A 67,750-nucleotide genomic window follows, 5' to 3' on the forward strand; every position below is an offset into this window, starting at 1 on the left:
TGCGCAGCCGTGCGATAACGGGGGGAGGACCGCAAGATGCCGGGGTTTGTACGTGAAAGTGACACACAAAAGGAATAAACTATCTGTTTCCAACTCTATATCCCCCAGTTGACTCGAAACGATTCCATTTGGTGAATAAGTTGTCAGTTGCGTCGTGGTCCAGCAAACAAGCTGCATCGACTTTTTTTTTTATTTTTTTTTTTTTTATTTTAGTCGTTTTTACAAAGAGTTTAAGCTGCAAAGTATGGACCCGAAGTAGAGGCCCCTCCCAAAAAAAAAACTATCTGTCTAACGGCCAACAAGTTTTGGCCTTGCGTAATCTTTTAGTGGCCAGTTTTGGTTTGTGCTGACCAACTCCCGTTCCTTTTTTTTTATACTAAATGTACAACACTGTCTGTCACATATCCCGTATGCGTCCGTTTCTCTGTAAACTGTCCAGCGGGACTCGAAGGGAAAGGCAGTGCACTCAGCTGATTTGACGGGACGGAACCGTTCCGTTCATAAAAGAGTGCACTCTCTTGCCCTGTTTTGTTGTGATCTCGAGACGCGTGAGACGACGGGAGGGAAAAAAAAAATCCTAGAGTGACGGATATACTCTCTGGCGGCTATCCCACGATGCACAGAATAGTGCAAGAGGGAGTACTGGCTAATTCAGTCTTTTCATGCATAATGGAAAGGCAGCACGCTCCTTGGTTGAACGAAATCACGCATCCTACCATTTTCCTACCACTCATTTTTTTAAGTATAGATTGAATGGATCGAAATCTATATAGGGAATAGTCCTAAAAAGAAATTTGCATGTTCATGCAAACAAATGCGAGTATATGCGTAAACGATATCTAGCATCCGCGGGAAAAAAATGCGGCTTCATGTTACAGTACGTTAAAGCCTAGATTATAGCAAAATGTTTTCTCAGAACCGCACATTAGAATCGAACGTAAATCTGGTGATGCGAATGGCACGTGTGTAGGCTTATTGTAAGTTCACCTATGAACGATGAAACGCCCACGTAACTCTACCTTTTTCGTTGCATTTTTACGCGCAGCGTCAAATTAAAAATCAAACAGCAGATGGAAGGGTAATGTATGTGTATTTTTTTTTCTGTTGTCACTAGATTATAGAAATTGATGAAAACGATTAGCGATTACATTGACCGATAAGAGGATTATATAAAAGGAGAGAGATATTTTTAATAGCATAAAATGCGTCGGAGAAAATGTTTGGGGGGGAAACGGGTGGATTTTCTCGGACGTGAATGATATTGTGCTGTACGCGTGCGCAGACACACACAAACACAAAAATGGAGAAAGAATATTTTTTTGTATTTATTTTTATTTTTTAAACAAACAAAGCGTTGGCTGCGATGAAAAAGAGGCTGTGTGTGCGCTGCCACCCATTTGAGAGGCTGATGGCAAACTAACGAACAATGGGGGGAGAGATGATCCTGCGAGCAAAACAGAATGACAGGAAATGCATGGCCGGCGCTGATAGTAAAACAGTGTCGTCAACTAATGGCGTAACGGAAACGTAAGTGTGTAGAAATCATCGTGGTCTGTGTGGGAGTTTTCTCTTGGAACATAAAAAAAAAAATGATCACTTTCACTGATGGCTGCTGGTTGACATAATTATTTCCTTTTTTCGCTGGATATGAAAGATCTGCGTACTGATCTCTCCATGTTTTTGCTCTAACTACTTAGTTCTCCTCTTTTTCGTTTGAAATCCCAGGCTAGCAAGTTTGTTGAGTAGGCGACCTTTTGTAATTTTATTCTTCCTTTTTTTTTTTAGTTTTTCAATTTTCTTATCGTTTTTCTAGTTCCTGTTACGGCGACCGGCTCCGCCTGCACCGCCTGTTCATTTCGTGAAATGAAATAAGAGCTTATTAATGGTTATTTTTTGTTAGAAAACATTTTGTCGTTAGTATACGCGGTTATTGCAGAAAGGCTTGAACAGATAAACAAATGAAAATGCGCAACTCGAAGCGCTCGGTGGTATGGAGGTTATCATCTTCCCGCACGAGATTGATTTCAAAATTTTTTTTTCACGCACGCATGGGAGGGGCGTTATTGATGAAACGTCGACTGACAACAACAAAAACTTTGATTTAAAACCGCCAAACGCGTCGCTGCCAAATATAATGACCGCCCGCATTGAAAAAAGGCTTTTGCTCGCCGTTCATCCTGGTGGGAATCCTTCAAGTTGTGAGTGAATTAATCGTTACCACCGAGCTTTTATTATTCGCACAAAAAAAAAAAAATGTGTAACTCCCGGCAATATTTTCTTGCTGCGCAGCGTGAAATGAAGGAAACTCGTCGCACGACTCTCCCGACTGCTGTTGATGTAGTGGATTGGGCGGTATCCATAGCAACGCTATTAGCCGAAACGATGGCGCATTATTATCTTGGGTTTTACTAGTACGAATTATTTGAAATATTGTGCTCAACAACCTCGTTGCCTGACGACGGCGATATTAAACCCAATTTCCTTTTCGCGCAATTTCGTACGCGATATAAGAGAAAAAAAAAGTTGTGGAGATTAAAGTCGTAAATGCATCTGCTGAACAGCGGGGGAAGCAAAATGCCGTGGTGTAGCCGAGTTCAAATTTAACTGAATTGGAGCCAAGCTGTGCTGGAAAAAGAATGAAATAAAAGAAGAAAACCGTACGAACCGACGATGGCAACTAAAGGCGATGGATGGAGCGAAACGAGGTTAGCAGTGTGATTAAAATGATGAAGACGGGTAATCTATATATCGTCAGCTATCATCAGCATAGCTGTAATATCGATCGCCTATTGTATGCGTGCGTGAGCGCTAGTACGTGCGCCTTCAAGTGCTGAGCTTTGAACTCTTGGACGGCCAAGGATTGGATGCATTCGCTAATTGAATGAGACTCTATTGAAGAAGCCATCATCCCACCCCCATATAGGCATAACGAGGTTCGACCTGAATTCGCTGTCAACTACTCCCCACCAGCAATCCGGGATTTTAACAAGGTGATTCGACTCTTTTCTGTTTGTGTTTTCGACGAGTTCTATTCGTCTTTTTCTTTGCCTCTGTCAAACACACATTAGATAATCACGCATATTTTTCTTTCTCAACAGATTCCTCTTTCTATTTATACGTCTCTCCCCTATTCTCTTTTTACGTTTCTTTCAGCTCGGTCGTTGTGGAATCCATTTTGGTTGGGGCGCAAGATTGCTCGCAGACAGACGTATTTACACGAAGAGCGGGATTCAATCTTGGCACCATTCAAAAGAAAGAAAAAAAGCCGACGAAGAACTAGGATTAAATATACAAAGAATGCCAACAAGCCGCTGAATGTGCACACGCCTCGGAATTCTTTCCTTTTTTTAAACACGTCGGAATGGAAAGAAAGTAAGCCCCAATTAATAAATATCTAAGCACGTAAGTCACGTTCATTAACGAATGAAGCGTGAAAAAGAGACTGACCTTTTTTGCATTTCTTGGTGATAGTCTTGGACGGTTCGCAGCTGCTGTCGCCTTTCTTCAGCGTCAGACTGCGGGTGCGTTGATTGGTGGCCGTGTCACATTCGGTCCAGGCTCCCTTGGTGTAGCGGCAAGCTATTCAATAAGAAAGAAATGAACAAAAAGAACGATCGATTTAATCAGGTAATCGATCTGCAATAAGACGTCGGTTCTGTGCACAATGTGCTGTGTACACACAAGTCCCCCCTCGAAAAAAAAAGAAGGAATTATCGAGCCTGAAAAAAGAAAAAGGTGGGACGAGTGCTGATATTACCTTTACCCTCTCCCCGGCGGCGTCTTTCTCCTTGCTCTGCGTTCCCTCTGGCAGCTCCCCTGTTGCGGCCTCTTCCTGCTCCTTCCGGCTGGGTAGCCGATCGAACGACGCGGAGATTGACTTGGTCATCTTCGTCCTCTTCGGTGCTGCTGTTGTCCTCGGTCGTCGAAGCTTCGTCCTGATCATCGGCAAAGAGCTCGTTATCTTCTTCCAGATCCTGGGAAGCGGCCAGGACGACAGCACCGACGACCAACAGTAAGAACAGCGTCCACTTCATGATTTCTTTTTTTATTTCGTATTATGGGCTCTGCCTTCCTTCCTCTTTATTGCGACCCGAATTAGAGACTCTTTTTTTTTTTTTTTGCTAGTTAGACGATACCCAAGAGGTAATTCGAACGAGGCTGTAGGGCTCGTGACAGTTGAGGGACTTTTTTTCTTCTTCTGTTGGCAGCAAGCGGTTTCCAATCTACGTCGTCAAGAACATCAAGAATTGGCTGTTATTTTAAAAGTTTTGTGGCGTGTGTGTGTTCTAGTAATCAGAAGGAAAGTCGTTGTCTCGTCACCAAATGCTTTCCTATCCCTTTACAGCAGCGATGTAGGCTCGGTTATATGCACTACGGTAGCTCGGAAACTCTTGTTCGTTAAACATAGTGAAAAGCAGATGGCCCAACCAGTTTGATGATGAGACCGTCTATGTGTGTGACAAGACAGGCCACTTAATTAACCGCTACAGAAGAATGGCAAGCGCCACGTATAAATGAACTTCCTACACAGTTGGGTTAAAGAAGGAAATGTCACCATGGCAACCCTACGTGAAAGGCTGTTTCGATCTGTGTGTGTGTGTGTGTGCGCGGAGTGGTACAATGGAATGGAAAGGCTTCCCCTTCACTTGCACTCCGGACGACGACATCAACGAGCGTCGGCTCTCTATACGACGCTGTAGTGTCTCATTTCACGGGGCCGTGCACTTTGCAATAAGAGCAGTTCACTTGCACACAACTCCCGCCCCTCAGTCCATATCCGTCGTAAAATAATAACAAGTTCTCTCTTCTTATGTAGGAGCGCGTCCTCTCTTTATTCTCAGGGTTGGCTGGATTGTATCCATTCCTTATCTATCCATCTCTCCTTTTGGATGTTGTAGCCTTGGGCTTGCTGGACCTCGATTTGTCCCCGTTTTTTAGCCGGAACGCGCTTCTCTTTCATTTTGTTGTTCAACTTGTCGCATTATTCGTTTCGGTTCCCCTACCACTCGAAATGGCCACTGCGACATACTAGACTGTCAACTTTTGAAAAGTGCGTGACTATACTGGTAAAACTCCTCCCTAGAGATCAACCATCGTGATCTACGTAAAACAAAACAATTCCATGACCGCCGGCCTTGATAAAAAGTGATTTTCGATTGTACCGCAATCTTTTCTTGTCCCCGACGCTAATAATAACCTATGGGATTTAACCTTCGCTATCCATCATCTTCATTCCCCCTTATTGATCTTATTTTCCATCAGTTATTTATATCTCGGCAATGATTTTTCAGAGATTTTACCAGTTCCTTTTTGTTTTCTCGTCTTTTATCCATAATTGAATTGGCAGTGATGCGAGCATGTCTTTACCCACCGTTCATCAAGCGTGTCCCCTCAATGCAGGATAGACTTGTGTAGATCGACGGGCATTGTGTTACTAAATGTATGTAGAAAATTACTAGCAGTGGAACGTTGCGTTCTATTTCTCGTTCGACTGATAAGGCACGACAACGCTGATCTCCTATATATTTTTTTTTCACGTCGCCTCCCACTCCTCTTTTACAAAGTCAGTTAGAACTGGATAGAAATTCATGTGCCCGGATGGTAGAAGACTGCATCCACTGGGAGGGGGCCCTATCGCGACCGAACTCTGCACCAGTCACGAATTCATTTCTTTTTTCTCATCTATTTCGAAATGATTTACATTTTCACTACAAGCCTCGCGTTTTTTTTTTTAAGAAAAAAAACCCCACGTCTCGCGTGTCTTGCCACGCTTTTGAATAACTACAAACTGTTTATACGCAGGCGATGTTTCCACAATCTAAAAAAAGAAATATTTTCTAAAGCTTCCGTTTTCGACTGAGATCACCGAATCTACACATCAAAGCGATGAAATAAAAATAGGACTTCCGATCGATTCGTCAGTCCTTTCAGGTAATGCTGTGTGCCGACAATGTACGGCACATCATTTTCGATGAAAAATAGGCTTTCAATTGCCTAACCAAGTAAAAAATAATGTGACAGTGCACGTGCATAGCAATTGATGGCGAGTAAAGGGAAACATCTATTTTTCGAATACCACCGTTCGAACGTGCAAAATGGCAAACTATTTCGGTTCAGTGAATTAATTAGAGCTTCAAATAAGAACAAGCGTCGTTTTGCACAGTCCTTATTTTGAAACTCGAACAGCATTTTGTTCAAATTGCACTCTGTGAAAACAAATGTCTATAACCAGTAGATGTTCACGCTTCTTTTGTTGTTCCTTATTCGATTGTTCCAAACTTTTCAACGGATTTCAATTCATAGTGACATAGACAAAACATCATTGCCAACATATTCACAGTTGATGGCGGATGAGTTTAGATGTGTCGCGAGGCAAAAGCAACCGGGCAACAGCCAAGAAAGCGGATCGATTTTTTTTTTTTGACGGAACTCTCTAGGTATATGGTTAACTTCGTTTCGGCTGCAGATGAAACGAGAATAATAAGGAAAAGAAAATAGGAGGGCGGGCGGCAGTAGCAAAGGTTGTTGGCTTCTCTATAGTTATTACAACTTTCCCCCTTTTAATCTTCAACATAGTGGAGATACGTTTAATGTTCCAATCAAAAACATTCCGTCGCTCTCTATGTAGTCCACTACAAAAGGTTTAATTCAAGAAGGACGTTAACGGCTAGTATATACACAAGTTGAAGAAATAAGAAAAGGAATTAAATCTTTTTTTTTTTTTTCTGATGATGGTCGGCAACAAGTTTTTTTGTTTGGGCCTTTAAATTTGTTTTCTCCCCCCTCAGTTTTCATTTCTTCCATCCGTTATATTTTTCAGAAAAAGAAAGAAAATGTGGTCAGTGGGAAGAACCAATCAGCATAATAAATGGGCATGCGGAGAGGCCCAGCTTATATCCAGCGAGAGAAAGAGGGTTTTATGTTTAAATATAATTACCCGAAAGCAAAATAGCCAAAACGGCGCCTCTATGACGACGACGACCAACGAGGAGGGGGGAGAAATTATACTTAAGAAAATACAAAAGAAACTCCCAGACTGACCATAGATCAGATTTATGCCTCTTGAGTTATTGTCTTACCTTCCCCTTCAGATTATTTTGATCCTATACCTTTTGTGTTCATGTTAACCCGAGCGATATGAATTTTCTTGTTGTTTTGTCTATCCGAAACTTAAATCTCTTTCCTCTTTTTTTTTTTTCAGGACTCGCCAATGTTTTTCAATCCACCTGTCTAATATGGTCTGCGTAGACGTTTATATAGGTAAGGGCTACTTGACATTTTATTGCTTTCCGACTCATATTTTTTTGTCTAGTATGTGTACACTTATTCGTATTGCTACGCTTGTGTCTATGTGCGTTGGTCTTGCCATCCCTTTGGTGCTCTTCTGCACCGGATAGCACATAAAAAAGCGAGAGAATGAAAAGAAAAAAGATGAAAGACGCCTAGAATGTGTCTATGGAAAACAAGAATCCCATATCAAAGAATCCCTTAGAGTAGTACTCGTATGGAAAATACCCTTATTTCGCGTAGATTGAGACTGTCAACACACGTCATTTCTCGTCTCGGGCCAACGCGTTTCCCTATTTTCTCGCTTTGTTTTTCTTTCTCTCTCGTTTACATAAGCAGCAGCCTACCGTATGCTCTATCTGCTCGCATAACATTCCGCATGCCTGACGCTGATGTGTCTATCTCGGCGGAATGGGCTCAGCTTAGCTCATCGCCTTATCCTTCACCAAAAACTTTTTGCTTGGCTAACGCTAGCGCTCTTCCGGCTCTATATATGCCAGACTATCAGCCAAGACAGTGTCAACTGGGAAACGGAGGAAATAGCGAAGACTTGTCATCGTCTTCTCGATCGTTCTAATATTATATGGCGTAGCCGTATGGCCACGCCAGTATATACACACAACAACTTGCGAATGGCTATACACACACGCTGCTGCTTTTTTATAGCCCGACCGTCTCATCACATCACTGAGTTTCTCGTCTAGTTGGACTTGAGGGCGCTTTTCGGCTCAATTCACACGAAGGGAATCGGATTTGGCACGCGTTGAAAAGTCACTGCTGATGTTCACGTCTTTTTTTTTTTTTTTTTTTTGCTTGCCTCCCACTCGCACACAACACTAATCCCTCTTTAAGTTCTACATTTTTACTTGAGCTTTCGTCGGCCCAAGTTGACATTAGAATTAGCGAATAACCAAAGCGATTAGTTTTGCAGATACGTTTTATCGCCGTTTGGGTTTTAATTTTTTACTTTTTCCCTTTTGCAATGGCGGGAAGGGAAAAATAATTCATTTTTCCGCGCTCGTGCACGATATCAGCCATCGTTCACGCCGGCACAAGCCTCAGTGACTGCAAAAGAGGGACGCAAGAGACCGAAAGCTGATGTCTCGGAGGAGATGGGATCCGAGTCACTGAATTCCCTTCTCTTGCCCAGAAACAGGAAAAAGCAATCATTGCACTATAAAAACTATTTTCAGCCTTTCTTTAACCATTCCAAAATAAAAGCCTACACCCGTTTCACCCCTCACACTTTGACCAGTTGCTTTTTTTGCTTCGTGGAAACCCCTAACGCATAACCTTTTCTTTTACAGAACAAAGACCTTTACGTAATGAATAAAAAGGATCGCCAATAGCTGGAACAACTACAGATACCAACACGCAACGGAAATAGAATGACGGTAAATAATTTGTCAGTACCTGAATGAAGAGTGCGGCTGAAGAGGTTTCGTATGCGACCTGAATCGAGTGCGTCTCAGAGCTGACTGCTTCCCAGCTCGCCTTTCCAAAAGACTTTTTAGTATGGGAGGCAAGCGGGTGGGAAAAGGGGAGGATATATGTTGCTGTTTGGCCCTCACTGACTGGTAAAGCTTCCTCTCCGTCTGCGCCGTTAGAAGTGAGGACAGTGCGCTCTTCTTGTGCGCCACCAATCACCGAACAGCTGGGCCATTTCCGCCCTGCGCTTGGCCAGGTTTTCTTTTCTTTTTTTTCTCTTTTCTTTTTTTTTTTTTAATTTTAACCGCTATTTCAATTTCGAACGTAAACTGTCAAATGATCACTTGCGATCCGTGTTTACTTGAAAAGTACGGTAATTAACGATGCTCTGGGAACGTTTAAAAAGATACGTAAATAAGCAGACAGATACACGACAGAAAGTAAATGCAGGGAACTAATCAAATGCCCGCTGGGTGGTTGTATTAGAAACGTACCCAGGTCCGCCCGCTGCGCTAATTAACGGTCTCCGCTGCTGGGCGTCGAGCCTGTGGATAGCATGGTTTAGAGCCATCGGTATAGGCTATTGACCGGCCTGTGTCGTGCACTGCACGCGAACAAAAAAAAATAAGGGGAGGTTGATTGGAGACTAGGTTGGATGGGATTCAAGGCAGTACAACAGCCGAATACAATACAAACACAAGAACTAGGGTTTCAATAGAAGATCTCTCTCCCTCTTTGTATTTGCGACGAACTTCGACAGAAAACCGTATTGTGAGCTGAACAAGAATAGGTACGTGCGTTAAAATATAGAGCGGATGGAGCAGGAATTCCGGTTTTGACAGCGATCGATAAACGAAGGGAGGCTGCTGTGTTACAATTTTACAATTCAAACCAAACACGAGACATCTAGCGGACAGCGTTCCTTACACACGATTCGTAAGTTTCAATCACTTTGTTAAATGATCCTCTACTCTGGGCGGCATCTACGAGTTGTTGGAGCCGGTCAGGTACTGTTCGATGAGCTGCGTGTAGAATGAAGGCTAGGGCTTTGGTGTTGAGGGACTCGAGCAAACCAAGGAAATAGTCGATGGCAAACAAGTCGAGTTGTTTACGGAAACAATCGCCGACTACGTCGCTGTAATCAGATGCATATTTGCTGAGTTCGTTTTCTCCGTCCACATATGGCTCTAGTCTACTGCCAATGTGGCCCACCAGCTCCAATATCTTAGAATCTTGTGGTGCTGAACTGATGGTGATGAAGAAGATCGTGGCCGCTTGCACGGCACTTGCAGTTAAACTGGCCAATTCCTCCTCTGTCGAATCGCAGACGCTTTTCAATAGAAAGGAAAAGTAGAACGTTAAGAACGTATCGACATGGTCCCGCGCATTCACTAAAACCGATAAGCAAAACTTAAAACAGCTTCAAACTGAATGGAAATAACGTGTAAATACCGATTTCAATCCGCATAGTTTTATTTCTGCTGAAATTGTACAACGCCGAAACCAGGGCGGCAAATGAATCTCGAACGTCTTGCGGATAATCAAACGCGACATCTGAGTTGCCACTTTGCAGTTGCTTTTGGGCTTCTATTATCCCACTAAGAATGTCTGAAACATCAAGAATACGAATTAGCCTGTGACCACAATAGCAAGCATTAAAAGCCCCTACTTTTATATGGAACTTCTTCGTCGTGCTCCATATGACTAGTTAGGTTGTCGAGAAACTTGGCAGATCTAATTAACAACTCTTCTGCATAAACGAATTTAGAACAAAAACATTAATAAGTGGACGAAGGGGTAGGCGGTGAAGAAAACAATATGATACAGAGATAATAATTACCGTTTATAGAGTTTTCAAGGATGAACGCAACAGAGATCCATAAGGTTTCATCGTTAAGAAGCATACTACAGGATTTATTTTTAGAATAGTGAATCAAATTATCTAGGAGCCGAACAATCTGAATAATTGTTTGGGAGTCTTCACTAGACATCAAATTTACTACACTAGTTAGCAATTCACTATCTAATAGGATTTCATGTCCTATTTTCTGTTGGCAAGATAGGTTTGCTAGGATTCCGATTCCAATCTCCTACATTTAAAGTTTTATGTTCAGTGAAAGTAATATGTCATATGCACTCAGTAACACTTTTACCGTTAATCTTGGGGCTACGCTTTCGTCAATGACACATTTTGTTAAGAATAAAATGTCGTGCTGAAATAAACAATGTGCAACTTCTTTATCTGCAGACATGTCCCACAACAAACACAGGTCTGTTTCCAAAGAGTCATCCAGTTCAACTGCATTGTTCTCTTGAGTTTCAAAATTTTTATGTTTCTTAGAGTACAAAGGCAATTCCTGAATAACACCACTTGTTGAAAATGATTTAACTTGCCTATTAGTTTTATACCTCAGTAAGTTTCATCAAAGTTTTCAAGACCCACGATTCCGAATACAACGTATCACCGATCGCATCTCCTTTAAGTCTTTCATCATCTTCCGCATTTAAGTCACCGTTTTCTTCAACACTGAATTCAGCAGAGTTTTGGTTTGAAGTGGACATTCCAAATTTCTAACTGAGAAGATAGAATTTCTGTAGAAAACTATCGAACGAAGCTAAAGCACTCTAAAATTTATGTTTGTTTGTTTACACGATGTCACTATTGCATTAGCTTGCCGCTAGAAGGACTGACATTGCCGTATGCTTTGGGGTACAGGGTTTTGGAAAAATACTAAATAGTGGGAAAGTCGGGCTTATTTTGTCGGGCTTAATTTTCATTTTGACGAAAAAAGTATACCACTTGGAATTCTATAATAAATTATACGTCATATATGGCAATCCGTTTTACATAAAAAAAAAAAAAAATGGCGGAAAAAAAAAAATCGCACTTTTTTCTCTTTTTTCTACCCGTAGCCATCTATCAGTCGGTTTCGTTATTACAAGCATGTAAGCAATTTGAGTTAATTGTATCCCATTAGCAGTTAATTGAGTAGCGTGGCTGGAGAACAACGCGTGGCTGGAGGAACAATTGAAAAATGGATAAGATAATAAAACAAAAAAATGGTAAGTATAAACATTATTATATTGGTTTTCAATTTTTAATTATTGTTTATTAGATGAAATTATGAAGCTGCAGGCCCAGTTATTGGAACAACACAAAATATTAGATAACAAAGCTAAGGATCGTAGGCCTAACACGTAATGATTCTATTTATTTGCTTTTATTCATTCGTGTTTTGTAGCTCAAATTTTGAGTCTTCAAGCTCAGCTGGGGGAAAAGAACAAATTGGAACAGAACAGTTTCCAAACAGTGAAGGAGGTTTTTCAAAACTCATCTCTAACTGAACGTGAGGATGAGTTGGCATTAGGCGAAGACAACCAGGTACCTAAAGTTTTCAAATAAGAATTCAAAATAAGTATAGAATTTAAAAAAAAAAATTATTTATTGCTTAGTTATTCAGTCCACCACCTGACAGTGTGTTAAATTTAAATTCTGTTAGTGCTGCACTAAAAGAATCGTTAGTAATAAGCTCATGCAGTGAAGGAACTGAACAATTGTGGGACCGTATTTGGGCCGAAAATGGGTGTGGTACAGAAACCCAGAAATGGCACAAGTTCAACATGAAACATGGATTAGGTACTTTTTGGTTTTTTGTCTATCGAAAAAGTATTTTTAATGCTATTATTTTGCATTCACAGATTTTAACGGGGGATCAAATCAAGTCTGGAAGTGTTATAGGATGGAAGAGTGAGCCTACAGATGAAAAAACACTGAGAGTGCATTACCGTAAGGTGTGAGGTAAATTAATAGAGTAATGCAAATTGCCTAATGAGAAGTACCATCTTGTGTTAATGAATCCAGTACAACAGCAATCCTTTATAGTTCTGTCACAGCTAGAAGCCTCAAATAATTCTGCTTCTCTGTCTAAAGAACAACTTGTTCTTTACGTTCAGAGTGTTGGGGAAACTGGGTACTTAAATGGCCCTAAAGATGTTTTAATTTTGCTGCTATTGCAGAGATGAACATCACATGGACTCTTTAGGTATGAAAGGATTTTTCTTCAAATAATTTTGAATTTATGACGAAGAATTTCTCCTCCTTTTTGCCAACCAGGTCTTATCTACCAAAAAAAATTTTATCCAATAGGAAAGGATTTTCATGTACTGGGAACACAACTATCAACAATGCAACATTCTACAGGTGCTAGTTTATCATTCAAGAGCCTTATACAATGAAGTTAATCTGCAATTTGTATGTCCTTTCCCAAGCTTCCACCAGAATTTGAATCTATGAGTCATGTAAGTTCCATGATCAACAATTGATGTGTTTAACGGTGTTGTTTTTCTTTTCTCAATATAGGTTAATAGTAACATTGGATCTGAAAAGATTCTTGGTTGGGGCAAGACACTGAATAAATTGTATTGATTGGATGGATGACATGACATTGCTATACTTAATTCGGATTCCCCAGACGGTATTTGATATTAAAAAATTGAAGTGCATATCTGGGCTCCCTTCTTTTCTGAAGCCCCGTTTCCCCTTGACTCATAATAAGCCCGTAGGGGGTCATGCCCCTACTGTACGGTATATATAAAAACAACATATACCGAGGTTTGGAGGGCTCTGGCCGGAAAGGGGACGTGGGGTGCCGCTTAGTCCGATGATGTGTTCACGGAGGGCGACGTGGCTACCCACAAATCCGAACTAAAGGTTAATCGCTCCTGTAAAAATGTTCCAAATCTTCAGCTCTTCTTCCGGCTTCTCTTAGCCAATCACCGGGTAATCTCCCCGGTGGGTCAACAAGGCAGTGTCTCCCCCTGCCTGGGTTGACGGCAACTTTTGAAAGGGCTATTGTGCCTTTTTAAAGTTGCAAAAATAATTGTAATGTGCAGAGAATTGTCAATAAATTTTTTTTTATAAAATGTTTTTTGCAAAAAGTTTTTATTTCATTGTCTGTGTTCGCTTTGTCCACACATTACATTTATCAACTTTTTTTTTGTTTTTGTTTGTTTTTGTTGATTGTTTTTGCCACTGTTGTATAGCTTATCTGTTAGTATTCAATTAGTATTTATTACACTTTTTGAATTCTTGAACTTAGACAAGGAACAACGTGCAATACCTGGATATTTTCTGAAGTAATTTTATACTTGTATATTGTTTTACTGGCATAAAATCGATCCCCAGACATTCAGCGTACAACGCCGATGCTCTAACATTGAGCCACGAGATATATCTAAATTTTCTATTATCGCATATCATATGTTATAGTCTAGGATGTTTATGTAGTCTTTCACAAGTATATATTTATCTTTTTATAGCTTTCATAAGGTTCATAGCTTTGTGGTAGAGCATTCAGCTGCGGTAACTGTTACCCTGGGTTCAAACCTTAGTAGATGTATAAAGACCTACGTTTCAATTTTATTCAAAGTGTAAATGCAAGTCCGCAAGTGACTAGAAAAAATCTAACCTGACATCATATGATTCATGGCTCATTGGTATAGCATCGGCGCGGTTGTTCCTTGAACATCCAGTTCAATCCCTGGATAATAATTCAAAAAGTTACAGATAAACGATAAACCAATGGAAACAATGCTTACCATCAAAGGTGGCATAAAAAATAAAGGTGAATTGAGCAAGCTAAATAAAAAAAAAAGTTGATAAATGTAATGTGTGGACAAAGCGAACACAGACAATGAAATAAAAACTTTTTGCAAAAAACATTTTATAAAAAAAAATTTATTGACAATTCTCTGCACATTACAATTATTTTTGCAACTTTAAAAAGGCACAATAGCCCTTTCAAAAGTTGCCGTCAACCCAGGCAGGGGGAGACACTGCCTTGTTGACCCACCGGGGAGATTACCCGGTGATTGGCTAAGAGAAGCCGGAAGAAGAGCTGAAGATTTGGAACATTTTTACAGGAGCGATTAACCTTTAGTTCGGATTTGTGGGTAGCCACGTCGCCCTCCGTGAACACATCATCGGACTAAGCGGCACCCCACGTCCCCTTTCCGGCCAGAGCCCTCCAAACCTCGGTATATGTTGTTTTTATATATACCGTACAGTAGGGGCATGACCCCCTACGGGCTTATTATGAGTCAAGGGGAAACGGGGCTTCAGAAAAGAAGGGAGCCCAGATATGCACTTCAATTTTTTAAATATCAAATACCGTCTGGGGAATCCGAATTAAGTATAGCAATGTCATGTCATCCATCCAATCAATACAATTTATTCAGTGTCTTGCCCCAACCAAGAATCTTTTCAGATCCAATGTTACTATTAACCTATATTGAGAAAAGAAAAACAACACCGTTAAACACATCAATTGTTGATCATGGAACTTACATGACTCATAGATTCAAATTCTGGTGGAAGCTTGGGAAAGGACATACAAATTGCAGATTAACTTCATTGTATAAGGCTCTTGAATGATAAACTAGCACCTGTAGAATGTTGCATTGTTGATAGTTGTGTTCCCAGTACATGAAAATCCTTTCCTATTGGATAAAATTTTTTTTGGTAGATAGAAGTACCCAGCTTCACCAACACTCTGAACGTAAAGGACAAGTTGTTCTTTAGCAAGAGAAGCAGCTCATACCTTAATGGTAATGCACTTTCAGTGTTTTTCAACTGTAGGCTGACTCTTCCATCCTGTAACACTTCCAGACTTGACTTGATCCCCTGCTAAAATTCTGTGAATACAAAATAATAGCATTAAAAAAACTTTTTCGATAGACAAAAAACCAAAAAGAACCTAATCCATGTTTTATGTTTAACTTGTGCCATATCTCGGTTTCCGTACCACACCCATTTTCGGCCCAAATACGGTCCCACAATTGTTCAATTCCTTCGCTGCATGGACATATAACGATTCTTTTAGTGCAGCACTAGCAGAATTTAAATTTAACACACTGTCAGGTGGTGGACTGAATAACTAAACAATAAATAATTGTTTGTTAAAATTCTATACTTATTTTGAATTCTTATTTGAAAAGTTTAGGTACCTGCCTGTGTTCGCCTAATGCCAACTCATCCTCACGTTCAGTTAGGGAAGAGTTTTGAAAAACCTCTTTCACTGTTTGGAAACTGTTCCATTCCAATTTGTTTTTTTCCCCTAGCTGAGCTTGTAGACTCAAAATTTGAGCTACAAAACACAAATGAATAAAAGCAAATAAATAGAATCATTACGTATTAGGCCTTACCATCCTTAGCTTTGCTGTTATCTAATATTTTGTGTTGTTCCAATAATTGGGCCTACAGCTTCATAATTTGATCTAATAAACAATAATTAATAATTGAAAACCAATATAATAATCTTTATACTTACCATCCTTTTGTTGTATTATCTTATCCATTTTTCATTTGTTCCTCCAGCCACGCGTTATTCTCCATCCACGCTACTGAACTAACTGCGAATGGCATCCAATGGACTGAAATTGCCTACGCCAGTAATAACGAGTCTGAGCGGTAGATGGCTACGTGTCGGAAAAAAAGAAATAAGTGCGATTTTTTTTTTCCCGACATTTTTTTTTTTTTTTTATGTAAAACGGATTGCCATATAAAACGGATTGCCATAGGTGACAAGTATACTTGTCGACATCCCCGAAACAGATACACCATCTATCGGCGAAAAATCCCATAAAAGTTTGTCGATCCACTTGTAATAGATCTATATGCCAAAGCTAGATGACTCGGCACACAACTATTGTTGAACGGATAGTCACGAAAACGCGACTGTGCACTCTATCGCTATTTTCTCTACAAGTTGAAGCCGATTTCCGCGTCGCAGCTTGCAAGACCGAAGAGGAAACAGTTTTGATAGAATCTTTATCAGGAAATATCTAAGCCGGCGTCATTTCTGCCAACACTCAAATATGGGTGGCCGTTTATGAGTGATGACCAGCAACTCAGCTCCGCCAAGTAATGATTACATGATAAACCGCGCCGCAGTTTATTACGGAGTGGAGAAACCTCCTATCCATTTGAGAGGGAAACAAGCGGTTGTATGACGTCAATGCCCGGTTGTCGTCGAGAGAAGTTAGACCTGTCGTCATCACTCGTACTTACGTCCAAGGGCAGTAATGACACCCCAGCTCATCTCTCCAGTGCCACATTTAATTCCTGTAACACTTTTCAATGAGTCTTTTTTGCATGAATAACATGATTATAGTCGTAACCTTGTTATTGAGATGAGCACAAAGCATTGATTCAATCACTGTGGCGTGCGGCGTATAACCGACAGTTTAAGATAAAATAATGCACAATTGTATTTGGACGTATGTCAAAATTAATCGGAAACGGATGTAGCACATCAGTAAGGTATTGCGAATATTTTCCTTATCTCTTTGATGAACATCATTTACGACATCACGGGTTCTCCACGTTACATAGGGAGTCACTGTTTCTTACCAAAGGATTGCATAGTCCGGCTTATCTTATAACCAGGAAAAAAAGATCCCGCTTCCGTTGAAAGGAATGCTTGGATGTTCTTGATTCCTGATGATATCTGCGCCCATCTCTCGTTAATAAACTGCTGCGCTTCTGACGCACGGCAAATGACGACATCGAAGACACTGTAATGCAGCATGATAGGCACGCGACTCCAGCAGCCGTAATCTGACAGTGCGTGAAAAGCCTTTTCCTTTTTCAAAGAATATTAGTAAGCAAACTTATAGTAATCGAGACAAAATCATTTGATTAGCTTTAAGAAAAACTAGAATGTTCCCACTTCCATACTCATAATAGGTTTTCTATCGAACCGGTAATCGGGTGATGTCCTACGAAATGACTGAGAAAAGGTTGATGTCCTAAAAGAGGAAATGGACGCAGAATGGGACTACACGTTGACGCATAAAGAGAAGGGGCCAATCGCTATCGTTGTTGGCTAGAAATAAAGGCCGGATATCTAGGAAAGAATAAAAAAAAGGGCAAACAAAGAAGGGAACATTTGAGGGAGAAAGAATGGAACTTGAGTTCCGCAAATGTGACGCAAATAGAAGTCGAGTCTCAATAGGATCCTCAACGTTCCGAATGTTGGCCAAGCTCAATATTGGCGGACGATTGCGGATGAGCGAGGACGACGCGCTTGCTGCATTTATTCTTTTTCAGTGAATACTGGGAATCGATTTACACAGTGGGACACGGAAAGTCGGCAAACAATAGCTCAGCTGTTCAGCAAAGCTATTGTTAAGGGATATCGAGTCCGTCGATTGAATCTTTCACGTACCGTCTCTTTTGCGTTATTTCATCCACCATTTCTGCCTTTGCTGCTTTTCTTCCTATTTTACCCCATGGCTTTTATTTTATTTACTCGATATGTGATTGCCCTCTTGTTTGTCCGCGGCAAAACGAAGCCCTCTGCTTCTTTTGAGCCGGCGGTAGTGAAGTGAAGCAGGCTAGGCTTTGTCAGCGATTTATGGGAAATTGTCGTGTTCATCTTTTGCTCAAATAAAGATAGAGAATCTTTGACATTTGACGAGGAAATGGCTGATTATCTGGCACACATTTCTTCACAAGACTTTCTTTTATCTCCAATAATGTGACAGAAATAGTTATTTACCCATTTTAGACCCATATTGACAATCGTAACAAGTATGACATTGCATGCCAATGCTGACTTGTCACGTGACTTTCCTTCAGGGTTGATAACAACACTCACCAGGACTAGAAACAAGATGTAATGTTCGTTAAAGAGATATCGTCAACTATTAATGTTATTGTTAAAATGTCTTACCTGAAATAAATTCTCGTGTTATTATTTCTTGTGTAATAAACCGCAAAGTGACAATGGCCCCCATCAGACACCATCCACCTACGAATTCCGACAATCAAGTTCTTTAATCAAGGCATTTCTCCGTCGTTTTACTCCCAGACTTGCAAGGAAAGGGGAAGAAAAGAGGATGTTCTGATTCAAAAGTCCAATTAATCTCGAGTGTACGTCGCGCACTGGTGAATCTATCCCATTCTCCGCTTGATATGAAGCCATCAGCGTTAAGAGACTAAGAAAAGCGTCGGTCACGTTCCTTTGCGTCAACTCTCTCTAATCCATATGTCTCATTTTTTTTCCAAATATAGTGTATGTGCTTGTGTATTTTTCCTCTGGTGTTGGCGGTCGTTAATGGATCGTCATCTTTTCGCTTGGCTTGTCCTTCTCCATTTTTGTATAGAAACGTGTCATCAACAGCAGTTGCAAAAGGCTTCCGATTACATACGGATGCCTTACATAGACGGACCGCAGTACGTAAAACGAAGGAGCTGGAATAGATTTTTACAAAATAAAATGCGCTCTAAATAATGTTGCTCGTTTGCATGTGGAAATTCAGAATCTTCATCTCCTCCACTTGAAACGTTTAGGGATTCAAATAGTCTTGTTAAATCTGTGTGTACCAAAGTTTTTCTACATACGTAGACCGTACCAATTGTCACGTTCAATTGGATCATGCCATCTTCAAAACTTACAAGAGCTTCCTTTCTTCGTGTCTGTCATTTCCGCTATAAATTTGTACGGCTTTTTTTTTTGTCCTGCACTGAAACTTTTATGTCTTTTTCATTTCGAGAATAATCTGTGAAATCCTTTTTTGTGCTTGTCCTGCCCATCAACGACCTTGTACGCGTAATCAAGTTAACCTAATGTACATCCAAGAAACTCTAATTCGATAACGCCAAGTATTCGGTTAATGCCATTATGGAAGGCCGATGAGTCTACGGCCAGTCCTAAGAGGACTGGACTGGCCGTAGCAGTCGGGGATGTCTTCGTAGCAGTGAAATAAAACAGCGTGACCGTTGCACGAAGAAATTAAAGTACAACACACAAAACAGCGGAAGTTTGGTGACCTCCGCATAGAATACTAGCAATGTGAATCCATTTTAAACTGAAATTTCTTCGTTGTAAGGCCATGCTTTTGTGTTTCACGCACTGACTCGCTTTTTGTCACCAGACTAACGATTTGTGAATGTATGCGTAACACGGACTGACAGTAGGAGGAACATCAATAACCTAGCGGGAGTTATGACAAGAGCTTTGAAGAGAAACCCCTTGGGTTTCGTGTTTTTTCAGTTGCAGTCCCTCATCAGCTTTCTCATGCATAACTTGTCCATTACACCTACATTTTCGCTTCAGCGTTCTTGGCCAGCCCTCTGTTCTCTGTGGACGGCTGTTTCTTGTCTGATATATGTGATCCATACTGACGTAACGTGGGGAGTACTTTCCTTAAACACACAGTTCTTGATGTCGACATAAAAGCGACAGCAAAATGCTCGCTGTTATACAAGACCTGCAATTCGCAATTAAATTCAAGTGACGTCAAATTAAAGGACGTGTCGGCAACACCCATCGTTCTTCATCAGGAATTGATGATGTCGAAAGTCTCTACTCATTTCGCTTGACGTCTGTAATGGAGACACTCCCTCATTCGCCAAAAAGAAAGGAAGATTAAAAATACTTACTTACGAATCATGATGTGAAATTGATTTTTCGGAGCCGACGGGAACTTTTGATCGTTGATGTCGTGTAGAACGAACCCAAAGCCAACAGCTATTACATTATGTAGATGCTAGCTCTGAATGGTAATGTGGCCGCCATTGCAACTCCTGTCAATGACGTAAGAGTTTCACGAAAATAATACGATCCTTACGACCACAGAGCTTGGCAATACGTACATCTAATGGATCAATGCCGATAGTTGAAACCAAAAAAGATTCAACCAAGATTTTAAATGGAAGGAAATCATTTGCACTGGATTTTAAAATTCAGGCCAAAAAAATCACAACTAATACACGAGAGCTGATCGTACGTCTGCAAAATAGGGGGGCGTTTTCTTGGTACACACTATCGATTGCTAGGGTGTCGTAACTAATTGATTCGTGAGGAAGACGCGTTAATTATGGAGGACGCCACCAGCGTGTCTTTAGGGTTCTCTTCACGATATCCCAAACTTAATGCTATCCATAAGAAACGGAATGCGAGGAGATAAAGAAATATAGATGGAAAATAATGTTCTCTTCAGTCTAGACGTGTATTTTTTTTGTTTCATTTTTTATTTATTATTATTTTCGTTATATATATACTGTATTTTCACGTGACGCAGGCGCACGAGGGCTTCGTCATCAAACAGAGAAACCCAAGAACAAATTGAGAGGCAAACAAAAATAAATGAAAAAGAAAATCATTTAGCGCGCACATCAAATGCTTATGGCAGCAACGAAACCAAATAATCGATGTCTTCCGCTTGTTGTGGTTTGAAAACAACAAATACAAAACAAACACATATGACGAGAAATAAGAAAATGGGTAATAACGAGCCGAAAGTTATACATGTATGATGCTGAGAGCCACGGTTGCGAAGGGTAACCAATCGTTCGTGTGGGAGAAAACACAGAACAATAAAGAGAAAAAATAGGAACGGGAAAGATTCGGTGAAATACGTCTATTAATAATAGAAAGATTAAAAAATAATAAGGTTCTATTATAAAAAAACGTCGAGAAGATTCTTATAATCTTAAGGGAAAGTAGGGATGAATAAAGGATACACACACGGGCATTTATGCAATCACGACCAATAATAACACACATTATGATATTTTGTATATGTATAATAAATCAAGATCCCAGTTTACATTTGTTTCAAGTTTGTGTATATAATAACCAACTGTTTTGTTATTATTTATTTTTTTTTTCACTGGTGATGTCATCTACGATATGCGGCAAGTCAACAATACTCACAGCCAATCCCGATATTGTTTTTTTTTCATAATAACGTATGTGGCTGAAAGTGGAGCATACAGATGCCGACATCTACTTTGTATTGCTGCTGCTGCTTCTGCTTAATTCGTTACAAGATTGGCTGTTAGACACGGCCAAAGAAAGCCTTGTAATCGATAGACCTACGATACTAGTGTTTGTTACCTAAAGGGATCGTGCGTTATGTATATTAGCAGAGGAGGGAGAAATCGAGAGGTTCGCTGATATCAGTTGGTAAGGTGGTAACACAGTCTTAACACTCTACTCTGCACGTATGAACGGCGCGTTGGTACAGATCATTATCGATATAACATCGTAGGTGGTCTGCGGTTCATTTCTTCTTCTTTTTTCGACTCATCAAAACCAACATATACACAGCAAGGCACACATTATATATATTTTTGATGGCATGTATATATGTATAACACGCATTGATGTAATACTACCGGCTAATGTAAATCAATTAAACCATTCATTCGCGCATACATGTCGGATTTTCTTATAGATAACTCTCAGCACCATACAGTCTTTTTTTTTTTAAGGGTGGAGGGGAGGTTTAAATGTGTTTTGTAAATAATAATCTTTTCAAAGAACATTAGAGGTCACCCTTTTTCTTTTACTCGACTAGAAAATAATATGCTGGTGGCTAAAAAAAAAAAAAAAAAGAAAAATGATAGCGTCTCTTAAACGAAAACGCCACCAGTTATTTCCAGTCAAGCGATGACTACATGATGTCCGGTCCCGGAGTACAAACACAACAACAAAATATTTTATGTATATCGTACATATAAGCCAGCCGTTCATTGGGTGGGGAAAAAAAAAAAAAAAAAAAAAAATAGAAATGAATGGACAACTGAAGATTGGCAAATAAATTTCAAAAAGAAAATTGGTTGAATCAAAATGAATGAGGAGCGACGGCGTGCTGGCAAACTGATTCGTCACACTATGCCCTACTCTGGAAATTTCGTTCACCAACAAAATCCTTTCGTTCGTTTAGTTTTTCAAATGCAAAAAGGTATCTTTTTTTTCTGTTTCTTTTTATAATCCACAATCAATGGCTTCCATTGAATTTTCTTTTCCACGAAATTGCTCGTTTTGTTTTTCCCCTCTTAAAAAAAACATTTCATCGGCCGCTGAGTTGCGCTTGATTAAAATGTTATTCGTCTTCATTCCTCCTGTTTAAGTCCTAGAGAAGGAGCTTCTTCAGTTCGTCCACCGGATGGCGTCTCGACGAGCGACTGGAGTTCACCGGAGCTCTCGATGCGTCTCAGTTCGCGGACGACCTGTTCGTGCTCGTCGAGGAGCCGGGCGAATTCGTCGCGTCGATGGCGAACCTCATCCTGCATTCCAAAGTAGACACAAGCCACGCCAAGATTGTTTGTTAAAACGATCAACAAAAATCATTGAACCCAAAAATAAAAACATTCTATGATTGTAGAGCGGTGTTGCCGTGGTCACGGACAGCATTACGCAATATCCCCGGAATGTCTCGAAATAGATTCCGGCATTTTGTTTTGTTTTTGTTGTTCTTGAAAAACGATCAAAGTATACGCAGCAATGGGGTCAAAAATTGGGCGGACCAACTTGCAATTGCTAAGAAATTCTTCTTCTCTAGCTTAATGGGATGGAAAATTGAGGGCGAGAAAACAACAATAGACAAGAAAAAATGGGCCAAACTGTTTTCGCTGTTTGTGCGAAACGAGATTGGCCAGACATCATCAACAGCTTTGATGACGTAGATTTCGTTTTTCCTGGCCTGTTTACAAGAAACATTCCCTGTCGTTGTACACTACACCTCTGCGCAATAGACCACAAACCTTGAGAGCTAGGAGGAGAACGGTGAAAAGTCATTTCCTTTTCTAACGAGCAAACGAACTGTGGTGAGACTTGCCTTGATCTGTTGAAGTCTGCTTTCGCTTTCCTCCCGCGACGTCGACCCGCGGCTACCTCGAGAGCACTGGCTGATGTCTGAACGGGCGTCGGCGTTATCGTCAAACACCTCGTTATTCTCCTGGCCGTCCGATGACGTTTGATGCTGGATGTAGAACTGATGGTGATGATGCGAGTCAGAGTAATAATGACTGCCGCCGTTATTGTCGCAGTCTCCGTCGACGTCGTCAACGACGATGCTGTTGACGATGTTATCGAGTTCGCACATATTAAACAGAGAGAGAGTAAATAAATTTAGTTAGCTAAAGCAACATATTCAAGGTATTTATTATGCGCATAACACCGAGAGAGAGAAGATGTTTGGTGGCCCCGCAATGACGTCGAATATGAGCGTACTAACGGAAATAGAAACTCATGGCCAGCTACGGATAGCCTTGTAGTTTTCATCAATAATTAATCAGATGTTTTACTTTTCTTTTTTTTTTTTTTGCCACCAGTCACAACCTTTAGTAGGGAAAAGAAAATCCAATTTCCCGACATGGAATCGACTGCCGGTAAAAAAAAAAGAAAAAACTGAACCGCATCGGAGATTTGATCGCCAATCCATCAGACCTTTTGCTTGGCTCTGTCATCACTCCCGTTGGCCTTGGGTTTCGGCATCTTTTTTTTTTCTGTGTGTATACATCATTATTCAACACTCGCCAACTGATGTGCTTCGAGGTTTCTTTTACGTCATAGGGGCGGGCTGTAAAAGAAGCGGGGATGTGCAGTAGCTATTTATAACATCGGGAGGAAGGAGTCGAAAAACATTGATCTCATCAACGGTGCGGGCGGCTAAAGAGCAACATTATACGGCACGCATTCCCTCTCGTCGTTTTCAACAAAATTGCATCGTTAATCATTTAAATTTGACGTTAATTCATATTCGTTTCATTTACGTTGGTGATGCTACAAAGTTTTGCGCGTTACGATCGGGATGCGATAATCATCCGCATTTTGATTGTCAAACGAAATTGTATCGAGTTAAAAACTGCATACCTGACACATGATTGCAATTTGGGTCGTTCGCCATTAGTCCCGACGGCAGCGCCGTTCATTCCACACATGGATAATTCCGAGCCTGGAACAACAACAAAACGTTAGTATAACAATCGACCAAAACGAAAAATTTTGCTTGGTACGTGGACGTCTAAGTTCCTGGTTTATTATTCTTAGCCAACCGGAAAGTATCGATTCTTTTCCGATGAGATAACCTATCGATAGTCTACCAACATCTGCTTGCATAACATTTTTTTTCCCTTTCCTTTTTTAAAGAGCATATACAAGGAACGAAAAAAAAAAAATGGCTAGACAAAAACAAATATGGACGAGATGGAACTGTACAACAGACGAGCTGAGCATGGACGGATATTCGCCTTCCAAAAGAAAGCTATACAGGGGACATTTTGAAGATAACAGCGGCGTTTACTAAGATAGAAAAAAGAAAAAAGAAAAAACAAGAACACGCATACCATGCGCGAACTGACGTCAATGAGAGTTAAATGAAAAGCGGCCAGCTCTGCGTGTTTGTTGCTTTGGTCCGTACCTGACCAGCTGCGTGTCAGTGCGACTGACGCACATGTCAGCTCGTTGCACACGTACTTGTATCACCAACAATTTTAGTTGCAATATAACGTTACACAATAAAATCGACGTAAAACAGCATCCAGCTGTATATTTGTCACCCCAGTTTTTACGTCACGATCGATAGAAAATCACGTGAGCATATCAGACATCGACCTTTTTTGTTATCTTTAATGAATCTATTATATCTTCGTGTCTTTAAAACAACACAACATAAAAAATGGGGAACGCCCGTTCATGGGGCGTTGGTGATTTATCCATCTCTCGTGTCTTGCTCTCTTTTCTTTTTGAACGAAGAGCAAAAACGATGAAAAACAAAAATCCTCTTAGAGAATAAGATCTAGCGGCTGCCATTTTGGCGATGCGATTGGAAAAAGATTTGTTTCTTTGTTTAACACACGCGAGCTGCTGGAGGGGACCATATGCCAGTATGGACATCATGAACTCGATCCCATTTTGCCGTTCGGTACGAAGCGTCGTGTTGCTAGTGATGACGCAAATCAGCGAAACCCGGGGCATGCCTCTTACAGTAGCCAAGGTATTTGGGGAGAAGGGGGAAAAAAAGAAAAGTAAAAAGAAAAGATACCAAGCTTATACGTAGACTTAAAACTTCCGACAAGATGACGTCAGTCCACCTTCTAAACGGATATGAGCTGCTCGTTGGCATCCGTCACGTTAGACAATCAACAAAGGAGTCGAGAAATATAGGTGTACGGGGAATATATGAAATGTCTTTTACTAAAAAAAAAAAAAAAAAAGTTGTGGGTAGCTCGGCAACAAAGAATTCGTTTAACAAGAAACTGGTTGTGCGTGGGAGGCCCCCCGGTCTTTCGCGTATGCGTCATCGCTCCATCTTTTTTTTATTCCCCGGTATTATTATTATGTTTTATAGCTTGTCGTATACACCTGCTGTTTGTTCCTTCTACTGAAATACCTGGCGCACATTTCCCTGGACTAGCGAAAGCAATCAATCCATTCTTGAGCACCACCCACTGAAGAGCTACGCCTTTTTTCCTTAAAACCTTATGGAAATTTGATTTGTTTAAAAAGTGCCGGTCTCCGCGTGAATGATGGACGCTATTGAGTCGGTCATTATGCGTAATAAGTAACTACTGGAACGCACGGCTCGCTTAGCAATCGAGCAAACTATGAAAATTAAAGCATAAAATGAGTTCCAAGAAATGATTTTAAATGACATTCAATCATTTCCGGAAGCTACAGGAATAAGAATCTTTGCCATGTCTTGTGGCGCCAACATACCGGCAACGTTCTTTCCACCTTTTCTGTTGATTTCATTTTCTTTTTCTAAAGTTCTGAACAACATCGACGTGTCTTAACTTTTTTTTTCCATGGCCCGTGCGGAAGAAACGCGTAGATTTCAACTGCCCCCCCCCCCCCCCCAACCTTCTCCCAGTAGTTTGTGCCTGCGTACGAATAACATGCGGGAGTTCGAGGCGAGACTTTTGCCCGGTAAAAGAGTTTCAATCTAGTTTTTTTTTTTCTTCACTCCGTCAGGGTCTAAAAATAGAATCGCTAATGGATCGAGTGTGTGGTGGGCGCAGAGCAGAAGCAAAACGTCAAGACAGCTGTGACGTCATCAAACTCTGCGTTCTTCTTGCTGGACACGTGCCATGTGATTGGGATTAGAAACAGTCGAACCTCCCGCAGCTCTTGGGCCTATATCTTACGGCGCAGACGGCCAACACTTGAAAACTGTTTCGCCCGCATCCGCCCTCTTGGCGACAACATTGATCGTTATACTAACCCACCCCCCCAAAAAAAAACAACAAGTCTATCGAATCGACAGCCACGTAAGCTACTCCCGACTGTGTTAGGCTGTGCGTTGAACTTTTCCCTACTTTGACGCAAGATCCCTCCTGATTCAATCAGTTGAAAATATGAAAAACCAGCGCGAGGAAAAATTGTGTGGCATATTATCATAAAGAAATGGATTGAAAGTGAAATTTCCCTAGTCGATACGAAATGCCAATACATCTCTTCTAGACACGTTTGAAAATGATCGATAAACTTGACGAACGGAAGAGAGCAGATGGTGCAACGTAATCCACATGCCGTAATAAAATAAAAAAGCTTGGTGTTCTCTTATTAATTTAAAGAATATTGCATCAAAAAGAATATCAAACGTTTTTTTTTTTTTCGTATCAATCAAAGACGTGTGTGATGTCTACGTTTGATTACTCTCGATGGAATTCAAATGTCCCATAATTCAATGCGTTACGGTATCTGTGCGTGTATCACATGTACAATCCCGACTGGCGTTTAGATTCACGTTCGTGTCGTTCTTGTTGAATACTAATGCGATTACAAGTGAAATGGGCGAAAATGTCCTCAGCATTCTTGGAATATTGAGCGTACAGATACAAAAGCAAAAAAGTGTTACGTGGAAGCCTTTCGTGCTTTGCATCATATACAAGCCTTACACTTTGAAACGGTCACGGACGTACGGAAACGATAATATAAACGAACAAAGACGACGCGGCGTCTCGTTCAATAACAGCGAAAAATATGTTACAATGCACTCGTTTTCGTTTTGTCTTTTTTTTCAAGCAAAAAAGAGAAAATGAAAAAGAAAATTGGGTTGCCGCTATTGGCACACACTATTCACAAAGAGAAGTAAAAATGGAATTTTCACAAGAAACGCACGGGAATTTGAAATAAAACTAAAATATTCTTGTGACGTGTTTTTCTTCTTTTTTACATTAACGTGAAGCCTCTTGGCGACAAGTCATAGTCGATGTCAAAAGGGCGACAACTAAATTGACGTCACAAAAAAAAAACCTTTGTCCCATCTTCGAGTTTTGACGTGAACACATAATCAGCAAAAATATTTCGAGATAATTCAAATGACTAACACGTGACGTTTTATCATTTGCACCGCGTACACATTCAAAACCCAACAAAACAACAATTGAATTCTCAAAATAAAGGCTTACCGGTTGTCAAGTAAATGGTCGTCATGATGATGAATGTTTTCAAAATAACAGGTATAGCCGAACGAGAGAATGAACAATATGAAACGTGTCACTTGAACGGATAATGTTTAAAACAGCAATTTTTTTTTTTTTTTTCGAAATAGTCGGAATTAGAAGCGACCTGATTGACGAGAAACAGTGCAATAGAACCGAGAGAGAGATCCTGACTCGTTCGAGTCTAGCGAACGATTGACAAAGAAAGCCAGGGGGGAAGATAGTACTACACACTTGGGGTGTACGATGATGCGGGGGGCAGTCGTCTCGTTGCTGTGGGCCGGAACACGGACGGGCAAATCTATAGAACGATGTGTATAGAATTCGAAGGTGGTGGCAGCACACGACACAGGGAAAAAAACAAGAGCCAACGCCTGTTTTTTCTATGATATGTCTTTAGAAAAAACAGAAACTAGTGCAAAAAGAAATGCAATTGTTTGCGATGCTTGCGCAATATAATGTTGGCTGGATCACAGAGTATCATCTAGAGCGTCTCGCAATACGAGTGCTAGAAAGACTAATCCTGTCACACTTGATCCGCTGGATCACTCAGGAAAACGTGGATTGCCACTGTGCGCAAGATAGATGACAAAATAGGCAAGTGAGTGGCGCAGGTGCTGCGTTATCCTCTTATTACATCTCTCTGCGTGTGTGTGCTATCGAGTAAATCGTATGCAGCTGGATATGTTTTAAACGCGAGTCCCCGATCCGTCACATCTTTTTTCCATTGTTCTACGGTGGAATAAAAAAAAGAAACGTCGAGTAAAGGGAACTAGCATATTATTATTCTGGCTGTTCACCCGCATATTTAGCGATTCCTATTGACGTCATCGTCTATCGTCACACACTGCCACTATGCATCGATGTGATAGAATACGCAAGGCAATAAAAAAGCGCAAGCACACACGACTCTCTTCTCCACCCTTACAAAAGCTGTTCTTTTTCTTCCCAGCAAAACGAAGTAGCAGAAATACCAATGGGAATGAGACAACTGGTGACGTCGTTTCCAGCAGGGCGTAGCCGTCAGGATGTGGAGGTGGCGAAATTTAAAAAAAAAAGGGGGGGAACTTGTAGTCGACTGAAACGAAAAAAAAAAACGGGGGGGGGGACTTTACTATCGTCACGTCTTTGACGTCAGCAAAGATTTTCCCCATCTGTACGTAGGTCCATTAAATGTACTTATGTACTCTCCGAGGCCCGTTTCAAGATGCCTTTCTTTTTCTTGAGTCTTGATGCTTTAGATGTGATTGTGCAGTAGCCAACTAGCCATTTCGATGCTGTACAGAATTTCAAATTCATTATCGAATATCGATAATGAGATGCTACGTTCCAGCGGTTGTTTTCCCTACACCTAAGGCTTGCAACGAGATCTACGGTGAAACACGAGAGCCTCTCTTGCTAATGATAAACTCAAACGAGAAACCCAGTGAAAAAAGGAAGAAAACAAAAACAAAAAAAAAAAACAAACAATAAAAGAGGTAAGGGTAACGTACAACCTCAAAAGCCGTTGTTGGGGGGCGTTTTTTATTTCCTCGGTCGTTCAACTATTAGTAAAAAGAAAAGGAGAAGAAAATAAAAGAAGATCACAAAGTATCGCCTTTTTTTTTTTGCCGATACACATAACAAAAAGAAAGTATGGTTTCTCGTTTTCGCTCCACTACTCCTTTTTGCGATATGTTTTCAAGGTAATTTTTACCTCCTCAGGCCAGGTGAAATAGAAAGAACGAAACAGCGGCACGTGTCGCCTGTAAAGTGTGTATCTCTTTTGTGTGTGTTTTTTTTTTTCGTTTGGTTTGTCGAAAATGTTTATATAACACGCAACACAGCAAACAAAATAAAATGTGGAAATTTCGAACAATATGCGTAAAGTCATGAACACACACACACACACACGAAAAAAAAAATCAGATAAAATGTGCGGAATTAGTGAAATATATCATTTGCGTGTTTCAAGTGTTTTTAGCGTCCGGCAAAATCAAACAGAAATCGATTGTAGTGTATGAACGTTTAGTGGTTCTCTTCTTGTGTTTCTTTGCTTTAAAAAAAAAAAACCATAGTACGATGGTCTTTTTGTTTTTTAATTGGCTGATTTCGATAGCAGTCAAGGGGGGTGGAAGGGGAAAGAAAAGTTAGGAGAACTGCTGGATGGCGAAGCAAGACGATGTGTGTTTATGGCGGACAGAAATGGATGGAGTCATATCGCTTTTTTTCTTTCCTTCTTTCGTCTGGATATGAGGGAGGAGTTGTAGATATTATATGACGCAAACTTCTAAAGGCCGACTCCATTTGAGCAACAATGGCGACACTAGTCTCCCTCCACCCGCCAGTGTAGGAAACAAAAGCAGACCGTTGCTAAGTCGTGAGTAATGGACACGAAGATATAGAAAAGTACAAAAAAAAAAAACTAAACAAAAAGTGGATTGCTAAAATCGATTGAAATGGGAATCCAATAATCTATTCTTCGTCTTTCCCTTAACGTAGAGACGTCGGGTACAGCGTTGCTGGGAACGGCATGAAAAAAACAAACAAGTCTAGTGTGTTTGCGAGTGCATAGATATTGTGAAGTACAAGTCGCCATCGTTGGATATTACAGGCCGCCACGAAGCGGAGCAACGCCAAGGTTGACAAAGATTTCCTTGGACACGGCACACACACAAGTTGTGTCAGTGGCATGGAAAACTCTACAACAACGGCGCGTTCTTATTGAATGAAACAACAGCACCCCGTGTGTGTGTGTGTGTGGACAAGAGAAAATTCTCTTTTCTTTTTGGGAAGGGCAGGGGGAAGTTTTAGAAATGGTCTATTTTAGTTATAGCATCATACTTTTTAGCTGCTTTTTTTTTTTACATGTGAACATATAGTCAGCAGACACGAGCATACCAAGTCCTGTGGGATATCTTATAGACAACCCGCGGGACTTCATAACTGAGCACAGCCTATAGCACACGCAAGATGGACGATCGCGAGCATCTTAGATATAATAACACACACACACACACACAAAAAGGATTGGAGAGAGAGAGAGGTAGACAATTCCGTTTCAATCGGGAGCGAATGAGACATAGACTGAGAAAAAATGTTAGTATAACTTCCGTTCAGGATCCTCTTTGGCCTCCCCCCCCCCCCCGCGTCTTTGCTGACGCTGATCGATAAACAAGAGGGGGACCATTTGATACGATTGAAGTGGTCGATTGCAGCAGCACAAACACACCGTGATGTCTGTCTATTTTTTTAGAAAAAAAAAAGAATCACGCTCTTAGTAGGATTGAATTCGATAGGAAATATTATTATTTTTTTTTTGAAATGTCTGCTGTTATATCGCAGGCGGAGACGCATTTTTTCGGGAGGCATCGGGATGCGAGACACTAAAAGTGACGTGTTGCGTGGAGCTTTATTAGCACGCCCCTCAAGAGATGGGCCTCAAAAGAAGCCCTCTAACAAACAAAAAACGCCCTTTCTTTTATTATTGATTGTTAAATGGCCCTGCAAAATAAAGGAATTTGTTTTTCTCTTTTTCTGCTCCGTCAAACGCACAGCAGACACTTAATATAATAATAATAAAAAAATAAATCCCGCATAATTTTTTCTATTCCCCCCTTCAGTTCTTTTCAACAAATATAATAATATCGGCGACTGTTGGCTCGTTCGGGTCTAATAAAAGGAGAAAACAAAAAAAAGGAAAAACATCTACGATGACGTCTTTGGCATTCCGCCTGCTGTTTTTTCTTTTTTCAGGATGAAACCGTTTGCCCGACACTATGACTAGTCTCTGGTACTCTATCGTCTGGCGAGTCCATTTTGATTAATAGTCATCTGGCTCGCCCTCTTTTTTTTCGTTCTGTTGTAAATAGTGGAGAAATGCAGGAGCCCATCAAAAGTCTTGCCTGCCTTCCCTTTTATTTGCTCTGCCATTTGATTTCGACTACACGCCGCTCTTTCGGGAATCACATAAAAAAATAAAAAAAAAAGGTACGAATAAAATATCTCAGCTTTCCCTCCGTCGTCTATTGTCCCCGATTCACGAAAATGTCCGTGTCTGGTGCCCCTCAATGGCATATATAGTACACTAGGTCGTGCATAATCTGATCTCTCTCTCTTTGTTCTCCCTTTTGCGCAAAGAGTTCGGAAAAGGCTGGCGTTTCGCACATCGTTCGGGAAAACAAAACAAAACATGAAAAATAAAGAAACGAAAGCAGGGGGGGGGGAGGACGGCAAACATTCTGTGTGTGTGTGTGTGCGCTGGAAGAATTCAAGATGGGAGATAGAAGACAATAAAAACGACCTTTTGAAGCGACGTGAAAAAAACAAACAAAATAGATGTCAGAGTCGCCAAATGTGCATAAAAAAAAGGGGAAGGAAATGATGAAAAGGAAAAACAAGAAAATGGTACATATATATATATACCTTATATAAAAGAAAGATGCAATAAGAGACGGTAGTAATGTGATGGTTGGTTGCGTGCAATGTGCGTCTGCAGATATATGTATACGGTTCTTGCCAAAACAGAAAAATAAGATAGTCGGCCGTCTAGGCGCCATTGGAAGAAAACTGGCCAATAAAAAAACTGCTGGAGAAACAAGGAAAAACAAAAACACACATGGCGTTTCTTCTTTTTTTTTTTTTTTTTTTTTTTGTCTTAAAGGAAGTTAAAAACGTATTCAACAAAAGCCGCTGAACGTTCGTAAACTACTTGATCGATTTTCTGTTTTCTTCTTTTTTTTTGAATGTCCTCAAATGATTTCGATTGAATTCATTCCTCTTCTTCTTCCTCTTCTTCTTCTTCTTCTTCTTGAGGTTGAGCAACGCTAACGTTTGTTTCTTCCTCTTCTTCGTTTACAACAACCGGAGCTTCTTCTTCTTCTTCTTGCGCCGGTTGTTCTTCGTCCACTGTGGCTTTCCTTCGGATGGGTTCCTCGTCGTCACCCCAAGTGAATTCGGCCACAGGTTCGATCGTTTCTTGCGGTTCTGCCAACATTTCTTCTGGTGTTGCTTCTTCGATGGGTGCGACATCTTGTGTCGCCATCTCTTCTACTGCCACATCTTGTGTCGCCATTTCTTGGGTCGCCATTTCTTCTGGTGCCACATCTTCGGCCATCGCTTCTTCCGCTGGTATTTGTTCTTCTTCAGCCACTACAGCTGTTTGTTCTTCTATCACCTCCTGCTCACCTTCTGCATTCTTCCGCCGATTAAAGATGAAATCTTCTCCGCCTTCCCAGATGTCGTCTGTGGGGACCTTGACGGTCCAAACATAAGTCCATCAATTTTAAACGTTCAGATTGCAGGAAAAAAAAAAGTGTGAAACGCAATAGAAGAATGGTGTGTGCGTGAAGGGAGTCCGTTGAATGGGCTCGTAAAAATTGAGGAAAAAAAAAAAGAAAAGGCAAAGCCATTCAGGTTTATTAATATTTCTTCAAGAGTTAAATAAATATCCCAAAGCGAAGAAAAAACTCAAATGACAAACTGGCACGGCGAAAAAGGCGAAGAGAAAAAAAAAAAAAATAAAAGTGAAAACGAGAAGTGTATAGAAAAGAATTAGTAATTGGCTTTCGAAGGGTATTATTGTGTGTCAATATTTCGGGAAAATGAAAAATAAGTGCGCAATAAAAGGGAGGACGAGTTTGATTGTGTTGGATCTAAATGGAGAGAGAGAGAGAGAGAGAGAGGTGCATTACTGGGATTGATTGAATCAGTTGGGTTTGATTGGCTCTACTAGAATCTATCACGAAAACACGGATAATGAATGATTATTTCTCAAAAAACGGCCATCAATCAAGTCACATAATGAGCGAGGCGTTTTTCAAATACAACCGTTCGTGTTGTCAATTGTCTCGAAGCAACCCCCGCCATTGTTTGTGAAAAAAAAATTCAATTAAATTAAGAAAATAAAATAACTATTAGATGGCAAACAGAGAGGAGAAACAGAAACGCGTTTTGGTTTGGTGCACAACCATAGTGAAATGTGTGTTTTGTGTCGGTGCGTATGTGTGTGCGTGTTTTGGGAGACAACTTCAAATGTTATTTTCCATACGATGCGACAGGCTGCCGGCGAGTGGAACGGAAGAACGCGGAATTATTTTGATGTCATCCACGGTTAAAAGCCGCCCAGTTAATTTCAAAATTAAGTTAAGAAAAATGTTTCGAGTTTGTGTTCGTGTCAGTGTTATTCAGTTTTTGTCATGTGTCAGTTGAAGAATCTTTTCAATTTGCAAAAAGAAAAAAAAAAAAAAAAGACAGTTAATTAAAATTGTTTAAAAATTAAGAGTTAAAGAGTTGAAAAAAAAAAAAAGATGTTAATTTAAATGTTGATTTTGTTTCTTTGATTTGTTTTGTTTGTTTTTTAGTCGGTGCTTACTGCAACTTGTTCGGGGGCGGCGGCAGTTTCTTCGGCTGCGGCTTCCGGCTCGGCAGGAGCGGCTGCTGGCTCACTTTCTTCGGCAGCGGCGAGTTCGGCAACCACGGGCTCGGGTTCCGGTACTGGCATTTCAACTTCTTCGACTACTTCCGGCTCCTATTAAAGAACAACAAAGATTCTCGTCTTATTTATATTATTTGACTAGCAAACTAGAGAATCCAATCAACAGCTTACGGGTTCGGGCTCGGGTTCCGGTTGTGCTTCTTCCACTGGAGCACTTTCTTCCTCTTCGACAACAGGCTCGGGATCAAGTTCAGGTTCAGGTTCGGGTTCCGGTTCCGGCTCGGGAGTTGGTTCCTTAACCTTGGACTTCTTCTTCTTCTTCTTCACTTCTTTCACCTCTTCTTCGGGTTCGGGTTCGGGCTCCGGTTCCGGCTCAACTTCGGCCGCGTAGTTGTCTTCCGGTTGCGTTTCATCGGCAAACGCAACAGTAGAAGATTCCGTTTCAACTGGCAAAGCCCATGGATCCTCGTCTTCCGGTTCGTCGTCATATTTGGTGATCATCTGCGCCTTGCGCTCCTCGGCCGCAATTCGGGCAATCTCTTCGTTGGCCTGGGCCACCTTCTTGTTCACACGATCCTATTCCGAACAATTTAAACAAAGATTTATTCCCCGCATCAGTACGTCGACAATCTCATTGGCAAAACACGACATCAAAGAGCAGGAAGATGTTTTTTTTTTTTCAATATTCCAAAGGATGAAGTAGAATGCCCTTCTGCCTTAATCAAAGCGAACAATCATCATGAAGAAAGGGCAGCCGATGAGGGGAATAGTTGGGAGCCGTTGCTGGGCAACACAAATTCAGATTGAAAAGCAAATGCCAAGGGTGTCGTGGAAATGTCCGTTCAAATATGGAAATAGGATAGCAGCTTGTGCGCAAGACACGTGACAGCTTACCACGATGCGTTCGGGATCCCTTTTCTCGTTGATGCGTTTCCGCGCCGAAACCCTTCGTGCCATTCGCTGATCCCTCGTCGTGTACACAACTGAAAATACAAGGAAGAAGACAGTTTTTTTTTTTTTTTTTTTTCAAAAGAAGGTTTGAGAAACGTGGCACGTGCGCAATCCAATTGACAAACAGTGAAAAGCTTTCGAGAAAAAAGGGAGAACAGGGAAGAGCGCTGGATTTAAAATGAGGGATAGACAGGCATTCAAAACCAAGGGTTTCAGGATCGTCTTGTTATTGACGATACCCATCCAATGAGCGCAAGTGCATGAATCGCAGATTGCGCTGGGCCGCCTTCCGTTTCACGTCATGAACGTAAGATATTTTCTCCTGAGGGGAGGTGAACGAGTACTACAAAGATTACGGTGTAGGTAAATGATTGAAAATGGGGTAGTAGGGTAGGGAATGAAAATGATGGCAATGTAAAAAAATATTTTGAGTTCGTATGACAGACCTGGTCCGGTACTGTGTGCCCGTCGTGAACTGCGGATGTAGTGAGACAGGAAAGAGATTCCGCATTTGATTTTGCTGTCATCATCCGAGTACTTTGGAGTGCTGCGTTTAGACTGCGGGTAATGTCCTGCATAGGAAATGCATGCCAAATGACCTTTGCCTTGTTAATATGCAATGTTACGTGATTAATGAGTTATGCAATAAGCAAAATCAAATAGGAAAAACAAAAGAAAAGAAATGAAAAAAAAAGAAAAGAATAATCAACATGATTGAAATCAAACAGACACGACGATAATGGCTGGTGTGATCGATTTCGGATGAGATCAATATTCGACACGTGTCCAAACCATCAAACACCTGAATTCTTTACACATGGCGACCAAACGAAGCCGGTCGTGACACAACACCCCAATGAAATTGTCCGACAAAAATGTCTGATCAAATATCGTGAATAGTTAATGACACTTTGGACATTTAAAAACACCATTCAATAAAATGGTCTAATTTTGAAATGTAATGGCATTAATGAAAAAAAAAAGATCGTATTGCTAACCGATGGTGGTTCTGTAGCTATCGGAGTCCCTGCTGGAACGGCTGGACAAGTACATGGAGTGACGCGAATCATAGGAAGGCGATTCATACATGGATGAATCGCGTGACCTCAACGACGACGGCCGAAAGTACGAGCTGGAACTGGCCCTCTCGTAGTCGCTACTGCCACTCAAATAGCTGAATCAAGAAATCACAGAGACTTGTCGAATCATTGCGATATTCAATTGCTGGCCAATTTTGCATTACCGAGCCGAGTTGCGGCCAGCCAACTGAGACGGTTCCATGTGGTAATTATTAACAGGCGTGTAGCGATTGAGGACGGTCGAGGCTGCATAACGCCAATTGCGCATATCATCTTGGATATCCTAGTAACCAGAAATGATGTTCAATTAGATGCAGTAATAACAAGAGAAACTCAATTGCCCGGCATGTGGGCCATATTAAATAATATCTCTTCATTAAAGTGCAATTGCTCTCGATTGAACGGTAGAACAAATGCCAATCGAAGGATGTAATAACTCGTAATCATAAAATACATCATGAAAGCGGATGAACCACTCCATTTGCCCGTTTCGGAGAACTTGTCCGTTGCTCCAATTTCTATAAAAAAAAAACATTTGAATGGACTTGTTGTTAAATCCCCCACCTTATTCTCGTCCAACGACTTGATTGTTCCGCCCCAGATTTCATTTTTTTTTCCCCATCAAATGCGCTTCATTCTGATCTGGAAACGTGACCTAACTATTGATTTCAAACGGCCGAAACGACTTTTGGTCTGGCCAAAAAAAAAAATTGCCCATCATTCAACATCACGAAGCTCCCGCATCCTCAAAAAATTTTTTTTTTATCGATCGCATAACAATCCGCCATTTTTTCCCCTTCCAAAGGCCCAGGTTTCCTCCTTCGTTCCCCCGGATTGCATCAATTCCCATAACGTTTAGATAAATTAAATTATCGAACGCGTTTTTTTTTTTGCCTCCCCAACATTTTGCTAGTAACCCGTTCTCTGCGACCTTATAGATTTGAATTTTCCTCGGTGCAGACTGACAATACATCATCATCATATTGCCCTTTCCTTTCCTAGCGCAAGCGAAAACCGAATTTTGTTTTGTGTGCGTAAGCAAATTGACATCCCGCAGCGTATTATTCGAAGAAAGGTTGGACTTACTTGCATCGATGTTGCGAACGTATCCTCCAAATAGGAAGCGGGATTATATTTGGGCACTACTTGAATCAGGATTGGTTCTACAGCGTCCGAATAGAGTGCGCTCATACGATGGGCCGATATCGGCACGGAAAACATGGACGGTGGGGCCGAGGGTGTCAAACGTTGATGAGCGATCCTCGGGATGGATCCGTGATACGTTTGCGCCTACATATAAAAAAAAAATGATTAGAGCGACATGGCCGCAAAAAAACAAAAAACAAATATTGATTAAACGTCCATTCATTTGCCACAAAATGATAGCAAAGCATTATTGCAGAACAAGCTTTTCGTTACACATCGAGATTGACTCAGTTATGATTTCATATCGAATAAACGTATTAATGTTATCGAACATTCTTTCTACGCGTGTACCCTTTCACTAGTATCTTTTCAACAAAAGCAATAACACACATTTTTTTTTTTAGTGATCAGTTGAAGTCATTCAACGCTAACACAGAAACGGCAAAGAGCAAAAGATAGGCGTGTGTAAATGTTTTAAAGAAAAATTTCAAAATAAAAGCAGCGAAAAAAAAACCCATCATGCGGAGATTGTTAGTGGCGATTTGTTTTGTTTTTCTCGCCATCTACCATTGCGTAATGAGTAGGCCAACGCCCATTTTTTTCACCTACATTTTGAATAAAGCCATTATTAATGAATGAAGAATGTTGCCATTCGTTGCGCATGACCCAGAAACGTTGTGAACCTCCAAGTTGCCTTATCAAGACGGTTGTATACGAAACAAAATGAGCTGACATCCAATCTGATTGTCTTTTCCCGGTTTTTGATTGCGAAATGTTTCCAAGTCATGCTGGACAATGATGCCCGTAGGAACGGTGAACGAAGAGGGCAGTGGGAAAGTCCTTGGCTTATTGACGTCAATGAGATCGTGCATCAGCACATTTGAAGGTAATTTTTCGTAGCGTGAATGAGGGCCGCGTCGTTTGCAAACAAACGACGGCATAACAATGGCCGCAATAAGGGTAGGTGGACTAGCAAGCTAATATAGCTTCGATGGGCAGTCAGAGCCAGTCAATAAACAGCGGTAAATGAACCTGCATTAATGTTTGCACACGCAGCCATAAAAGAGTCACGATCGACTGGCAAAGAATGATTTGAGATGAGCCCCCAACTCGTCGCTGTTACGCAAGCACATATGCCCCCTCCCCATTTCGGGTGGTCGTCGAACGACGTTGGTTTTACTTGGAAAATTGACAGGAAAGATCGCGATAGATGGATCACTAATTCGCAGCGAAACGACGTCTAGCGGTTCGAGCCTTTTTTGAGAAATGATCCAAGTTTTATGTTATGTCGTTAACGATTGGCCGGTTAGTCGTCAAGCAATCGATTTAGATGGGCCATTCAATTTGATAGAAAGCTTTTTGCGAGAGTATTGGAACAAAAAGATACCTTGCCTATTCCTGGTAGATGGTGGAAGTACACCTTAGCGGGACGGTGATGCTACGTGAATAAAACGAGGAGATATGCGTAATCCCGTAAGGAATTAAATTGGAATTTCACCAAAAAGATTAACGATTATTTACTGTTCATTCAAAAATGCCCCCCCCCTTTTTTCTAATTTTATTTGATAAGAAATTTTAAGATTTTAACCGATCCCAACCCAAACAACGCACTGAAATTAACACGACATCAATATAAACTACTTGACTAATGCAATTCTTTTGAATTATTCAAGGAAGTGATTAAATATGTTCAGGTCGATCCATTCGCGATTACGCTTGATAACGAAACACACCAACATAGAGAATGAGCAAATTAATTTGTTACTTGAGTGACAATTGTGAATAATTGCTCAAGCCCAAATGTCAGTAAATGAGACACGAACGAATAAAAGCAATGAAATGTGCGACAAATTAGGTGATTCCTAAATTCCTAAGATATTTATAATTGTATGAAATTCTACAATTAGAAATATCATTGCAATGACGTAACAGACTCTCAGTTCGCCAAATCAAATACGATAAAATGGGCAACATGATTTTAGAAGACTCGTGAATCAAAATGTCAAAGTTGATTATGAAGGTGCTAATGAACGATATATGCGCGAAAGTTTTAAGACTGAAACGGCTTTAAGTTCGAATGGGTATTTGATGAATGCCAAAGCTGCATAATCGCAAGATCCCCCCAAGCCAAGGGAAAAACATCGGCCGGAATAAAGTTAAAACAAAACTGAAAATGTCAAAGGTTCGCAGCGGATTATCACGGATAGGTACGCGAATTTCTTAATAAATCATAATTCCATTCGTTCGCCATACGCTCAGGCTAGCGGGATTCGCCATATCTCCGCCTTTACATCTCCAAAAACGTTCGTGGGGCACGCTTGGCTATCGGTGCGTGCTTCGTGGGACGTGCTACCAGACAAAGTGCACACTAAGTTTCGTGTAACTGCCGTCTGTAGAACATTGCGGGTCTTCTTTTAATAGAGAAGAAGGCGTGTGTGTAACAGAAGCACGAGGGCATAACGGACGCTTAAGTTCGTGTGTAGGTATACAACATGCGTCCACGGACTTTGTGGCCGTACGTGCAAAGGTGGAGGGCAACGACGCGCGTAGACGCCAGAAGCCTACACCCCAACCCGCGACATCTGGCCTTAAGTACACCTTCAATGTTGGCATACGGCAGAGGAACCGAAAGAAAAACGAGCGTACGGGAATGGCATCATTTGATCCGCAGCGGGCGTCCAAAGTGAAAGTTGATGATGCGCGCAAAAGAAAAGAAAAGAAAAAAAAAAGGACCAATCAGAGAAAGGAAGAAAATGTCGTGACAACTTACGTTCCAGGCCACGTGACATACGACATAGGGCGGGGTAATGTCAGGGCGTCACGTGAGACAGGGACGTAGGTCGGCCATTACAAAGACTAATTAGCTTTCAAAGCCATGCAAGTCATCGAACCAATTAATTTAGCCAATTCTCTTCTGTTTTGTCCTTTTTTTTTGTCCTTTTTTAAATGTTCATTTCTTGTAAAACTCAACGCAGGGTGGGGCACAAATGAATCCATAAGGTGAAAAAATGGCTATTTTTCAAGGACAAATCCAGACTACATTTAGCCCGCAAATTATGTTTTGAGGCATTTGGCATTCAGATAAATGGACACGTCGCAAAGCCAATCGCCACCACTCCCATGTTTCGCCTGAAACCATCCAACTACCAGCCGTTCAAATGAAATCGTTCCAGCATTTATTGTGAATTAGCCAATATAATTTCATCGACTACGAACCTCCGGTTATCTTTGCTTAAAAATAAGGCGCGAAAAGCGAGAAATAAAATGATAATAATACAAGAGTGTTAACAGTTTTACGAGCCCCATAATTTTACCGCAACGATGTGCATCGTATCACATCACAACAATAGCGTCAGTCGAATGCGATCGGGATAAATTTCAAAGATGCCCAAAGGGCATATCGATAACGCGACACTCTTAAAAGACAAGAGAGCACTTATTTTAAATAGCTGCTCAGTTTGCAAACGAGATTGTTCGGTTATGCTTTTGTTTTATACGATGACGCATTACTTTCTGCCCACAAAGCCCTACTTTCCTCAATTTCATCGGAGAACAAAAAAAAATAGCAGAATAGACGTAAATGGCGTGAACGAGATTATTCGATTAGTAGTTAGCTCTTGAGCAATGTTTTTTGTCAGTGATATTTGAAAAAAAAGAAAGCGAGAATGACGATAAATCTGCACACCCATCAAGTCTACAGGATGCCGGGGGAGCCATTAGCCGAAGTTGTCCGGCGGACGCGGTTTGAATGGAAGCAACAACAACAACAAAAATGAGTTGCGTGAAAAAGAACAAAACGAAAAAGCAAAAAGCTGTAAAGGGCAGCCGAACGAGAGAAAAATAAGATAAGAATATGAGGATACAAGTAGCAAGCCAGCTTGTGAGTGGCGCAAAAGCCTATTTTCAGTTATACGGCCGTGAGCCGCAAAAGGCGGGCGTGAGCGAACTGGGCCAAACTTACCCGAGGAGTCGACACCGAATAGATGGATGCGCGCGGATAGAACGAATATGCAGAAGGATGATAATCGCTCCAATACGACGCCTATTGTGCATAATTAGACACATTCCATCAAGTTAGCATCTGCTTCAGCTAATGCGTCATTATAGCTCCTCAACGGCGGCCACGGAGTTCAATTTACGATTTTGTCAGTGAGGCAGCAAGTTACAAAATAGCCTAATGTGAGGGACCCCATTGACTTTTTACATTATAAACAAAGCAGCAAAATTCCCGGCCTTTCATTTTTCAGCTTGCAATTTTCATTAGTTATTCCGTTCGGATTTTTTTGGGCAAGCTTGCCGCTCCTTTCGCCACCCACCTCGACTTCCTTCAGAGCTTATTTTAGTCCCGGAAAAAAGGCAGAAGCCATGCAGACCCCCCTCTTTTTTTTTTTCTTTCTTTTGTTGCGTTATTTTTTTTATACAACGGGCACTGCCGCTACCGTCCGGCACGCCGAGGCGTCCATTTCTATTCCCGTCCCTGTATGAACTCAACTCTTTACAAAAAAAAAAAAGCGTGGGCGCGTGATTTTTTTTTTGTTTGTGTTTGTTTTAAATGGTTGCTATTCATTTCGGGTCGGGAAGGGATTTTAACGCCATTTTCTAAAAGGCGGAAAAAAACAAGAGAAGCACATCATCTCAAATGTATGGGTTCGCAAAGAGAACCTAATATCCTTACTGTGCATATCCGTCATCAATTTCGGTGGGCAGCGCACTTTTGAACAACAAAAGAAAAAGGATAAGCGACTCGAGTTGGTTTCAAAGACATTAGCCAAGGAATGTGCGGGCCACTACCCAAATAAACTCGCCGTCACAAAGCTGCAAAGACGGACAACGCGCTCGAGTGAAAAAAAAGAGAAACACGTTAAAGAGTCATTTTTGGCTTCCGCCTTCATCTTTCTTCCCTTTCGTCGACTTCCTACTCTTTTTCCTGTGACACTCTTACACCGGCCAGTGGGGCCATTCTACTAGCCGGAGCTCACCGAGACGTTGGTGAGAAAGAGCCTATTAAGGCCAGATCTGCGAGTCCCGGTGCGACTGCTGGTGGCAAAGGACATTCAAAGTCGGAAATGAAAAATAACAAGTGGTAGGGGGGGGCCAACGACAAAAGCCTTTCGTCATCGCTGGGCAACGCCTGAAAAAGCAATCATTTTCGATGCGATCGTTTCTGCCTATCACCAGCACACGAGAAATGAAACCTCCACTCTGAGCGAAATCCAATTCGAACGGAAATATGCGGTCAAACGGGACCCACCGACAGTTGGTGGGCTTGTCGGTACGTGTTGTTATTCGCCTCCATTACAAAAAATCATTTCCGCACATTCGACCTTCCTATTTCCCGACCACTGAACTCGTGCGCATTGTTGTCTCGTATTGACCTTATCCAAGAAAATAAAAATATCTTATAAAAAAAAAAGAAATTTTTTTTTTTTGACATGAACGCAGAGAAAGTGTGTTACAGATTCTTGGCGTTGGATTCGGCTGTGACGTGTACGATCGCATTGCCAAGAAAATGGTTCGACATGTCAAAAGGAAGTTGCTGATGGTTTCTGTACCCAATGAGCGAACCCTAGTATCGCCGTACGTGCTGATGAAGACATTGACTCAAACAAAACAAAAGCCCCAGCGGAAAAAGCATAAGGTAAACAAGATCAACGACCAACTTCTACATCGTGGGGATCCAAATAGGAAACGAAAGAGTTTTTTGCCGATATGAGTTGGCACAAACAAGACAAAAGTTTTCACTGTAGACGCAAATAAAATTGAAAACAAAAAAAAAAGGGGGGGGGGGGGGGGGGTAGGATAAGATCACGTGTTTTTTCTCCCGTCCAAAATTAGATCCCGGAGGTGCTGGGAGCACAGGATTACAGGATCTATTAGGAAGGAAGTTGGCGTAAACACAGCCTACGCTCCGTTCCCACATTTTTTTTGCGATTCATGCTAAGATAAGTAAACTGGGAGTTCGGCAATCAACCCATCACTCTTCCCCTTTGGCAAGATGAATCTCGATGATTGCTTGCCCACCCATTTCGCAAAATGTCAGCTGTGACGGCTGTGCAAAAACAGAAAAAGCGTGGAAAATAAGAAGGGAATGAGAGCAATGATTTTAGCGATTCAACGTCGAATCACTTCCGCTTCCTTTTGTTTTGTCTTCCGTTGTCAAACGCATTCGACTTAATAATAACAACGCCAACAAGTATGTTCTAATGGGCCTATCAAGACGCTGGATCTTTTGATGTCGTTTCTAAGCGTGGCAAGGCACGAAAACCTGATTATTTCATTTCTCTGGCTGTTTGCTTTACCATTTGAGAAAAACTAATTTTTGAGTACCTCGATTCACGAAACGGAAAATAAAAAAGACAAACGTAATTAGAGAATTTCATTTCCCCAATAGGGAAAACTCACCGGCATGTAGTTGCTACGCAGTGACGATGTGTAGGATGATGACGACGACGAAGGGCCATAAGAGCCACCATATCCTCGTTGACTAGAATAGTAGCCTGCCATTGCTATAGTTTCCTCCAGATCCGAAATTAAACGCCGATTGAATATGCAGCAATCACATCACCAGCGACAACGGCAATAAAAAATTGAATAAAATAAAAGAGTAAAAATACACATGTACAAAAGTTAATATAATAAAATAATTTCGTTCTTGTTACCCGGTTGCTTTTATGCAGTCGAATCCAGAACGTGAAAAGACCACTTTTAATGAACAACTGCACGATCGGCCCAGAGGAGGGAAAAGGGAAGTTTCGAATGGAAGGAGATGAATTGTCCTTCGTCCGGTCACCAAGAAGAGTGCGTCGTCGACTGTACTTGCAGTGGACGTGAAGATGCAAACCGACTCGAGATCCTCTACCTCCAAAACACAAGTCTTCCACAAGATCGCAAGCTTCCACAAGCTTCCACGAGCACTAAATTTAGATGCCACGGTCAATGAGAAATAGACATAAGAAAAAGGAAGAGAAAGAAAAGAAAATAGGAAGAAGGACGGGATAGAAAGGGGGGAAAAACAAAATAGAATTCACTTCTTATGGTTTCCATTCCCTTCATCTCATCTGCTTTGGCCCATTTTTGTCTTCATCTGTCTTGGCTTTCTTGGCACCACCTACGCATCGCTTTTCAACAATGGGTTAAAGAAATTGGCGGTGTTAACAAAATTTTAGAAGGTAGGACATTAGGCGAGAGTAACATCTCGTTTCACATCCAAAACAATCAAACTAAAGCTGCAAGGTCAATAATAAGCCCTACAGCTTACGTAGCAACTCTTGCGCCAAGCTTGCACAACGGCATCCGTTGCGCTTTCCAAATAAAGATAAAGACGAAGATTAATTGCTTTGCGTGGTAAAACGAAGCAAAAAGATTTCCGTCGGTAAATCGGGAATGCATTTTTGCTCCCCAAAATTAGCGACTTAATCGTTTGCGTCTATTTTCCTTCTTGTAGACGCTTTTGGGTTCCAAATGCGGATCTGCCTCTGCTCGGCTAGAACCCTAGGTGGTAGCACAATTACCGCTGTTTTCAACCAACTAATACGCGCATCAACATGTATCATCGCGTCTATTCGGAAAACAATCCTTACAATCCACTCTTTAATTCATCCAAAAATACGCGGCACTTTTGTGATAGGATTTTAGCGGCTTCGACAAATAGAACTTCAGGTGGTAGTGCTCCCGTGGACTCTATGTAAACTGTTAATTTGTACGTACTATTAGATAACTGAAACAGAAGTAAAACGTAAATGTCATGACTCACAGATGAAGTGATCTCGCGCACGGGTCAACTTCACGGTATCTTCTTTTAGATCTTCGTGTCGGAAAACATTGCGGCTACAAATATCATATCGTGCATCATTGACTTTTGCGATCTTTTTTCCGCCACCTTAAACAGCAATTAAAATATGAGCTTGGCTGATCCAACATATGAAACGAAAATGTTGGATAATTTTTAAACCCACCTGATGGGGCGTCTACCAAATCGATAACTCCGGGGGAAAAGCATTTTTGCAATCTTTCAGCGGCTTCACCTTCCACGTCTCGTAGTAGCTTTACTTGAGGCAGTAAACGATAAAAAGCAGTAGCTAGAGATCAGAAAATAAACGAGTAAGAACTTTAACAAGCGTTCTATATAAGGTGAAAGTTTCGTAAACAAACAGCTAACCAACAGGTGAAAATTTGGCGTGATCTCTGCCAGTTCCCTTTAAAGCATGGAGTTTTACATCGAGTTCATGACCGGGCCTCATTTTGGCGATAAGAATATCGTCGTATACTGGCCCCACTGCGTCTGGGCTAAGTAGATCTTTTTGGCCACCAAGTGGAATCCACTTCATGTGTGATGTTAGAACTAATAAAAAATGTATAATAAATAATTATTCAAAAAATATAGAAACTAGATAACATATTATAAATAGTTTCTCTTTTACCTCTGAAATCTCTGTATAAATCTTCAGGATTAGTGTGATCTTTAGTTCTAGAAGGATTCCATGAACATTTTACTTTTAATTCAAATTCTAATGTATCTTCTTGGGTACCTACTTCATCGCCTATTATTCACAAATTACCAAAATTGTTTGAAGTTTTCATCGAACAAGCAAACAAAGAGAACAGTTTCAAAATTTCATACCTTCCCTTCTAAACTCAAATAACCTTGGGTCTGCTTTCAAAGGAATCAACCCTAGCCTGTGTGCCAACACTTCATCTTGTATGATGGAGGTATTATTGAACATAAATACTCTGTCGAAAGCCATTGTAGGTATATCAGAAAGCAAGATTCGACGCAGAGCATTTGTCACAGACGGATCAACACCAATTATATCAAATTCCATCTCTAGGTTGTCAATGCGAATAACATTGATTTTCAGTTTCTAAGAAGTTTCATCATTATACCAAATCGAAGTTTTTAAAAAATTCATTAAGTTAAATACCTTCTTGAACTTTTCTAGGGTCCATGTATCGTTGTACCCATAATGATTTCCTGGAAAATTTGTGGCTTCCGCCTAGAGAAAGACTAGTCAACATATGTGGATAAACGGGTAGGGCGTATTGTCTTACGTTAAGGACTTCGAATTCAGTCAGGACAAGTTCATTTCTGCTTTCCTCGATGAACTGTTTGCTGGAAGAATATTTAACTTTGCTTTTACTCATTTTCGTACTTAGCCCTTAGCACGTGTCAGACAGGGAACCTTTCCTTTTGAAATCTCGTCTGCTAGTACATTCAAGTTAGTGAAGAAATCCTCCGATAGGTGAGTCACAGGCGTGTAGCGGGAAATTCAAATTGCAACTCGAATCAACTGTACTTACTGAGCACTATGCAAGGTTTAAAATTTCCACGCAATTTAGTGGCGTAGTAGATTTTTACAGAATCTCAATTTGCACTTTTTTTTATTTTCTGTGGCATAACATACTGGAAATACTGTACACAAGATAGAACAGGATAGGCAGCAAAGCATGACAATTAGTACGACACTTAAGGTATATGCTGCGGTATTCCGGCGTATCAAACAGAACCGAACTAAACTAATACAACAGCACTTTAGAGGACATCACATGAGCCACGAATATTTTATAGAAGAGAATAGTAAAGGGACATTTGCCCTGAGACTGAATCCCACAAAACCCCAAATTTCATTCTTCTTCGACCTCTGCTTAATTTTTGGCCTTGTTCTTTGACAAAATGTAGCGTGACATGACATCAATTCTAGAGTTGATTTTGGTGTCGTCTTCACGAGTTCTTGGTGTCCTACGTCTCGGCTGTGACGCTTGTTCGGCATAATCCTGTGGCACGGCCATCGGCTCTCTTTTGCCTTTAGAACACATAATTTTAACAAAAATTGGATAAGCTAAAAAAAAAAATAAAAAACACAAAAGAAACCAAGCGTTTCCTAACCAGAAGTGGTATTTTCCGAATCCGATTCCTTATTGGCGGAACGGCTGGAAGTGTACATGGAGCGCTGGGTGTCGTACGTGGGTGGTTCATACGAAGAGGAATCGAGCGGCTTCAACGAAGACGGTCGAACATATGAGCTGGAGCTCGAACCGCTTCTGTCATAGTTCTTGTCTTCATTGAGATAAGTCGCAAAAAAACGAGAAAGACTATTTCACTTTGCGTTAATTTCTGCTCAATTTTGTGTCAATTCATTATTCATTACCGAGTAGACGGCTGGGAGTTTGATTTTGCTGTGTAACGGTTGAGCGCAGAAGTGGTTGCCTGACGCAATTTACGTAGATCTTCTTCAATGTCCTAGGGAACACAAACAAAACAAGTATTGCACACTGGAATATGAAAAATATTTTAACAACCTAAACTGACTTCTAGTTTCAGTGTGGGTTCTGCGTCTCCATCATCGTCGAAGAGCGCGTCCACATTGATCCGTGGTCTCGTCGAAGAAGTTCTGACGGTTTCAAACTCGCCTTCGTCATCCACATAAGCGGAACGGTTAGGACGCGGACGGACGTGCTGGGGTTTCTCAAATTCAAAATCCTCATCGGCTTCTCGCTGGGAAGCCCGAGTGTACCGCGATTTTTCTTGCTGGGTCTTCATTGCGTCAATATCTTCGTCATCTTCGTCATCATACGGAGCTCTGTCACGGAGATATCCATCTCTCTCCCGTGCGAACATTGATTGTGGAAACTGACACGCGATCCTTGGAACGGCCCCTTGGTACCTTGGTGCCTACAGAAATTGATCAGGTTACTCATTACTTGCAATTCAGACGCAATGTTAACATATAGCTTTCGTATAAAATAAAATTTATTTAGACTATGTTTTTTCTGCTAGATCCGCTTCCTCTTTGGCCAGTGGCCATCACTTCTACACTTGCTCACCAACATCCAGAAATGTTATTTTCGGTTCTTGAATTAACCTGTTCCGCATTCTTAGCATCCAAATTTTACAGGCCGCAGTTCCGTATGGAAGGCATCCACACAAGATACGATGAGAGGCTTTGGCCGATATGAGTTGGCACAAAGTCAGGGGTTCAAAATTAGACTGCCGAAGGCGGTGCTGATGGGAGCGGGATTTTACGGGAGGAAGGAAGTTGACGTAAACACAGCCCATGCTCCTTTTTTTCGCAATCGCAGCAATTTACAGCATCATTGGCGTTCGTTAGATATCTGACATTCTACCCTAAGCTTATCATCCTAGCGCTGATCCGTTTGCGTACGAACTACGATGGACGTTTATATGAATGTTACTTAGAAACCCATAAAACACTGAAAAATAAAAAGAAAAAGACATTGTCTTTAAGCAAAAATTCTTAAAGGTAATTACAATTCTTGCGCTTTTTCCATTCGATTAGCTTTAAAATTTGTAGAAAGTCTGCAGTGTAGGATCAAATAGAAATGCCAACACCTGGATCATCGTGGCTTTTAATCTTCATGTCTTGAAAGAGCTCGGGTACCTTCCATTTTTCTTTCATTTGATTTTGAAAGACTTCTTACCATTCCTCAGCAGACACGTCATCGAGAGGTTCATTTTACCGTTTATCTTTCGTCCATCCGCGGGAAAGATTCCAGTCGCATTTTTATTTTTCTTGATTGTTTTGTTTAATTTGCTGGCAGAACGAAATTGGAAGATAAACATACCGGCATGCAGTTGCTACGCATTGCGTTTGGGTAGGGCATCATTGGAGGCATGGCATAGCCTCCACCATAGGGAGCAAACTCTCGTTGACTGGGTCGTTCATAGTAGTAATTTCCTGAACCTGCCATTGTAATCGTCTTCTCAATGTCCAGTGCAGTTAAGGAATATAACGGAACAGCAGAGAAAAACAATAAAAGTTAGACAACGTATAAAAAAATACATAAATTGCATTTTTTGCTTACCTGGTAGTCAGATATAATTTTTCAGAATAGTCCAAATGAATCGATGCTGTACAGCTATTACAAAACGTAAATTTTGATTAAAGGGAGCGGCTTTTTGTCGTCCGGCTACCAACAAGAGTTTGGCTTCGACTGTGTTGGTGGTATAGGGTGCAGAAGGAAACCGACGTGAGTCGTTCACCGAACAAAATTCGTGCAAGTTTTACATTGCAACACCCAGCGCTATATTTAGATGCCAAGGCCGTTGGACTTGGGTTGCTCAGCATTGGTTGAACAAGTTTCAAAGGCAATATATATGCCGGGCATCACGGATAAACTATACATCCAAGCGAGATGATAGTCGATGACGTCTTTGCATCATCATTCTCCGATTTTGAGCCTCCAATCAAACAAGATGTCTGCCATTTGAACACGGAAGAAGAAGCAGTACAGGATTTTTAGAAAGGGGAGAGAAGAAGTGGTAGGAATTAAAAAGGTTAACTCCGTCAACTTGCACAGAAGATTGCAAATGATAAACGGAGCAAAGATAAATCACTTTTGCCTGTTTTCACAATACTGAAGGATGTGCACACCCTTGTGAACACATCCATTGCTTGAGTCTTAATGATGCACAAGTACAAGTACCATACTCAGCACCAATCGAGCTCAGACCAAAGAGAATGTGATGTTCCGACAGGTTCCACTTTTCTCTGTTGATTTGCTTTACATCATACAGGAATTGAAACATGAAATCGATATGAAAACACAGACACTACGTAAAAGGGAAAAAAAAGATAACCTTACCGTCGGTACATGAACCAGAACTGTTACTATGCATTGAAACTATGTGACATAAGGTAACACACTTTCACTCTTGGCTGGGAATCCCCGAAACCCAGAGAACCTGTTTTCAGTCTAGGACATTCTAATTTCAGGGACTTTTATAATCACACGAAAATGGTATATAAGTTATTAGAAAACATTTTGATTTTTGAGCCTGCATTTTACGCATTCAGCGCTATAAGTTCCACGAAAACGCTTTCCCTTGATAGACGGGTTCATCCGGTAGTAGTGTCAAATCTAATGAATAAGATGAAGCATTCAACACGCCCATCGAAATCGTTGGGATAGTTTGTTCGGGTTGTTTGTTCTTTGGTTCTGCATTTTCTTTGCTCGTACTATTTCCAAAGATCCCAATATTCGATTATTTCACAGTCGATTTCTACTGTTGCATTATTCATAAGGCAATGGTTTTCACTTACTAGAGTCCAGGAAATTTCGGTTTCAATAATCGATTTTTCAACTGAAGTGATGTCTTGTGACTGGTATTGGGAGTGTGGATGCCGGGGCCTGTTTGTAGATGATCACCTTCCATGGGTGGGCACATGTCACTGGTAAACGCGTGCGTTCCTACGTTGATAACCTTCATGTGTCGATTCAGGATAAAGCTCAAATTAAAATCTTCGTCGTCTTCGCCAAGCGGATGGACCATGTTCTCGGCGACCTTTAAAAATAGCGCGACACAGGTATGAACGAGTAAACAATGACATTGATTACGTTTGACATACTTTTTTGCTTTTCCTTTTCAGATATGTAAAATTACCTTGAGCAATCCCAAATAAAAAAGAATTTGCAAAATTGCCCAGACTGGGAAGTAAACATCGATAGGAATATCCTTGTTCCCGGTGTCGATATTTTGCCGTCCGATTAGACTAGCAAAGACGAACGAATATGGTAGACAAGGTTACCACCTATTTGCACAGTCATAATAAAATGAAGGAGGGGATGATTGTGTCCGATGAAAACAACAAGGATATAGTGTTATTACCTGAGTATACACTACGAGATTTCCGGAAGGCAACACAAGAAAATAATTATTTGCATTTATGATGATTGGGAAAATAGAGTAATGAAATGGACATACCTAGAGGAATGGTAACCCAGTCATAACGCCACAAAAGGCCACATTTGGAACGGAAGTCTAAAAACTCCTGTAACGACAGATCAAATGAATGAACATTGACAACGTTGGAGACAGTATTAATATCCGGAATACCCTCATGATGAGTTGAGCACCATATGAATCAATTACGCGCCCTTGGATTTTAGCTTCTCGAAGTCGATGGCAAAACCAAAGGCCAGGCACCCAAAACAAGTTGCAATCGGCTTTCACTGCCTGTTCCGTATCATACAGGATAGGAAAAAGTTCACCATCAGCATATGAATTTAGTTAATGATTATCGCTTTTACCTTGAAGCACTCCATTTCTGCTTTCGTCATAAAACCTGGAGTATTAAATTAAGGACAATGATCAAATACAACAAATGAAGGTCTTCATTTTCATACCTGCATTGACAACGTCCTCCAGGGTGTTCAAACGAAACTTGACTGCTTCAGAAATAGTGCGGAAAACGAGGACAGCCATAAGGTTACAGTACTGCAAAAGTGTTTTCCGCAATAACTTTGATTCATTATCGCATCCGGGAATATACATGACGATGGACAGCATGATTCTAGGCAAAAGAACGACACAATCAAAGTCACATCAGGCCATCCAAATATTAATAAACGGGAAAAAAAATCTACCTGTCGGGCCAAGGTAATGCCAAACACTGCTGCCACCACCTAGTTGCTGTTTTAGCAAGGTCGTATGCGGAGACAAAAGCAAGATATGATCAATAAAAAGTACAAAATTTTAACACATTAAAAAGCTAAGAAAATTACCAACGGTGGTAACATAGAATCCCAAGATAAAGGGGAGGGGAAGCGCGCTCAAGTATTTCTCGCAATAGCGCACGATCTTTTCGAAAAAACTACTCAACATCAGAACTGTTAAAAAAATCGAGACAACGAGCTACTTTGCATCAAACTTGAAAATAAAAATACCTTTTCTGTTCACTATCGAGCGCCTGCAAAACAACAGGTAAGAAACAAAAGGGAGAAATTTAGAACTTGAAAAAAAAAAAAAACGTGAATATTAAACAGCAGCTTACCTGGCGATAAATAACGCTGATTGCGCAGAAGAGAACCAGAAAACAGGCGAGTTCTCTGTAACACAACTTGTACAATGATCCACGCCATTTGAAAAGGAGAGTCAGAAAACTTTTCTTCATATCCAATCCCGGCGTCTTCTTGAGATTCATTTTTCGCTGATAGAGTTATCTGACGTCTAAGGGATGCAAATCTCCTATGGGTACACTGACAAACAAACTAGACGTTTAACTATGCTGTTGAGTGCTTATGAACCATAACTTACATAAAATGAAATGAGAAAATTGCGAATCAACAGGCAGACTGTGATTGTTAGCCCGACTTTCAGGTTGGTAACACGGTGATCGTCTGAAGACGAAATTGCTCTGGCCAATGAATTGGCGCTGTCTCCCTCCCTTCCGCCAGGCGTTGCTCTTACTTTCGTAAACAGGTTTCCATTTAAAACATAAGAGGTGGGTTGGTCCTCAGGCTAATTGTTTCTTTGTGCTTACTTAAGTTGGTAGTAATGGACGTCCTTTTTTCCTGTGGTATCCAAGTCAGATGTCCTACTTGATTTATTTCCTATCAGTAACGGTATTGTAAAAAGAACTAGAACGGAAGGGGCAGGAAGAAGATGAGGAGATATAGGCAGGGAAAGACGTCTGAAAGCTTTCTTATATGACCACGAGTTACTTTTTTTGAGGTTGGATAACTTACGTACCTGAGATAGACCTATACATGGAGAAGTTCGTCGCCATCTGATTGAAGGTTTTTATTAGGTTACTACTTGCATTTTAGTTGATTATTATGCAACCTACGGTGAGTTGCCAATCCTGAATTGTTAAGGAAAAATGATTAGACAAGCAAGTTTAATATTTCACGTAGAATTTTCATTCTCATTGAACAACGAACGATTTTAAGGCGATTGCGGACGACTAAGGGAAAAGCTAGCTGTATTATTTTTTTTTTTTGCTTTTAAATTAACAATCCGAGAGTTAAGCTACTCATTTTTTGGCAATATGTAATGGGAAAGAAAAGAAATTCCGCGTTTGATTTTGCTATCGTGTTCGGAGAATTTCGGAACGCTGCGTTTCGACTGCGGGTAATGTCCTGTATAGCTTCTGGATTCCATATCACCTGACATTGTTAATGCGCATGTTACGTGATTAATTGTTTAAAGTGAAAAGCGATTTTTAAAAAAGAAAGAAAAATACAACAATAAAATTAAGACGTCGCTCTGAAAGACGGAGAGAAATAGGCTACATGGTGTTGAATGCACTAGCCAACTTTTACAATCAGTATTCGACAACGATATATTGTAATGAAACGTAAAATTAGATGTCTACATAAAAGCTATGCTAAGAAATTATGTACAGTACAAACACGAAGGATACTCAACTATTTCCAGATTTGAAAAAGACAGAACTGTAAAACATTACGCTATTTCGACGACGCATTCAGATCCGGTATAATAAGATAAATCGTAAGTTATTTCTACTCGTTTGAAGTAAAATTATAAGGAATGTTATTCTAACGCCATTCCATTCGGATAAGATGAGAGGAAGATTCCATTTTCTTGGCTCCATTCCCGTTATTCTACAGGGCCTTTTAAAACCTGCGCTGCTAACAGTAATTGACTGATTGTGTTTTCGTCGCATTTCATTTACTATCGTCGAAAACTGCAGTGGAATTTGGGCCACAAAAAAAATGTACTGGATAAGATTTGTCTTTCCAAAATCGATTAAGTAATTTATAGGGAAGAACCGCGCGTACGTTGCACTAGTACCTTAATTAAAATCCCTAAAGTTTATGGTTTACGGATGAAACTAATCGTCGAATAAAATTTGAAATACCAATTATCTAAAAGTTTAAACTTATTAGATCCTCATAAAATTCCCTCGACTATCTAACTGTTCGCACGATTATCGACCAATTGTTTCAAGAATACGAAAATATCATTCCATAAGCGATATTTAAAAGCTTCTTTTGCTCAGTTATGTAATTGCGGCATTGAAAATATTTCATTAAGAAAAGTGTTGAGCTCACCAAACGTGCTTTTCGGTGAATCCCAATGCTTTGAACGGCTAGAGACGTACATGGAGCGACCCGAATCGTAAATCGGAGCCTTGTAGGTCGAGTATTCCAAAGACTTCAACGTCGATGGTCGGTAATATGAGCTGTAGTTGTTTCTCCAATAATTGTTGTTTCCGCTACCGTAGCTAATAAAATAAAATGCAAATCAGGTAAGATGTCCACAAAAAAAAAAAAAAAATTTTCGATTTTATTTTTCATACTCGGATGAGTAACGGTTGGCCAGCGTCGACAGTTCCACGTTTGACGGTTTCCCTGTTGTAAATCGGTTGAGCACAGATGACGCTGCGTAACGCCAATTTCGTATATCATCCTCAATATCCTTTTAAAGAAGACGGTAAGAAAGGACGATGGAAACAAATGTGCGAAATTAGCTGACGACCGAGTGAAGAAAACAAACAAAGGTAAACTTACTTGTATAGTGTTGGAGAAGGTACTTTCCAGCGATGAGACAGGATTGTATTTTTGTCCCTGAGTCAAGATGGCTTCTACATCGTCATCGTCACCGTAGAGAGCAGAGTATCGTAACAGACGCTCTCGTGTCGAAACCATCGGCGATGCGGTTGCGTCCCATAGGCGGTGGTGAGCGATTTTAGGAATCGCCGTGTGATACGTCAGCGCCTACAAATGCAAGACGGCCATCAATCAAGACGAAAAACAGGACAAAAAGGTGGAAAAAAACATGGTAGCTTACTCGGGGGGTCGACGTCACCGAATAGATTGAGACGCGTGGATACGACGAATAGATGGACGGGTGATACGTGCTCCAACAGGACGAATGCTAACGAAGTTAAGATTTTTTAAAATAAATTAAAATCCTGGAATTTTGATCAACTAAGTATTCAATTGCCTTAAGCGTTAGACTTCTTGTCTTCCGAAATGAAAACGAAGATTGATAAATGATAGAGAATCATAAAACTAAACCCAAAACTAGACAAGACGGGCGCCCAAGTTAGGTATCCAAAAAAAGATACCGATGGCTTTTACGCTGAAGGCAATAAAAACAAATGGCACAAAAACACAGGAAAAGGAGGGAAAAGATCACACGTTGCTCCGTCCAAAATTAGACTCAGGGACTGCTACAGGCAGCATTACAAGTATGGAGAAATAGTTATCGTAAACAGGGCTGACGCTCCCAATCCTTTCTTGCGATTTACAGTAAACTGTACAGAATTATGTGACATTTAAGGTGTTTACTTCTGCATAAACTTGAATTTTTTTAACGCGCTAAAGGAGTGTGCAATCGCAAACATAAACACAGTGAAAAAATAAATATATAACAAGAAAACGAAGATTTAAACGTTGTGAAGCTTACCGGCATGTACGTACTGCGCACTGATGATGTGTAGGGCAACAAAGAAGTGCCATAGGAGCCATAGGAATTCAAATATCCGCTGTGCCAGGGTCTTTCGTAGTAGTAATGGCCTGTCATTGTACTCTTCTGCTGAATCATTCAATGAGGCGATCACTACAGTTGAATCAATTTTAGTGGTTTTTTCTTACCCTGTTTGTTCTGTTGTTTCTTCAACTAAGCTATCTTGATAGCGGAATAAAGGTATGTTTGACGCAGATTCGTTTTCGTTGTCCGATCACCAAGGAAAGCGCATCGCCGACTGTAGTCGGACGAAGTGGAAACCGATCCTCAACCACCTAAACAAAACTCTTTTTAGAGTGTGGGCAAGCGGGTACTAAATTTAGATTTCAAGGCTCCAGTAAAATGGTTTTAAAAACATTAAATTTGCAAAAACTGCGTTCAACCACCAGAATAAACATTCCCCAGCGCTTATGTAATCGTCCCTTTCTTTAACAACAAAAATGTTTTCCTTCCGGCATAAAGTACAACTTACTGAAAAGAAAACATTATTTGTTAGTATAATGCCGTAATGTTAAAAGGAAATTCCTGATAATTAAAGTATAAGAAAAAATTGAATAATTACTCATAAACTCCAATTGTTCATGTGCTGGGATCTTTGTGGCAAAGTTACTAATTGTTATTCTTAGGCTTTGTCGACACCAGAGACATCGCTATGGGATGAAGTCATCATCGGACGGGAATGACGTGCTTCAGCAGGCTTCCTAAATAGAGTATCAGGTATTCATGTCTGGTAGTACTAGTGCATGAGTTCTATTGATTTACAATGTTCTAACGTGGGAAATGTGGTATTTCGCGGGTATCTTTGGGTCTTCAACGAACGAAGCTTGTGAATAAAACTGGCATGGCAACAACACTTTTTTTCATGCATTCAATAACGCTTGTTATCGAAGTAAAATGCTTTCACAGCACACCTACAACCAATGAGTTGGCTATCTTTTTGCTTCCAACTGAAAGAAAATGTAAGGTCAGTGAAAAGCTCATTGAGGTTTATAAAAATTCATATACCACAATTTTTACTTCAGGTCTTTATCGGAACCTGAAATGGGAAGAACTGAAAACTGAATTGCTCTAAAAATTAGAAATGATACAAAAAGTTATTGTTAGTTGACAATAAGATATAGTTACCTTTTTTTTATTGCCTCTCATCATCTTGAATTCTTTGAATCTCTAATCAACTAGCAACCAACACCATCTTGAAAATGTTTCAGTACTAGGATTCTTTCAGCACTCCGTAAGTAATGTGGATGAGAGAACTCAATGGAATATCTTTGCAGAATATACTTGATATTCTTCTATGACTCAATGGTACCTTTTGATACCCAACCCATTTTGACTAGATAACACATCACCTTTTCACCGAAAAAAATTTGAGCTTTAAGACTAACATATTTGTAATTTTAGCAAACCTTAGTCTTACCTAGGATGAGGAAGCTCTACAGAAGACATCTGTATAGCAGCAAATCAAATGATACTTTCTGAAGGAAAAAATTCACCTTTTCCTTGTAGATAAAGCTCAGTTTTGGTCTATTCATTTTGACACGAGTACCATAAACTTGTTTCTACATTGGCACAAATGAAACACGTGTTCTCAAACGATAGAACAATGAAAATAACCAATGCAAATCATGATCTGTTAGCAAATATGGTCAAATAACTGTAACAGTACCACCGCAACAAACAGGTAAAACACAAAAGAATGCTAACTGAATAACGACCCCTGTTTAAGGGGTCGTACCCAAATAAAGAAATATTTTAAAAGTCAATCAATACTTTCCACGTGACCTCCTTTTTGTGCATGATGAACCTTGATTCAAATTCCCACGAGTGCTCTTTCTGCTCGTGACACCCGATAAAAAATCAAAGTTATATATTTTAACGGTAGATGTCGTTGACCAAGGAATTCCACTGGCCAATTACATAAGCATCTATTTGCCTCTATATTTATTTACTATACACATGATAAAGCAAAATACACAGTTAACGAACAAGAACAGATAATAGATTGCAAGGTAATCGAGATCAGTATTCGAAATGGTCTGGGTCATCGTCAGACGAGTCGTTAACGTGATGGGTAAGCGCGGAATTTTGAAATGAAAAGGCTTTAAAAATGCGTAATGCGAATAACATACTGTTGCATCTTTGCGGATGGTAGGGCTCCCCCAAGTGGTTGTTGCGCCACAAAAAGTGAACAAGTTTTCCGATGGATCCCTTTCCGATTTGCTGATGGGTTTCAGCAACACCTCCGCAAGCGGAGTGCAGAACATCATTCAAACATTTCGAACGTTGCAGTAAAATGCCAGTCCTATTCTTCTCAATGGAATACTTCCATCGGCTCTCCGTTTTGAGCACGACGAAAGCGTGATGGATAATTGCGTTAGTAGCTGGGTTGACCTGTTCTTTGTACAACCGGACTAGCGTGATATTATTATGGCCGCAAATTTCCTCCGCCAGTAAATCTGTCCTTAGGCAACTGTGCGTCCATTCGCTTCGAATGCTGACGGATCCTCGGTGGTCAAACTCCATGAAAACCAGTTTACCACTCCACCGATCACTTTGCACGCAATTGGCATCCATAGGTGGGGCGTTTGGCGCAAGAAATGATGTCAGCTTCAAGGTTACACAGGCAGGTAGCAGACTCGCGTGGCGAAACAAATCACTGCAAAACGATCGGACTTTACCGGGAAAATATCGTCGATAAAGGCAACATGCAACTTGTTGACGACATTGGCAGTCCGGCGTGTTCGTCTTGCGAGATAACTATGGTGTTGAGTTTGTTAATTCGGCGTGAAACGGGAGTGAGACTCGCGTGGCAAAAACTTGCCCGAGGCCAGAAAAAAAAATTCGTGTTTGTTTACGAACACGAGTCGAAATCGCATGACTGAATACGGGACGAGAAAGCTAACGAGACTACGCGCCAACGAAAAGTTAAAATCAAGGACATTTTGCAGGCGAAATGATACACGCATTGGACGTTGGCAACTTACCAATATACGCAAATAAATACTTTTGCACAAATGACACTTTATTTATTCAATTTTCCTTTTTTGATGTAAGTGTTAATGTCCAGATGACATTTTTCATCGGCCTTTGCAACATCTGGTACTGCTCTTCTTTTGTTTTCATATTTACTCTGCCTTGTCAACTTGGAGACGAGATATCAAGTGTTACAAGTTCAAGTACCCGTGTGACGCGCTTTATATTAACATTCGTGAGTACGTCATATTTAGAAAAACAATGGTCCCGTTAGACACACTTGGTGTGATAACGGCATCCATTTCAGAACGAGAATCAGGTAGCGTATGATCATGTTTTCAGTTCCCTGAAACGAATCGTTAATTATCTTTAAGTTTATCACGTAAAATTTTTTAAAAAGGAGAAGCATTTTTAGCTCCGAAAATGCTTTTGTTCTAACGTCTCCCAATAGATGGCTCTTGCATTTAAAAGCCAATAAAAAACTTTTAAGAGACTCACGAAATCACGATTATCTTTCAAAAGAAGACACCCATTTCGTACGTGGGGAAATTCTTGAAATGGATTTAAGACGGCAAAAAAAAATGATGTACAGATCATTTGAATATGATTGCTCTACAAGTATATATTGCACATTCACAACATTTGCGCAATCAGTTGAATTTCAAGTTTTGCTTTCCGTCTATAAAGCTGATTGGTGTTCAACGAGGAAAACTGCATTCCCCGTGCAGTCCGGGCAGGAAAACCCGTTGGATGTGTCATGCAAAAAAATGTATAAACAAACAACAACAACAAAAAATGTCAGTTTCGTTAACGATCTATTCTAACCTCTGATTAATTGATTGTATATAATTTAGCTCAGGTTTTTCCTCGATCGTGTTCCAGCAATAAGAGAACATTAATAATCGTACACGAACAGAGGTAAGACAAACAAAAAAAAAATCCGCATGTCGATTAGCATTTTACGTCATTCTTTAGGCGGTTACTGCAATCAGTTCGAATCCAATAAAAACCAAAATGTTAATAATGAGCTCGAGCCCGTAAGCAGACTCTGGCTCGTAAAAAAAAAAAAAAAAAAAAAAAAGAGAACGAAAATAGTTTTCTTTTTCTTTTCTTTCCTTGAATGAAGACCGTGAAAAGAACTCATCAAAAACAAAACTTTTTTTTTTCCAGCTCTCATTACCATAATGACCCGTCGAAGTAAAAGATAGACATTATTTTTTAGTCAGGCTTACAAAAAAAAAAAAAAAAAAAAGCGAAAAAGTGTGGGCAAAAAAAAAAAACCAAAAAAAAAACGAGCGAGATAACGTGGCAAATTGCTGGCCTCGTTTTCCAGCACCTGATGATTATTACCTCTAAATGGTTTTGCTAGCTGATGGTTATATCCACACTGACCCTCTAGGCTATTATTATAAGACGCACATCCAAGAAAATAAAATAAACTGCGGTACGACAAGACCCAACGCAAAAGAATAAAGAGGCGCAGCTTGGTAAAAGTAAATAAAAACACGCCATCATCATTACGCGTTATGTCACTGACGATGCGCGTATACCCTCACGTATCTATAGACACCCTTTCTGCGTGTATCTTCTTCAGCCGTCGGTGCGCTGTGAAACGAGTGTGTAAAAAAAAAGGAATATAATAGCATTAGGTTTTATTTCTGCATGTGAATAGCCTATAATATTATAGGACAAGTCGGCATTTGTTTTTCTTCCCATCTATATATATTTTTTTGTCGATGAGGGCAAAGTTGAACACCCCAATAAACGCAATGAAGACATGTCGGCATGTTGCGTGTATAATTATGCGCTAGAGGCATTTGACTATAGGCCGTCGGTGTTTTGAAAGCTACCCTTTCTTTTTTCCTCTCTTTGGTTATATGGATATAGATGTAATTTCTAGCTATAGAACAGGAGGTGGAAACGATATTTGTGTGACTCGTGTATTTACACAGATAGACATAAAGACATCCTCCGCAGGGTAGATAGCCGAACTACCCAATTATTGAATATTATATTATTACAACCAGGAAAAAATGATGATGCGTAGCCTATAGTTCGTCTGGAGACTTAAATAGCCATGCCGACACACGCCCGGAAAACAACGAATTTCTTTATTTTTATTTCTTTTAATGCATTGCCAATTGCATCTGCCTATAGGCTAAATGATTCTGTTTAAACAATAATCTCTTGATGCAAAAAAAAAAAAAAAAAATTATAAACCGTCGTGAGTTAATCACGAAAGACACGCACGCAGCCCAATCATAATAACACAGCAATCCACTTGTATTTCATGCAGAAATTAAGCAATCGATTACGCTTAGACAAACAGATTAGGCTTTAAAAATATCTAAAGGAAAACGAATTTCTCTATATAATGTTAGACAATCTAGACGACGTGGCATGAAATGGGGTTCACATGTTTTCTCAGAAAAGAGCCCTAATACATTTTTATTGCCTTTGTGTTTTCAGTCTATATATAGAAGCAAACAAGTCAATGAGGGCCTCATTAGAGACGAAGGGTGCGGTGTGACTACGGGTCGTGTCGTGATCTTTAGGCTACACATATTAGATGCGTCAGTGCTGCTGTAGATATACACACGCGGTGGGGTGCGTGATGCACATCGAACAACACATCCGTGACTCGTCTGCGTGTTCACGCCTTTCTACTACCTTTCCCTGAAATATATGCAGGAGACAGTCCTGTTTGATACTGCGCCTTCGTTAGCCACATCCCTATCAATGACGTGAATCACGTTTGAACGATTGATTGTTTCTGCTACACCAAAGCTGCCAATTGGTTGCATTCCCGTGTGCGCGTTTGTTGTGCTTTTTTTTAAGGGTATGGGGTACGTGTTATGGACAAAAAGAGAAAAGAAAATCGCCACGCAAATATAGACGAAAAAGGATACGTGTACAAATCGGGGTCTAACTTTGATTTTCATTAGAATCGTTAGCGTGTTATGTTGTCCTTCTCCCAGTTTGGCCATTAAATCCGTGGAAAAAATTTGTGAAGGAAAAAAAAAAAAGAACAAAACCGACGACAGAGGAAATAAAACAAAAACAAAAACAAAACAAAAACGTTCTTGATGCAAATTTGCTATGCAATCATTAGCCACAGTTGGAATGACTTTTTCTTTAGATTTATGTGTCTGGCATAGCCGTACATACGTTGATTGAATGGCTAATCAAGTTCGACTGAACTGTTGCTTGTCTTCATTCATTCGACGAAATAATTTCACGAACCGGTATTTATTTTTGTTTGTTCGAAAAAAAAAAGAAAAGAAAACCATCCATATTAAGAAAAGGAAATGGCGATTGTGCGCCACAGAATGTTACGTATTTTCTTTCTTATGTCTACATACAATTGCGTATATATGTGTATATACATAAAGCTATACGCGTATATAAACATTTCTCCCACTTGCTGCGATGATTGTTCATCAGACTTGTTTGTCTCAGACCCATTCTAGATGTAATGGAGGCCCCCCGTTCCTTTTTTTTTTTTTTTTTTTTTTTTTTGATGGACGCAAATAACACACACGCCACTCACAAACCGTAAACAAAAACGTCCAAAGTCTATTTCTTTTCTTGTTCAAGAAAAAAAAAAAAAAAAAGGTAGCCGACTAATTGAGTTGTATAGCCGTCGGGTTTCCATTTTTCTTTCCCCATCTTCCTCCTTGCCTTTCTGTTATTTACCTGCGTTGATCTTACGGCCTGACAAGCTGACAACAAAAAATAAACAAAAGTTCAAACGTATCAAAAAGCTGCGCATAGTCTGTATATATACCTGGCGCTTTATGTTCAAGCTGTTTACAGGCATATAAGGCCAACATCGAGCAAGAAAGAGAAACGCTATCATAAATATATAACCCGATACGCACAAGATACACAGAGAAATTCGTGTAAATAAATTTCGTAATGAATTTGATCTTATAGAAGAGATTGGACTGAACGAAGACCACCCAAAATAAAAACTGTTCGAGAAAGAGAGGAGAAAAGAGAAAAAAAAAAAAAAAAAACGACAGTCGCTTGTGGCGAGAAATTCAAATGAATCGATATACAAGGATAGAATAAATAAAAAGCGCAGTTACATGTAATTGGAAAACAAACAAAAAAAACAGTGTTCGGTGGCAGCAGTTTTTCTTCACGAATGTTTGACAATACAAGTGTTGTTTTTTTTCCTGAACTGGCGGCATCTTGAAAAAAAAAAAAAAATAGAAATTTCTATATGAGAAAGGGAACAGAGCAGAGAGACGATGTATTAAGAAAAAAAGAGAAAAAATTCGTGTTTTTTCTGGCCACGCGACATTCTTCCCTAATGAGCTTCGTGTTATTTCCGAGCGAGTCGAATATATATATACGCGTCCGATCCCACAACAGTTGCTCCTCCTGCTGAAATGTGTCAACGACGATGAATAGCCCACATCCATCAGCAGCATCTACAGCGCATGATCCTTTTCTTTATTTCTATATATGCAATAAGGAGAAACAAACGAAGCTAATCGTCCCAACTTCTTTATCGTTCAATTAGTTGCGCGTTTTTTTTTTCGTTTTTTTTTTTCAAATGTCTTTTTCTTTTTAATGTCTGCTTATTTAGTAATGGCAGTCTCACGTACTGACCCCGTTAAAAGAAAGAAAAAAAATGGAAGCGCAGACAAACACTCCCCAACAAAAATATATGAGAAATGTAACCGTTCTGATGTATATAGACGTGTCAATAATCGTAACGAAGGCAAACAGCACGGCACTTGAAAAAAAAAAAAAAAATAAAATAAAATAAAGAAGAAAGGCTTCTTCTTGTGCCGCGGCGAGTGTGTGTTTACACACAAACTTCATTGTTTGTCATGCAAGTGTTTTGTTTTGAAAATAGAAGAATAGGACGCGGACGTATAGAAACGAAAGGGGTCGTTCTCTTTCTCTCCATCGTTTGGACGCTTTTTATTTTGTATTTCCCTTTTTTTTCTCTCTTTTCTTGGCACTCACAAAAGGATAGCTAACAAGAGAGGCTTCATTAAGAACGAAAGGGTCGAAATGTTTTTTCTTCAGTGAAATGACGACGACTAGACGCTATATACTTTCAGACAATTTGGAGCTAACATTTAAAAGGTGCAATTGAATTTAGCGTGCTTATTTTACTTGGTTACATAAATGGCTTCTTTTTTAACTTGTTCTTCTCGGACCATCTTTTTCATATTCCTTTTGATACGTTGCAGCGCATTAACACGAAAACATAACATGCAACGCGCGCAACATGTTTTAGGCCTCGAACAATCAGTCAGTGGCTATCTATAGAAGAACCTGCGCACATCGCTCATTTGGCCTATGTCCGAGATAGTTGTCATATCGGGATGCACAGCCCGAGTGGAAAACAGAGTTCCAGCAAAACACTTGTGTTCCTAGGCGCGGATAGGCATCCGGAAATTCCCGTTGTCAAGGCGTCGGCATCTTTTTTTTTTTTTTTTTTTAAGCATCAACTGCTACGTCCATACAGTCAAGAGAGGAACCAGCCTAAAAATGCAGAAAAAAAGGGGAAGGCATCTCGTTTCCGGCGTGTCACGAAGCAGAATCGTTCACGATATTTTACAGCCGTGAATGTATATTCATAACGTAATAAGTTGGGGATACGTACGTATATCAATGCCCTCTTCTCTCTCTATATATATATGGGGGAAAGAAGTTGTTTTATATAAATAGGGTTCGTCGGCCGACTTATTATTGCCTCGGTGCTATCGTGATGGATAATAACAAGCAGATACGCAAAAAAGGAAATGAATCTACGCGCACGGCCAATATAGATGTGTAAATAGCACATATATTTTTTTTTTTTTGTATTTATATAAATAGCATCCTCTTCCTCTATTTATGGACGCTCGTGTGTGGCACGTATTGAACCTTATAGGGCGGTGTGTGTAAATAGGAGGAAACGACTGCCGATGCAAATCAGATAATGATGCCCTGCAATGAAATTTGCGTTTGAAAAGCGCGGTTTCCTCACACAGCACATCCCTCTCTGAATGCACTTCACTCTTTTAGGGTGCCCTTAGAGTGGGCTATTTATATGTACGAGGCAAGAGGGTTAAAAAGATGTGCAAGATAAAACGAAAGCTCGAAAATAGATTTCCGGCTTGTGTTGATCACTTTCGATTGAGCCGCACGACAGCTTTTAATGCCCATAGAAAATCATATGAAATTATAATATATCAGTCGTATATATAGGCAATGGGGAACACATGGAATCAATGGCTGGCCTCCCTGAAGAGCACACTGCACATAAGGCCCGACACTGAACGCAGAGGAAATGGAATCCCAAAATGTATTTAATAAAATTTTAAAATCTAAATAGTTCAAAAATAATAAGAGCAATGATGAGGCGAGCATCCGGCTGACAAGCAATCAATCGCCTTAACTACGGGAGATATATAGAACAGCGGATGTTGGCCTATCGTTTGCGACGCTTCACGACGCCTCGTCGCTCTATTGTCCGCGTGCGCTTTTTCCTTGGCCATTGTCGTGGGAAATTGGCCTTCTAATTGTTTGATATTTCAACAACAGCAGCAGCAGCTCTATATAGTTTTGGGACTTGGTATGTATATATATATATAGAGTTGTCTTCTTGATTAGCGCTATTGTTCCTTCTTCCGCCGCTTTTCTTCCCACTTCCTTTCTCAATACGATGAGCCTCTCAAGAGCATTCCTTATATTCTCACCTCCGTCGTAGACTTGATTGAGCTCCTTGTGTCTGTTTGATATAGTCTTGCGTGAGAGCTTCTTGCAAATCGCGCAAAATGAATCGATCGTTAGGCGAACGGCGCATCAAACGATGTCGAACGATCAACGCATCATGTCTGGACAGAATGATTGAAAGTTCGAGATTATAGGGACACAAAGAACTCAAGTGAATTCGTTCATTTGCAACAGCTCGAAAAAAACAAACAAAAAAACAAAAAAACAATAGTTGTGTATTGCACACGCAGAGCAAAGGGACATTGAATCTGGCCGGCTAAGCGAATGGAAAGAGGCCACTGGGAGAATAAAGTAATAAGCAATAATAAATGTGTGCTGTGCGTTGTGTTATTTCTAACACATTTATTCGTGAGTGTGAACCCCCAGTAGATTTGCCCCCCCCCCCTTGGTCCGTCTCTATTCAGTTCCTCCTCCTCGTTCGTATATTATAAAGATATGGGCCTTTAATGAAAGCAAACAGGGCCTTTTATCACGACTATATATACCATTATACTGTATATTATATATATAGTATATATATCTATATCACGCCGGCAGCAGCCATATTGGTTGCCCTCCTCTCTCTCTCTCTCTCTCTCTCTCTCTCTCTCTCTCTCTCCGTGTGTTAATAACATTAAAAGAGCCCCTTTTTTCTTTTGCCCGCTTAGGCCATCATAATATTCGTTTCTATTGCTCGCATATAGGCTGACTTCCCTTATACAGAAAGGAGAGCCTCTTTGGCTCTATGGGGGTTCTTTGGAATAGAGCGTCGGTGGGTGGATGAGCCGATATGAAAGAACGGTGGCCATGTCTGCTTGTATAAATGTACATATGGCCCGCTGTATATCAGTCGAGGCGGATGTTCGTACTGTGTGTGTGTGTGTGTACGTGTGAATTTCGCGTCTATTACATGCCTCTCCCCCTCTCCCCGCCCCTCGACGCTCTTACGACGCCATACTCCCGATACACCCACCCCTCTTCTATATATCGCGTGTTGGATCTGATCTAGGAAATAAGAAAAGACGAGTGGACCAGAAAAAAAAAAAAAAAAAAAAAGAAAAGAGGGAGACGGTGGAAACGGAAGGAAGGAAAGAAGTCGCCTTGTTGTCATGGCGACGGCCAATCACGCTCTCTTATTCGAGTCTCAACCAGCAGCTCCGTGCCTGATCCAATCTAATCGTTTAATCTCCCCCTACCCCACACACATCGTATAGAGCAATAGAGACGCAACGACAGGCTCAAACGTCGTCAGCGTCGTTCACGTCGGCTAAAAGGACTAACGGCACGAAAGGGGGGGGGGGGATGATGGGATTGGGCGTCGTAGAAGAAAAATGAAACCCAAAATGCTTCTAAAAACCAAATAACATGTTCCTTTTCTTTCTACTTCCCTTTTTTTTTTTCTTTCCTTATTATTCAATCTCCGGTCATATTAAAAAAAAGGCCTTGGGGTATCAACGTTTAAAACCGATTAAGAACTTTGGATGTGAAAAGTTCCCGCGTCAAAACAGCTTTATACAACATCCAAAATCTGCTGCCTTAATGTACAACAGCTTTTAATTAAACACTAAAAGATGATTAATTCAATTAGTAAAAAACGTTTATTTTTTTTTTTTTTAAATCGAAGGTATATAGTTAATAACGAGTTGGCGTCGTACAATAAATGTTTGCTTGTGTCGTATGAAAAAAATTGCGGTCGGTCGTAACGACCGTCGTTTTGGCACAGTCGCAATAACAAAACGAAGGGCCCCAGCGATTGACTTTTAATCAAAAACGCAAGTAACAAAGGGCGAACGTTGGTCGTGGCGGTGGGCCGTTCATTATATTGAAATGAATACACAAACGCCGTTGCAGGCTAAAAAAAAAAAAATAAAAAATAAAAGATGGCATCTATACAAAGAGCCGAAAGAGGATTACACACAGACCCTCTCCCCCCCCCCAAAAAAAAACCACAGCCCGACGTTGTGGACGATGGGGTTTTGTTAGTGTGTATATTTGTAAGGAACGTCTACATGTTCATATAACGCGCCTTGATGTATTTATATGGCAGGGGGGGGGGGGGAGAGGGAACGATGATGGGAAGCGACAAAAGGCAAACAAGTAGAGAAATGGGCAGTAACGATGATCGTGCTATTTATCGGGGGCCTACGTTATAGAGATGAAGAGGGGAGCAAAATGAGCGAAAAGACAAAATAAAATTTGAATAATTTCGTATGCATTCTATTGAGGGATGCACGAGCCCGACGGCAGTTATACAGCCACGATGAGAAAGAATATTA

At 40.5% G+C, this 67,750-nt stretch overlaps 9 protein-coding genes across 18 annotated transcripts; all 9 read right to left on the minus strand.

Moving 5' to 3' along the window:
• Positions 1–1,071: 1,071 nt before the first annotated feature.
• Positions 1,072–8,852, minus strand: LOC130698634 (uncharacterized). 2 transcript variants are annotated; one of them, XM_059494405.1, is made up of 4 exons: positions 8,701–8,852; positions 3,758–4,223; positions 3,448–3,579; positions 1,072–1,838 (listed from the first exon to the last, which is right to left on the minus strand). In XM_059494405.1, the coding sequence occupies exons 2-4, from the start codon at positions 4,032–4,034 to the stop codon at positions 1,810–1,812; spliced, it is 438 nt and encodes a 145-aa protein (XP_059350388.1). In that variant the 5' UTR covers positions 4,035–4,223; positions 8,701–8,852; the 3' UTR covers positions 1,072–1,809. The 2 variants fall into 2 exon arrangements, with proteins under 2 accessions (XP_059350388.1, XP_059350387.1); XM_059494404.1 differs by having other exon boundaries at positions 1,072–1,847; positions 8,701–8,850.
• Positions 8,853–9,421: 569 nt separating this feature from the next.
• Positions 9,422–11,367, minus strand: LOC130698629 (protein saal1-like). Of its 2 annotated transcripts, none has more exons than XM_057521315.1 (6): positions 11,125–11,367; positions 10,869–11,051; positions 10,556–10,805; positions 10,385–10,465; positions 10,168–10,323; positions 9,422–10,106 (listed from the first exon to the last, which is right to left on the minus strand). In XM_057521315.1, the coding sequence occupies exons 1-6, from the start codon at positions 11,275–11,277 to the stop codon at positions 9,622–9,624; spliced, it is 1,308 nt and encodes a 435-aa protein (XP_057377298.1). In that variant the 5' UTR covers positions 11,278–11,367; the 3' UTR covers positions 9,422–9,621. The 2 variants fall into 2 exon arrangements, with proteins under 2 accessions (XP_057377298.1, XP_057377297.1); XM_057521314.2 differs by having other exon boundaries at positions 10,869–11,072; positions 11,125–11,365.
• A 9,494-nt stretch (positions 11,368–20,861) lies between these two features.
• Positions 20,862–28,127, minus strand: LOC130698637 (uncharacterized). The gene is made up of 4 exons (XM_057521321.2): positions 27,923–28,127; positions 24,384–24,465; positions 23,347–23,584; positions 20,862–22,795 (listed from the first exon to the last, which is right to left on the minus strand). The coding sequence occupies exons 1-4, from the start codon at positions 27,945–27,947 to the stop codon at positions 22,622–22,624; spliced, it is 519 nt and encodes a 172-aa protein (XP_057377304.1). The 5' UTR covers positions 27,948–28,127; the 3' UTR covers positions 20,862–22,621.
• Positions 28,128–29,694: 1,567 nt separating this feature from the next.
• Positions 29,695–44,426, minus strand: LOC130698428 (uncharacterized). 7 transcript variants are annotated; one of them, XM_057521061.2, is made up of 12 exons: positions 44,206–44,426; positions 43,949–44,052; positions 41,508–41,588; positions 38,934–38,984; positions 37,487–37,690; positions 36,565–36,683; positions 36,320–36,495; positions 35,768–35,926; positions 35,265–35,353; positions 34,542–34,946; positions 34,308–34,463; positions 29,695–33,188 (listed from the first exon to the last, which is right to left on the minus strand). In XM_057521061.2, exons 2-12 carry the CDS (start codon positions 44,048–44,050, stop codon positions 32,706–32,708), a joined length of 2,025 nt encoding a protein of 674 aa, XP_057377044.1. In that variant the 5' UTR covers positions 44,051–44,052; positions 44,206–44,426; the 3' UTR covers positions 29,695–32,705. The 7 variants fall into 7 exon arrangements, with proteins under 7 accessions (XP_057377044.1, XP_057377043.1, XP_057377048.1 ...); XM_057521060.2 differs by having other exon boundaries at positions 43,949–44,062; positions 44,206–44,425; XM_057521065.2 differs by lacking the exon at positions 41,508–41,588 and having other exon boundaries at positions 44,206–44,425.
• Positions 44,427–45,087: 661 nt separating this feature from the next.
• LOC130698437 (DNA-directed RNA polymerases I and III subunit RPAC1-like) lies at positions 45,088–46,738 on the minus strand. The gene is made up of 8 exons (XM_057521081.2): positions 46,595–46,738; positions 46,468–46,539; positions 46,167–46,407; positions 45,967–46,086; positions 45,705–45,887; positions 45,502–45,624; positions 45,300–45,425; positions 45,088–45,235 (listed from the first exon to the last, which is right to left on the minus strand). Exons 1-8 carry the CDS (start codon positions 46,685–46,687, stop codon positions 45,123–45,125), a joined length of 1,071 nt encoding a protein of 356 aa, XP_057377064.1. The 5' UTR covers positions 46,688–46,738; the 3' UTR covers positions 45,088–45,122.
• Positions 46,739–46,907: 169 nt separating this feature from the next.
• On the minus strand, positions 46,908–49,728 carry LOC130698438 (uncharacterized). Of its 2 annotated transcripts, XM_057521082.2 has the most exons (6): positions 49,367–49,728; positions 49,127–49,261; positions 47,853–48,215; positions 47,692–47,783; positions 47,430–47,635; positions 46,908–47,346 (listed from the first exon to the last, which is right to left on the minus strand). In XM_057521082.2, exons 2-6 carry the CDS (start codon positions 49,250–49,252, stop codon positions 47,189–47,191), a joined length of 945 nt encoding a protein of 314 aa, XP_057377065.1. In that variant the 5' UTR covers positions 49,253–49,261; positions 49,367–49,728; the 3' UTR covers positions 46,908–47,188. The 2 variants fall into 2 exon arrangements, with proteins under 2 accessions (XP_057377065.1, XP_059350385.1); XM_059494402.1 differs by lacking the exon at positions 49,367–49,728 and having other exon boundaries at positions 49,127–49,264.
• A 16-nt stretch (positions 49,729–49,744) lies between these two features.
• LOC130698452 (bestrophin-2-like) lies at positions 49,745–53,231 on the minus strand. The gene is made up of 14 exons (XM_057521100.2): positions 53,034–53,231; positions 52,599–52,894; positions 52,336–52,540; positions 52,229–52,251; positions 52,067–52,155; positions 51,929–51,974; positions 51,689–51,855; positions 51,593–51,627; positions 51,399–51,518; positions 51,267–51,333; positions 51,158–51,181; positions 50,946–51,076; positions 50,605–50,846; positions 49,745–50,520 (listed from the first exon to the last, which is right to left on the minus strand). Exons 3-14 carry the CDS (start codon positions 52,483–52,485, stop codon positions 50,361–50,363), a joined length of 1,254 nt encoding a protein of 417 aa, XP_057377083.1. The 5' UTR covers positions 52,486–52,540; positions 52,599–52,894; positions 53,034–53,231; the 3' UTR covers positions 49,745–50,360.
• Positions 53,232–53,237: 6 nt separating this feature from the next.
• LOC130698441 (uncharacterized) lies at positions 53,238–56,045 on the minus strand. The gene is made up of 7 exons (XM_057521086.2): positions 55,907–56,045; positions 55,719–55,844; positions 55,098–55,184; positions 54,818–55,024; positions 54,607–54,725; positions 54,359–54,531; positions 53,238–53,449 (listed from the first exon to the last, which is right to left on the minus strand). The coding sequence occupies exons 2-7, from the start codon at positions 55,833–55,835 to the stop codon at positions 53,313–53,315; spliced, it is 840 nt and encodes a 279-aa protein (XP_057377069.1). The 5' UTR covers positions 55,836–55,844; positions 55,907–56,045; the 3' UTR covers positions 53,238–53,312.
• Positions 56,046–57,770: 1,725 nt separating this feature from the next.
• LOC130698444 (uncharacterized) lies at positions 57,771–58,516 on the minus strand. The gene has a single exon (XM_057521089.2). It carries the CDS (start codon positions 58,350–58,352, stop codon positions 57,798–57,800), a length of 555 nt encoding a protein of 184 aa, XP_057377072.1. The 5' UTR covers positions 58,353–58,516; the 3' UTR covers positions 57,771–57,797.
• Positions 58,517–67,750: the final 9,234 nt, after the last annotated feature.

Source organism: Daphnia carinata, chromosome 3 (assembly GCF_022539665.2).
Source record: "Daphnia carinata strain CSIRO-1 chromosome 3, CSIRO_AGI_Dcar_HiC_V3, whole genome shotgun sequence".
NCBI lineage: Eukaryota > Metazoa > Arthropoda > Branchiopoda > Diplostraca > Daphniidae > Daphnia > Daphnia carinata.

Bases quoted from the DNA above. Each gene is read 5' to 3' on its own strand.
- LOC130698438 (XM_057521082.2), bottom strand. From the start codon at position 49,252: ATGGCAGGTTCAGGAAATTACTACTATGAACGACCCAGTCAACGAGAG. The intron at 47,636-47,691 runs GTAATGAATAAT...AAAGTGAAATAG, and splicing joins AACTCCCAGCCGTCTACTCG to TCTTTCTCGTTTTTTTGCGA. The intron at 47,347-47,429 runs GTTAGGAAACGC...TGTGTTCTAAAG, and splicing joins TTCGGAAAATACCACTTCTG to GCAAAAGAGAGCCGATGGCC.
- LOC130698437 (XM_057521081.2), bottom strand. From the start codon at position 46,687: ATGAGTAAAAGCAAAGTTAAATATTCTTCCAGCAAACAGTTCATCGAG. The intron at 46,540-46,594 runs GTAAGACAATAC...GTCTTTCTCTAG, and splicing joins CTGAATTCGAAGTCCTTAAC to GCGGAAGCCACAAATTTTCC. The intron at 46,087-46,166 runs GTATGAAATTTT...TGTGAATAATAG, and splicing joins ATTTGAGTTTAGAAGGGAAG to GCGATGAAGTAGGTACCCAA.
- LOC130698452 (XM_057521100.2), bottom strand. From the start codon at position 52,485: ATGAATCTCAAGAAGACGCCGGGATTGGATATGAAGAAAAGTTTTCTG. The intron at 52,156-52,228 runs GTATTTTTATTT...GATGTTGAGTAG, and splicing joins CTCGATAGTGAACAGAAAAG to TTTTTTCGAAAAGATCGTGC. The intron at 51,182-51,266 runs GTATGTCCATTT...GAAATCTCGTAG, and splicing joins CTGGGTTACCATTCCTCTAG to TGTATACTCAGGTAATAACA.
- LOC130698444 (XM_057521089.2), bottom strand. From the start codon at position 58,352: ATGGATGCCAATTGCGTGCAAAGTGATCGGTGGAGTGGTAAACTGGTT.
- LOC130698629 (XM_057521314.2), bottom strand. From the start codon at position 11,277: ATGTCCACTTCAAACCAAAACTCTGCTGAATTCAGTGTTGAAGAAAAC. The intron at 11,073-11,124 runs GTATAAAACTAA...GGTGTTATTCAG, and splicing joins CTTTGATGAAACTTACTGAG to GAATTGCCTTTGTACTCTAA. The intron at 10,806-10,868 runs GTAAAAGTGTTA...CTTTAAATGTAG, and splicing joins GCGTAGCCCCAAGATTAACG to GAGATTGGAATCGGAATCCT.
- LOC130698634 (XM_059494404.1), bottom strand. From the start codon at position 4,034: ATGAAGTGGACGCTGTTCTTACTGTTGGTCGTCGGTGCTGTCGTCCTG. The intron at 3,580-3,757 runs GTAATATCAGCA...CTTATTGAATAG, and splicing joins CCGCCGGGGAGAGGGTAAAG to CTTGCCGCTACACCAAGGGA. The intron at 1,848-3,447 runs GTCAGTCTCTTT...CGAAATGAACAG, and splicing joins CACCAAGAAATGCAAAAAAG to GCGGTGCAGGCGGAGCCGGT.
- LOC130698428 (XM_057521061.2), bottom strand. From the start codon at position 44,050: ATGGCAGGCTACTATTCTAGTCAACGAGGATATGGTGGCTCTTATGGC. The intron at 35,354-35,767 runs GTCTGTCATACG...TTGTATTTTCAG, and splicing joins GGCACACAGTACCGGACCAG to TTGTGTACACGACGAGGGAT. The intron at 34,464-34,541 runs GTAAGCTGTTGA...GTTCTTTAATAG, and splicing joins CGGAACCCGAGCCCGAACCC to GAGCCGGAAGTAGTCGAAGA.
- LOC130698637 (XM_057521321.2), bottom strand. From the start codon at position 27,947: ATGACGACCATTTACTTGACAACCG. The intron at 24,466-27,922 runs GTAAGCCTTTAT...TTGTTGTTCCAG, and splicing joins GACCATTTACTTGACAACCG to GCTCGGAATTATCCATGTGT. The intron at 22,796-23,346 runs GCAAGTCTCACC...TTTGGAATGCAG, and splicing joins GCAGACTTCAACAGATCAAG to GATGAGGTTCGCCATCGACG.
- LOC130698441 (XM_057521086.2), bottom strand. From the start codon at position 55,835: ATGACAGGCCATTACTACTACGAAAGACCCTGGCACAGCGGATATTTG. The intron at 55,185-55,718 runs GTAAGCTTCACA...TAACTTCGTTAG, and splicing joins TGCGCAGTACGTACATGCCG to CATTCGTCCTGTTGGAGCAC. The intron at 53,450-54,358 runs GTGAGCTCAACA...TAACAATGTCAG, and splicing joins TTCACCGAAAAGCACGTTTG to GTGATATGGAATCCAGAAGC.